The 67,883-nt window shown below is 34.7% G+C and overlaps 10 protein-coding genes and 1 non-coding gene across 17 annotated transcripts in view; 6 read left to right on the forward strand and 5 right to left on the reverse strand.

Moving 5' to 3' along the window:
* Positions 1–14,646: 14,646 nt before the first annotated feature.
* On the reverse strand, positions 14,647–17,091 carry LOC8263757 (putative protein phosphatase 2C-like protein 44). Its single transcript, XM_048379271.1, has 4 exons — positions 16,401–17,091; positions 15,762–16,046; positions 15,256–15,517; positions 14,647–14,825 (listed from the first exon to the last, which is right to left on the reverse strand). Exons 1-4 carry the CDS (start codon positions 16,431–16,433, stop codon positions 14,647–14,649), a joined length of 759 nt encoding a protein of 252 aa, XP_048235228.1. The 5' UTR covers positions 16,434–17,091.
* Positions 17,092–18,758: 1,667 nt separating this feature from the next.
* LOC8263756 (60S ribosomal protein L14-1) lies at positions 18,759–20,383 on the reverse strand. The gene is made up of 5 exons (XM_002528784.4): positions 20,225–20,383; positions 20,025–20,126; positions 19,358–19,487; positions 19,158–19,270; positions 18,759–18,953 (listed from the first exon to the last, which is right to left on the reverse strand). The coding sequence occupies exons 1-5, from the start codon at positions 20,225–20,227 to the stop codon at positions 18,897–18,899; spliced, it is 405 nt and encodes a 134-aa protein (XP_002528830.1). The 5' UTR covers positions 20,228–20,383; the 3' UTR covers positions 18,759–18,896.
* A 5,082-nt stretch (positions 20,384–25,465) lies between these two features.
* Positions 25,466–26,459, forward strand: LOC8263755 (dCTP pyrophosphatase 1). Its single transcript, XM_002528783.4, has 2 exons — positions 25,466–25,670; positions 26,079–26,459. Exons 1-2 carry the CDS (start codon positions 25,515–25,517, stop codon positions 26,304–26,306), a joined length of 384 nt encoding a protein of 127 aa, XP_002528829.2. The 5' UTR covers positions 25,466–25,514; the 3' UTR covers positions 26,307–26,459.
* Positions 26,460–27,358: 899 nt separating this feature from the next.
* Positions 27,359–30,031, forward strand: LOC8263754 (glycolipid transfer protein 1). 3 transcript variants are annotated; one of them, XM_002528782.3, is made up of 7 exons: positions 27,359–27,577; positions 27,718–27,857; positions 27,943–27,998; positions 28,090–28,220; positions 28,690–28,825; positions 29,221–29,352; positions 29,811–30,031. In XM_002528782.3, exons 2-7 carry the CDS (start codon positions 27,734–27,736, stop codon positions 29,844–29,846), a joined length of 615 nt encoding a protein of 204 aa, XP_002528828.1. In that variant the 5' UTR covers positions 27,359–27,577; positions 27,718–27,733; the 3' UTR covers positions 29,847–30,031. The 3 variants fall into 3 exon arrangements, with proteins under 3 accessions (XP_002528828.1, XP_015580639.1, XP_015580640.1); XM_015725153.3 differs by having other exon boundaries at positions 27,421–27,638; XM_015725154.3 differs by having other exon boundaries at positions 27,421–27,577; positions 27,723–27,857.
* A 139-nt stretch (positions 30,032–30,170) lies between these two features.
* Positions 30,171–32,775, forward strand: LOC8263753 (CRIB domain-containing protein RIC5). Of its 2 annotated transcripts, XM_002528781.4 has the most exons (5): positions 30,171–31,140; positions 31,272–31,369; positions 31,538–31,631; positions 31,716–32,191; positions 32,330–32,775. In XM_002528781.4, exons 1-5 carry the CDS (start codon positions 31,095–31,097, stop codon positions 32,339–32,341), a joined length of 726 nt encoding a protein of 241 aa, XP_002528827.2. In that variant the 5' UTR covers positions 30,171–31,094; the 3' UTR covers positions 32,342–32,775. The 2 variants fall into 2 exon arrangements, with proteins under 2 accessions (XP_002528827.2, XP_048234931.1); XM_048378974.1 differs by having other exon boundaries at positions 30,171–31,369.
* A 764-nt stretch (positions 32,776–33,539) lies between these two features.
* LOC8263752 (kinesin-like protein KIN-10A) lies at positions 33,540–38,130 on the reverse strand. 2 transcript variants are annotated; one of them, XM_048378973.1, is made up of 7 exons: positions 36,849–38,130; positions 36,176–36,331; positions 35,953–36,060; positions 35,720–35,830; positions 34,522–35,629; positions 34,124–34,437; positions 33,540–34,004 (listed from the first exon to the last, which is right to left on the reverse strand). In XM_048378973.1, the coding sequence occupies exons 1-7, from the start codon at positions 37,524–37,526 to the stop codon at positions 33,681–33,683; spliced, it is 2,799 nt and encodes a 932-aa protein (XP_048234930.1). In that variant the 5' UTR covers positions 37,527–38,130; the 3' UTR covers positions 33,540–33,680. The 2 variants fall into 2 exon arrangements, with proteins under 2 accessions (XP_048234930.1, XP_048234929.1); XM_048378972.1 differs by having other exon boundaries at positions 34,124–35,629.
* A 146-nt stretch (positions 38,131–38,276) lies between these two features.
* On the reverse strand, positions 38,277–40,733 carry LOC8263751 (plastid-lipid-associated protein 6, chloroplastic). The gene is made up of 4 exons (XM_002528779.4): positions 40,369–40,733; positions 39,346–39,582; positions 38,870–38,996; positions 38,277–38,684 (listed from the first exon to the last, which is right to left on the reverse strand). Exons 1-4 carry the CDS (start codon positions 40,642–40,644, stop codon positions 38,470–38,472), a joined length of 855 nt encoding a protein of 284 aa, XP_002528825.2. The 5' UTR covers positions 40,645–40,733; the 3' UTR covers positions 38,277–38,469.
* A 3,048-nt stretch (positions 40,734–43,781) lies between these two features.
* Positions 43,782–48,654, forward strand: LOC8288653 (KIN14B-interacting protein At4g14310). Its single transcript, XM_002528778.4, has 3 exons — positions 43,782–46,039; positions 46,192–46,808; positions 47,893–48,654. The coding sequence occupies exons 1-3, from the start codon at positions 44,429–44,431 to the stop codon at positions 48,422–48,424; spliced, it is 2,760 nt and encodes a 919-aa protein (XP_002528824.2). The 5' UTR covers positions 43,782–44,428; the 3' UTR covers positions 48,425–48,654.
* Positions 48,655–48,804: 150 nt separating this feature from the next.
* TRNAE-CUC lies at positions 48,805–48,877 on the forward strand. Its single transcript has one exon. It is a non-coding gene; the product is annotated as a tRNA-Glu (tRNA).
* Positions 48,878–52,956: 4,079 nt separating this feature from the next.
* On the forward strand, positions 52,957–58,852 carry LOC8263749 (long-chain-alcohol oxidase FAO1). 2 transcript variants are annotated; one of them, XM_015725151.3, is made up of 4 exons: positions 52,957–53,334; positions 53,486–53,758; positions 56,722–57,055; positions 57,140–58,852. In XM_015725151.3, exons 1-4 carry the CDS (start codon positions 53,116–53,118, stop codon positions 58,471–58,473), a joined length of 2,160 nt encoding a protein of 719 aa, XP_015580637.2. In that variant the 5' UTR covers positions 52,957–53,115; the 3' UTR covers positions 58,474–58,852. The 2 variants fall into 2 exon arrangements, with proteins under 2 accessions (XP_015580637.2, XP_002528823.2); XM_002528777.4 differs by having other exon boundaries at positions 56,722–58,852.
* Positions 58,853–58,914: 62 nt separating this feature from the next.
* Positions 58,915–67,883, reverse strand: part of LOC8263748 (phosphate transporter PHO1) — an 8,995-nt gene continuing 26 nt past the window's right edge. Inside the window, exons 1-15 of one of the 2 annotated variants that reach the window (XM_002528776.4) lie at positions 67,530–67,883; positions 66,330–66,416; positions 66,021–66,240; positions 64,205–64,550; positions 63,239–63,287; positions 62,703–62,774; positions 62,211–62,340; positions 61,516–61,636; positions 60,670–60,919; positions 60,474–60,578; positions 60,324–60,368; positions 60,018–60,170; positions 59,654–59,932; positions 59,420–59,556; positions 58,915–59,339 (exon numbers count right to left, since the gene is read on the reverse strand). The exon at positions 67,530–67,883 is cut by the window's right edge and continues 26 nt beyond it. In XM_002528776.4, coding sequence (XP_002528822.1) covers positions 59,249–59,339; positions 59,420–59,556; positions 59,654–59,932; positions 60,018–60,170; positions 60,324–60,368; positions 60,474–60,578; positions 60,670–60,919; positions 61,516–61,636; positions 62,211–62,340; positions 62,703–62,774; positions 63,239–63,287; positions 64,205–64,550; positions 66,021–66,240; positions 66,330–66,416; positions 67,530–67,769 — 2,325 coding nt within the window. In that variant the 5' untranslated portion in view covers positions 67,770–67,883 and the 3' untranslated portion in view covers positions 58,915–59,248. Of the gene's footprint in view, positions 59,340–59,419; positions 59,557–59,653; positions 59,933–60,017; positions 60,171–60,323; positions 60,369–60,473; positions 60,579–60,669; positions 60,920–61,515; positions 61,637–62,210; positions 62,341–62,702; positions 62,775–63,238; positions 63,288–64,204; positions 64,551–66,020; positions 66,241–66,329; positions 66,417–66,499; positions 66,647–67,529 lie in introns of those variants that run through there. The other variant, XM_048379167.1, reaches the window with a different exon arrangement.

Here is a 67,883-nt window from a genome sequence, read left to right on the forward strand (position 1 = left end):
GCAGAGATAAGGACATGCTAACTTGTTGTATCATCTTTGCCGACTTTTCCGGATTCTTGGGACAATTTTTGCATAATGTCCTTCCTTTTGCAGATGAAACATCTGTCGGACTTATACCCTGGTTCCGTTTTTACGGAGTATTTGAATCTCTTTGGGTTCTTTTCCTGAACTTCTTGTTCTTTAGCGTGTATTTCCGGAAATGATGTCCGGATTTCTTCTTGTGATTTATGCGAATGGGTTGGCGGCTTTGCATTTGATTTTTAGGTGGTTTTTGTTGCAAGCCTTTTGGACAATCAAGTCCCTTTGAGACAACCTTTTGAATAATTCCTGTTGATCACAGTCTCTTAATGGAAGAGAGTGTGAATTGCCAGATTTCTCCAAGTGTAATAGAGGTGGTGGTCTCTTTAGCCGCGAATCATATTGTTAACCTCAGTTGTATCTCATCCGGCGGAGAGGTGATGAAGGTATACTTTAGTGTATCATCACCATCATGTCCTCCAAATGACATAGTAGAGCTTGGACATGGCCGAATAGTGTTTTTCGGATCCTTCATCTTGAATGAGCGGCATTTCGATCAAAGAACTCTTGTTTACTGCTTTGTCTTATGACAAGGTCATAGCTTCCAAAGCGGTTATGGAGGATCGTTCGTGATGGAGTCGGTGAGTGACAAATTGAAGCCTAGTGTATTCAGGCGAAACCAATCTCTTAAGCTTAGGTAAACCTTGTGACAAATTGGCAGGACTTTTTGAGTGTGGCCCCTTCAAGGGTCATCCGAAGATCAATCCATGCCAAGAATTCAAAGCTTATCCTTCCATTTCTGATGGTGGCAAGTCATCAAAGTGAACCAAGGTCCTACTGGTTTTGTACTTGGGTTTGGAGCTCCAGTGGGAGCAAAGAATGACCGAGCATCTTCATCTTCAGGTTCTACTACTTACGGTGGGATCGATGTGAAGTGTTCATGAAATTTCGGTGATGTCGCCATCTGCGAGATTATGTCGAAGAAGATTCTGAATCATACGGACTGATGAGAGATTGCTCTGGAAATTTGTCTTTAGGTGGGAGATCTCAACTGAAATTACCTCTCATACTTCTACCCTTCAATTATCTCCCTCTTGTAAGAAAACTATATCTAACAAGATAGAACATCTTGTTGAGATCTCCCATATTCCTGATAACGTACAGATAGAAGATACTCTAGTACCTATCATCAACCCTTACAACATATTCAAGAAACAAAATTTTGTCAAAAAAGCCTTTAACCAAATCATCCACAAAAAACCCCTCACCATAAAAGAATATGTTCAATCCTCCTCACTTTCTCAGTGTTCACTTAACGCTACTTCTCGAGCGTTATGTTACTTTAGAAATCCCCACTTCTTTCATAGAACAATGGCGGAAGCAAGGCTATTCTCATCTCCATCTCGTAGCTGTGAGACTTGTCCTTTCCTATCATGGAAGGATGGGATTGCCTGTTACAGCACGGATGTCGCTTTTGGACACTCGTTACCTTAAGTACGAGCATGCGTTGATTGGGACAATAGTCACAACACTCAACACTGGTAGTGTTGTTTTGACTTTCTTCCCAAACTTTAACCTCTCTCTAAGTGATCCTTATCTATCCACTGCCTTGAAAGTACAAGTCCAAATCACGGGAGCTAGTCAAGTTGAAAATGCTCTCTCCGCGACTCTTCACCATCAGATCGTTTATCGATTGCAGGATCATGCACTTAACCTTGCAGATCCCAGGCTTCCAAGCCTCATCTGATGCTTTGTACATCATGGCCGATTCGGTCGGACCCTACAATAGTTCAAGCTCCTCGGCGACGAAAGGAAGATCTACGGAAACTAATTCCTATTGAGTGGGTAACAAATTATGAGAAGCTCCAGGCATCTCAATCAAAACCGATTCAAGCCACGGATCCCTCTTTATACAGAAAAGGATGGGAATTGTTAAGACGATCTTTACAAGAATCGAGGAATCTTCCCTCGGCACCATCGATTTTCCAAGCATCAATGATACAACCGATTATCGCGGCCTGGGAAGATCCTATTCACTCCTTTCAAGCATCCCGGCAACCAGTTTATCTTGCCTGAGTTAGAGGACACTTTGTCCGGGATGTAGCCCAGAAATGTGCAAGCCGAATGCCTATGTCAAGATGACATGGATTATGTTGAACCACATTTTCAAACATCAGCGGAAGAATCCAAAAAGATGTCTCTGGATACTTCTTGTTCAGAGATTCATCCTAAGTCGGACGATCGAGATCCGGATGGTTCCCGGAGAAAGAATAAAAAGCCAACGCCAATGTTCGATGAGGCAATTGAGTTTCTTGCCAAAGAAGGAAAAGCGGTCATTGGCGTTTCTTATGATGAGTTCAAAGAAATTATGGCACAACTCAACATTGAATATGGCAAACCCCTTCTCGACTTGCGGAATGGAGATCGAGATCGAAGGTTTATAGTTGAAACCGTGCCGAATCGGTTTTGTCAGGGAGGTACAAAACGTTGGGCCAGTATAACAACGCCACGAACTTTTGGACCTACTTCATCTCACAATCAGACGTGATACAACCCTTGGTTCAAGAATGTTTCATGTTACAATCGGAGGATTTCCTCCTTGGGAAAACAGAGAACAAAAGATCTGAAATCCTTCCTACACGGATTTCACCTTCTGGAAACTTAGAACCGCTGACACCCCCTGAAGAAGTTCTTAACTGGCAGACATCTAATTCTATTGTCCAAAACACTTACTTGAAGAAGATAGATGGCAAACTGGATCAAGCACTACACTTGGTTCAAAACATGGATCACAAGCTAGATACTTTCTCACAAGAAGTCTTGCAACTGTACTCATCCCTGACAGCAAAGTATCAAGCTCTGGACAAAGAACTCCGGATACCTCAGCCAATTACCCCCTCTTTCATGCAAAAGCAAAAGGAAATTTCCCGGCTGAAGAAGCAAATAGATCAAATTGAAAATGATCTCAGGAAAGACCAGTCTGCTGCAATTCCAACATTCATATCGGCAGCTTCAACATCATCGGCTATTACTCCTTCATACTTTTCTTCTTTCCCTTTTCTTTCACAACCAGAACAACCACAAGAAACCCTTTATCAGCCCTTTGGCACATTCTCTCACCTTTACCCAAAAACCTCAGAAACCCAGCAAAAGAAAACCTCTTCTCCTCTAGCACCTAAAGACAAATTTCCAGAGCAATCTCTCGTGATCATCCAGTATGATTCAGAATCTTCTTGGACAATTCGAGAGATAAGCGGACATCACTGAAATTCTCATGAACACTTCTGGCACTGATCCCAGTCCAGAAGTAGTAGAACCTGAAGATGAAGATGCTCAGTCATTCTTTGCTCCCACTGGAGCTCCAAACCCAAGGCCAAAACCAGTAGCGGACCTTGGTTCACTTTTGATGACTTGCCACCATCAAATGGAAGGATAAGCTTCGGAATTCTTGGCATGGATTGATCTTCGGATGACCCTTCAAGGGCCACACTCAAAAAGTCCTTGCGAATTTGTCACAAGGTTCTGGGAAGCTTAAGAGATTGGTTTCGATCTCGACTGAATACACTAGGCTTCAATTTGTCACTCTGCCGACTCCATCGGTAGGCGTAACCGGTTTCTTGGAAGCTATGACCTTGTCATAAGACAGTGAAACAAGAGTTCTTTGATCGAAAATGCTGTTCATTCAAGATGAAGGATCCGGAAAACACTATTCGGCTATGTCCAAGCTCTACTATGTCATTTGGAGGACATGATGGTGATGATACACTAAAGTATACCTTCATCACCTCTCGCGGATGAGATACAACTGAGGTTAACAATATGATTAAAGAGACTACCACCTCTATTACACTTGGAGAAATCTCTGGCAATTCACACTCTCTTCCATTAAGAGGCCTGTGTGATCAGCGGAATTATTCAAAGGTTGTCTCAAAGGGACTTGATTGTCCAAAAGGCTTGCAACAAAAACCACCTAAAAATCAAATGCAAAGCCGCCAATGCGTCTGTACAAATCACAAGAAGAAATCTGGACACCATTTCCAGAAATACACGCGCAGCAACAAGAAGTTCGTGGAAAAGAACCCAAAGAGATTCAAATACTTCCGTAAAAAACGGAACCGGTACAAGTCCGACAGATGTTTCATCTGCGAAAGGAAGGACATTATGCAAAAATTGTCCCAAGAATCCGGAAAAGTCGTGAAAGATGATACAACAAGTTAGCATGTCCTTATCTCTTGCAGGACTCTTTTGAAGAGGAAATAGAGTCCCTACTTTCGGAGGCAAGAAGATCTTACCCCGAAAGCTTATTTGGGTTAGAATGGAGTCCTCGGACTCCACAGAGTCTTCACAAGAATCTTCTTGATTCGGACGATGGTGAAATACCAATCTTGATGATTGGTACGCATGAAGAGAGTCGGAAGAATATTCGGAAGATGCAATACAATATCCTCTCTCCAAACCCTATTATCTTCCTTCTTTGTTTCTCCTCCACCTCCGAAACTTTTCAATTTACTACAAAACCTCCTCCAGATCCCATATATTCCCATACGAATCATCCTCAAAATACTCCAAACTGTTCGATAATAGCTTTCTTTGACACTGGAGCTCAAAGAAGCATGATGAACCCAATGGTTCTCCCATCGAGTATTGGAAGCCCCATGATCAGTTCTTCAGGCGTGGCGGTCAAACCTTCAAAACCACTCGATCACAAGATGGAAGATCGAATTCAGTTCTTTCCCCGATTGCGTTGTATGGACGCACATCATTGGTTCAGATCTTCCAAGCAAGGATATTCGATAGGATTTGATGTTTATCACCAAGCTCAAAAGCTCCAAATCCTTCCAACCGGTATAAAGTTCAAAAGCTTCGGTCATACACTGAAACTTCAATCTGTTTTACATGTGACGAATACTATTCCTCCATTCCTTTCATACACGGGAAAAATTCCTTGATTCATCGAATCCCATTCACATTTCCAACATCCTCTTCCTCCGTGGAAAAATCCACAATTCTATATCGGCCTCCCCTTCAAACTTAATGAAGACATTAACCCTACTAAAGCCACACACATGGGAATGTCTCCCACAGACCTAGCCCTTGCCCGATCGGAATGCCCGACATCACATGAAGGTTTAATTGAGCCCACTACTTCACAATGGGCTTGCCAAGCCTTTTATGTGGAGAAAGGTCCGAAAGAATCAGGAAAGAAAAGGCTTGTCATAGACTACAAACCCTTAAACCATTTCCTTCAAGACAACAAATTCCCTCTCCCTCGAATCTCAAATCTCAAGGTCCACATCCAAAAGGCCCAGTACTATTCCAAATTTGACCTAAAGGCAGGCTTTTGGCAACTCGGTATCCAGCCCACAGAGAGATACAAAACTGCATTTTGTATCCCTAATGCCCAATACCAGTGGACTGTTATGCCTTTTGGGCTCAAGACGGCCCCATCTCAATTCCAGAAGACAATGATTGAGATTTTTGGGCCTATCCTTTACTCTTCTTTGATCTATATCGACGACATCCTTCTATTTTCAGAAACAGCAGAGGACCATCACCAACTGTTACAACAGTTCCTTGCCATTATCCAAAAATATGGCATTATGCTATCTGAAAAGAAGAGCTTTATTGGCCAACGAGAAATTGAATTTCTCGGAATGCATTTCAAGAATGGCCAGTACACATATGGTCCCCACCTGACAAAGGAACTTGATAATTTTCCGGAAGAAAATTTATCAGCAAAACAAATTCAACAGTTCCTTGGAATCCTGAATTATGTTCGAGAGGCCATTCCACACCTATCTAGTTACACGTGCCACCTCTCAAAGATGCTCAAGAAGAACCCTCCTCCATGGGGAGCGGAACAAACAACAGCTGTCAAAAAATTAAAAGAGCTGGCCCACAATCCGCCACCTCTTACAATCCCGTCGGCCAGGAGAACTTATTCTCCAAACTGATGCATCCCGATTATGCATGGGGGCCATCCTCCTAGAAAAGCTCCATGACAAAGAACAACTGTGTGGATATGCATCGGGTCAGTTTTCCTCTTGGAAAAACATTATCACACGACCTACAAGGAAATTCAGCGGTCAACTACGGGATAAAAAGTTTGAATTCTTCCCGATTGGACAAAGACTTCCCCGGTTCGGATGGACAACTCTTCCTTCCCAAGATTCTTGAATCCAACCGGAAGACCTTGCACGAGCCCCAACTATTGCGATTAAAATCATGGTTCGTGGTATGACTTTAAGGTTGAGCATATAAAAGGGATAAGAAACCTAATCCCGGATTTCTTATCCAGACTTACTAAGCCTCAAAATCAGCCTATAGTTCTTCTCACCTCTACAATAAATCTTCCCATAATCTTTATGGCCTCCTCATCCAACCCTGCAACCTCCTTCACCTCCAGGACCTTCCCAACAACCTTACGACCAAACAAGTCACGGACTTTGCGAAACATGATGTTCCATTATTTGGCAACTTTTCAACAAATCTTCTCACTCCCAATCCAACCCAACTTCTTCTTTCCAGACTACCCTTGGTGTTTGATTTACCACTTATCCCCTGAACATCCAAAGCATGAAAGTGAGTTATGGTTTCTATGGTGCCTATCTACGATCACATCATGCTATAGAGGTGCCTATTATGAACCTCTTACACTTCTTCAATAATGAAACTAACTCGGGGTCTTATCCATGGAGATTCCTTACCGGTTCAAAACTCCATACCAATGGACAAGAGATCTCCTTAAACTTATTCATGGGCACCGATTATTCTCGGACAATAATTCCAGGAGCTTGAATACCATGCTATTTTCATATTACAGGCCTTATCTCCGACTATCAGAAGACACCTATGCAACTCAAAATATCTGTCACTATTGGAGAACACTTGATAGTCCTTTACATCTTGCTCCTCCACCAATCACAGAAGAACTAAAACGGGCCCTGCAATACAGAAATGAATTAAGGACAGCTAATGTGTCTACACCATTAGTCTGCACCTTCAATGGACATCAATCAACTGAACAATCCATTGAACATTTCTGTTTCTCTGATCTTCCAACTCCTCTGGATGACCCTACCTTAACCAGGGCACAACAAGAAGCCCTCATGCAAGACTCCCAGCCAATGGATGATGACTCATATGATGACGTCTTCTGACCACATACAACTGTCGGCCACTCTTTTATATTATTGTTTGTCCCTATTATGAAAGTGAAGCAAGACTCCCAGCCAATGGATGATGACTCATATGATGACGTCTTGACCACATACCACTCTTTTATATTATTGTTTGTCCCTATTATGAAAGTGAAGTGTATTATTAGTCTTAGTGGGATACCCACTAACCTTTGTTGATAGTCATATTATTAGTCTTAGTGGGATATCCACTAACTTTTGTTCGATAGCGTCATTATTAGTCTTAGTGGGATATCCACTAACTTTTGTTTGATAGTCTTTGTATTATTAGTCTTAGTGGGATACCCACTAACCTTTGGAGATTTTCTACCGACTCTCCACTCTATATAAGGGGAGGTCTTTGAAATAAAAGATAAGCAAGTTTCTCTAAGAAAACTCTCTCTCTTCTACACTCTCTTATGGCTTTCTAACTTTCTCATTTCTCTTCTCTTGATCCAATGGCAATGTTCTAATAGTTGCTACGATCATTTCGTGTAATCCAAAGAGCTAACTCGGCCTAATTTAAAGATCCAAAAGAGTGAAAGACCCCATGGCGAGGCCGCTTGTGTCTTAACTTGAGGATCATCCATGCTTTGAGTTCTGACATGAGGATTATGCCATGAATGTGACTCTCGGCTCCCTCTTGGTATCAGAGCCTTGGTGATAGAAGAAGAGAAAACCCTAAAACACCATGTCAACTGAAATTACCTCTCATACTTCTACCCTTCAATTATCTCCCTCTTGTAAGAAAACTATATCTAACAAGATAGAACATCTTGTTGAGATCTCCCATATTCCTGATAACGTACAGATAGAAGATACTCTAGTACCTATCATCAACCCTTACAACATATTCAAGAAACAAAATTTTGTCAAAAAAGCCTTTAACCAAATCATCCACAAAAAACCCCTCACCATAAAAGAATATGTTCAATCCTCCTCACTTTCTCAGTGTTCACTTACTGCTACTTCTCAAGAGCAAGCGTTATGTTACTTTAGAAATCCCCACTTCTTTCATAGAACAATGGCGGAAGCAAGGCTATTCTCATATCCATCTCGGAGCTGTGAGACTTGTCCTTTCCTATCATGGAAGGATGGGATTGCCTGTTACAGCACGGATGTCGCTTTTGGACACTCGTTACCTTAAGTACGAGCATGCAGTGATTGGGACAATAGTCACAACACTCAACACTGGTAGTGTTGTTTTGACTTTCTTCCCAAACTTTAACCTCTCTCTAAGTGATCCTTATCTATCCACTGCCTTGAAAGTACAAGTCCAAATCACGGGAGCTAGTCAAGTTGAAAATGCTCTCTCCGCGACTCTTCACCATCAGATCGTTTATCGATTGCAGGATCATGCACTTAACTGCGGATCCGGGCTTCAAGCCTCATCAGATGCTTTGTACATCATGGCTGATTCTGGTCAGACCCCTACAATAGTTCAAGCTCCTCGACAGCTTGAAAAAGAAGATCTACGGAAACTAATTCCTATTGAGTGGGTAACAAATTATGAGAAGCTCCAGGCATCTCAATCAAAACCGATTCAAGCCACGATCCCTCTCTTATACAATGAGGATGGGGTATTAAGACGATCTTTACAAGAACTGAGGAATCTTCCTCGGCACCATCGATTTTCCAAGCATCAATGATACAACCAGTATCGCGGCCTAAGGAGAAGATCCCTATTCACTCCTTTCAAGCATCTGGCAACCAGATTTATGCTGCACAAGTCAGAGGACACTTTGTCTGGGATGTAGCCCCAGAAATGTGCAAGCCAGAATGCCTATGTCAAGATGACATGGATTATGTTGAACCCTGTTTTCAGCATCAACAGAAGAATCCAAAAAAGATGTCTCTGGATACTTCTTGTTCAGAGATTCATCCTAAGTCAGACGATCGAGATCCAGATGGTTCCCAGAGAAAGAATAAAAAGCCACTGCCAATGTTCGATGAGGCAATTGAGTTTCTTGCCAAAGAAGGAAAAACGGTCATTGACGTTTCTTATGATGAGTTCAAAGAAATTATGGCACAACTCAACATTGAATATGGCAAACCCCCTTCTGCAACTTGCAGAATGGAGATTGAGTCAGATCCAAAGGTTTATAGGCTGGAAACCCGGTACTCGTCCAGTTTTGTACAGGAGGTACAAAACGTTGGGCCAGGTATAACAACGCCACGAACTTTTGGACCTACTTCATCTCATCAGTATGTCAGTACAACCCTTGGTTCAAGAATGTTTCATGTTACAACCGGAGGATTTCCCTCCCTTGGGAAAGCAGAGAACAAAGATCTGAAATCCTTCTACACGGATTTCACTTCGGAAACTTAGAACCGTGACACCCCCCGAAGAAGTTCTTAACTGGCGGACATCTAATTCTATTGTCCAAAACACTTACTTGAAGAAGATAGATGGCAAACTGGATCAAGCACTACACTTGGTTCAAAACATGGATCACAAGCTAGATACTTTCTCACAAGAAGTCTTGCAACTCATCCCCGACAGAAAGTATCAAGCTCCTGGACAAAGAACTCCCGGATACCTCGTACCAATTACCCCCTCTTTCATGCAAAAGCAAAAGGAAATTTCCGGCTGAAGAAGCAAATAGATCAAATTGAAAATGATCTCGGGAAAGACCGGTCTGCAATTCCAACATTCATATCGCCAACATCACTCAGCTATTACTCCTTCATACTTTTCTTCTTTCCCTTTTCTTTCACAACCAGAACAACCACAAGAAACCCTTTATCAGCCCTTTGGCACATTCTCTCACCTTTACCCAAAAACCTCAGAAACCCAGCAAAAGAAAACCTCTTCTCCTCTAGCACCTAAAGACAAATTTCCAGAGCAATCTCTCATCAGTCCGTATGATTCAGAATCTTCTTCGGACAATTCAGAGATGGCGGACATCACTGAAATTCTCATGAACACTTCTGCTACTGATCCCAGTCCAGAAGTAGTAGAACCTGAAGATGAAGATGCTCAGTCATTCTTTGCTCCCACTGGAGCTCCAAACCCAAGGCCAAAACCAGCTAGCGCAGGACCTTGGTTCACTTTTGATGACTTGCCACCATCAAAATGGAAGGATAAGCTTTCGGAATTCTTGGCATGGATTGATCTTCAGATGACCCTTGAAGGGGCCACACTCAAAAAAGTCCTTGCCGAATTTGTCACAAGGTTTACCGGAAGCTTAAGAGATTGGTTTCAGTCTCAGCCTGAATACACTAGGCTTCAATTTGTCACTCTGCCGACTCCATCAGCGGCAGTAACGATCCTCCATAACCAGTTTCTTGGAAGCTATGACCTTGTCATAAGACAGCAGAAACAAGAGTTCTTTGATCGAAAATGCTGTTCATTCAAGATGAAGGATCTGGAAAAACACTATTCGGCTATGTCCAAGCTCTACTATGTCATTGGAGGACATGATGGTGATGATACACTAAAGTATACCTTCATCACCTCTCTGCCAGATGAGATACAACCTGAGGTTAACAATATGATTGCGGCTACAAAGAGACCAGTCACCTCTATTACACTTGGAGAAATCTGGCAATTCACACTCTCTTCCATTAAGAGACTGTGTGATCAACAGGAATTATTCAAAAGGTTGTCTCAAAGGGACTTGATTGTCCAAAAGGCTTGCAACAAAAACCACCTAAAAATCAAATGCAAAGCCGCCAACTGCGTCTGTACAAATCACAAGAAGAAATCTGGACACCATTTCCAGAAATACACGCGCAGCAACAAGAAGTTCAGGGAAAAGAACCCAAAGAGATTCAAATACTTCCGTAAAAAACGGAACCAGGGGTACAAGTCTGACAGATGTTTCATCTGCAAAAGGAAGGGACATTATGCAAAAAATTGTCCCAAGAATCCAGAAAAGTCAGCAAAGATGATACAACAAGTTAGCATGTCCTTATCTCTTGCAGACTCTTTTGAAGAGGAAATAGAGTCCCTACTTTCAGAGCAAGAAGATCTTACCCCAGAAAGCTTATTTGGGTTAGAAATGGAGTCCTCAGACTCCACAGAGTCTTCACAAGAATCTTCTTCGGATTCAGACGATGGTGAAATACCAATCTTGATGATTGGTCTGCATGAAGAGAGTCAGAAGAATATTCTGGAAGATGCAATACAATATCCTCTCTCTCCAACCCTATTATCTTCCTTCTTTGTTTCTCCTCCACCTCCTGAAACTTTTCAATTTACTACAAAACCTCCTCCAGTCCCATATATTCCCATACGGACATCATCTCAAAATACTCCAAACTGTTCCGGTGAATAGCTTTCTTTGACCTTTGGAGCTCAAAGAAGCATGATGAACCCAATGGTTCTCCCATCGAGTATTGGAAGCCCCATGATCGTTCTTGGCGCCCAACGGCAAACCTTCAAACCACTGATCACAAGACAAGATCTAATTCAGGTTCTTTCCGATTGCGTTGTATGGACGCACATCATTGGTTCAGATCTTCCAAGCAAGGATATTCGATAGGATTTGATGTTTATCACCAAGCTCAAAAGCTCCAAATCCTTCCAACCGGTATAAAGTTCAAAAGATTTGAATACTATTCCTCCATTCCTTTCATACACGGGAAAAATTCCTTCGAATCCCATTCACATTTCCAACATCCTCTTCCTCCGTGGAAAAATCCACAATTCTATATCAGCCTCCCTTCAAACTTAATGAAGACATTAACCCTACTAAAGCCACACACATGGGAATGTCTCCCATGAGACCTAGCCCTTGCCCGATCGGAATGCCCCGACCACATGAAGGTTTAATTGAGCCCACTACTTCACAATGGGCTTGCCAAGCCTTTTATGTGGAGAAAAGGTCTGAAAGAATCCGAGGAAAGAAAAGGCTTGTCATAGACTACAAACCCTTAAACCATTTCCTTCAAGACAACAAATTCCCTCTCCCTCGAATCTCAAATCTCAAGGTCCACATCCAAAAGGCCCAGTACTATTCCAAATTTGACCTAAAGGCAGGCTTTTGGCAACTCGGTATCCAGCCCACAGAGAGATACAAAACTGCATTTTGTATCCCTAATGCCCAATACCAGTGGACTGTTATGCCTTTTGGGCTCAAGACGGCCCCATCTCAATTCCAGAAGACAATGATTGAGATTTTTGGGCCTATCCTTTACTCTTCTTTGATCTATATCGACGACATCCTTCTATTTTCGGAAATGAGAGGACCATCACCAACTGTTACAGTTTCCTTGCCATTATCCAAAAATATGGCATTATGCTATCCGAAAGAAGAGCTTTATTGGCCAACGAGAAATTGAATTTCTGAATGCATTTCAAGAATGGCCAAGACACATATGGTCCCCACCTGACAAAGGAACTTGATAATTTTCCGGAAGAAAATTTATCAGCAAAACAAATTCAACAGTTCCTTGGAATCCTGAATTATGTTCGAGAGGCCATTCCACACCTATCTAGTTACACGTGCCACCTCTCAAAGATGCTCAAGAAGAACCCTCCTCCATGGGGAGCGGAACAAACAACAGCTGTCAAAAAATTAAAAGAGCTGGCCCACAATCCGCCACCTCTTACAATCCCGTCAGCAGGAGAACTTATTCTCCAAACTGATGCATCTGATTATGCATGGGGGGCCATCCTCCTAGAAAAGCTCCATGACAAAGAACAACTGTGTGGATATGCATCGGGTCAGTTTTCCTCTTCAGAAAAACATTATCACACGACCTACAAGGAAATTCTGGCAGTCAACTACGGGATAAAAAAGTTTGAATTCTTCCTGATTGGACAGCACTTCCTGGTTCGGATGGACAACTCTTCCTTCCCCAAGATTCTTGAATCCAACCAGAAGACCTTGCCTGAGCCCCAACTATTGCGATTAAAATCATGGTTCAGCAGGTATGACTTTAAGGTTGAGCATATAAAAGGGATAAGAAACCTAATCCCGGATTTCTTATCCAGACTTACTAAGCCTCAAAATCAGCCTATAGTTCTTCTCACCTCTACAATAAATCTTCCCATAATCTTTATGGCCTCCTCATCCAACCTGCAACCTCCTTCACCTCCAGACCTTCCCAACAACCTTACGACCAAACAAGTCACAGACTTTGCCCGAAACATGATGTTCCATTATTTGGCAACTTTTCAACAAATCTTCTCACTCCCAATCCAACCCAACTTCTTCTTTCCAGACTACCCTTGGTGTTTGATTTACCACTTATCCCCTGAACATCCAAAGCATGAAAGTGAGTTATGGTTTCTATGGTGCCTATCTACAGTCTGTCATCATGCTATAGAGGTGCCTATTATGAACCTCTTACACTTCTTCAATAATGAAACTAACTCGGGGTCTTATCCATGGAGATTCCTTACCTGGTTCAAAACTCCATACCAATGGACAAGAGATCTCCTTAAACTTATTCATGGGCACCAGTTATTCTCAGACAATAATTCCAGAGCTTCGGAATACCATGCTATTTTCATATTACACAGGCCTTATCTCCGACTATCAGAAGACACCTATGCAACTCAAAATATCTGTCACTATTGGAGAACACTTGATAGTCCTTTACATCTTGCTCCTCCACCAATCACAGAAGAACTAAAACGGGCCCTGCAATACAGAAATGAATTAAGGACAGCTAATGTGTCTACACCATTAGTCTGCACCTTCAATGGACATCAATCAACTGAACAATCCATTGAACATTTCTGTTTCTCTGATCTTCCAACTCCTCTGGATGACCCTACCTTAACCAGGGCACAACAAGAAGCCCTCATGCAAGACTCCCAGCCAATGGATGATGACTCATATGATGACGTCTTCTGACCACATACAACTGTCGGCCACTCTTTTATATTATTGTTTGTCCCTATTATGAAAGTGAAGCAAGACTCCCAGCCAATGGATGATGACTCATATGATGACGTCTTCTGACCACATACAACTGTCGGCCACTCTTTTATATTATTGTTTGTCCCTATTATGAAAGTGAAGTGTATTATTAGTCTTAGTGGGATACCCACTAACCTTTGTTTGATAGTGCTGTATTATTAGTCTTAGTGGGATATCCACTAACTTTTGTTTGATAGTGCTGTATTATTAGTCTTAGTGGGATATCCACTAACTTTTGTTTGATAGTGCTGTATTATTAGTCTTAGTGGGATACCCACTAACCTTTGGAGATTTTCTACCGACTCTCCACTCTATATAAGGGGAGGTCTTTGAAATAAAAGATAAGCAAGTTTCTCTAAGAAAACTCTCTCTCTTCTACACTCTCTTATGGCTTTCTAACTTTCTCATTTCTCTTCTCTTGATCCAATGGCAATGTTCTAATAGTTGCTACGATCTGTTTCTGGTGTAATCCAAAAGAGCTAACTCAGCTAATTTAAAGATCCAAAAGAGTAGAAAGACCCCCATGGCAAGAGGCCGCTTGTGTCTTAACTTGAGGATCTGTCCATGCTTTGAGTTTACAGCATGAGGATTATGCCATGAACAGCTCTCGGCTCCCTCTGTACCTCCCATATGCCAGTGCTTGCTATGATGACAAATTCAGTATCACTGTCAATCTTTTCTGCTCCAATCACAAGCTCCGAGCCTTTCGACTCTTTACTGCCTCCTGCTTTGCTGAATTTCAGTGCCAACATGCCTGCTTAATTACACAGACACAACAGTTCACAAGTACAAATCGTAGCCATAATTTTGATACCATCATTGTCAACACATGATTGATACATCATCGTGTGATAGCCATTAAAGTTATTTGAGCCAACAGCTGCATCTTCGTATTTGATAAATAAATAAAGCTTTACCAATTAATGATTGTTATGTTTGAAGCTCAATTAGCTGCTATAATGCGAAAAGTTCCGATAAAGCTAATCCAAAGAGCGCCAGAATAAAGCTTGCATTTGCACTAAAACTAGTGGGTTATTATTAGAGCAATGTGGAATTTGCTATTCACAGACCTATCTGAGTTGGTTCCATTAAGTTCCTGTTTTTTTGGATATTCAAGGAACTCAGTGTTTTAGGTTGTCATTAGAATTTAAAAATAGATGGGAAGAGGTGAAGGTGTCCCATACCAGGAAAGAGTCTGCGAGACCAGTGTCTTTTGGTTGTTTCCTGGTGCTTACTCCTCACCTGATGAGCCACACCATCTCTGCAAACCACAACTCTATAGTCACCCATATTGGCTATCACAAGTTTCTCGCCATTAATCACCATCACAGATGCTGAACCCACTCTCCATGTCTCATCTTCTGATTTCGTCGTCTCCTTGATCTTCGCTCTCGCTCCGAGATAAGCTTTCCTCATTGTCTCTTTACTCTTTCTTCTTATTTGAGACTGCAAGCAACAGTATGAAACTACAAAGCTATAGACGGGCATTGCACCTGCTAGTACTGTAACGACTCTTTAAAGCAAATTCGAAAAAAGAATGATGTATCTTTGAAGCCTGCTGCGGCTTTAGCTTCTATTATATCAATATTTAATTTCTCATTGCAGCAACACCATCGTTGCTGCGGTTACTCCAATATTTTTTCGAGATAGAAATTCCAAAAATAAATATAAATGCCGGTATTGAAGCCACCTCTTTGGGGTTTCTATCAAACAGATGGGATTGGAGGTACTTGGTGACTCCATCGCCAATTCGAGCATCAAAGACACCGAAAAGCCACAACTCCAGCTCCTGAATTTGCTCTCTTTGAACTACAACTGAAGCGGAATTTGAATAATCTGAGCCTCCTCCAAAGGACTGATCCTCAACAACATGATAGCCATGAAATATTGGCATCGCCCATGATGGCTTCTTTGTCATATTAGACGTTCTTTTCTTGCCTCCATCTCTTATGAGAAAACGTTTAAGCCGAAATGCCTTTTTCAACAAAAACACATTAACAGTCGTTCACCATGGCTTAACGATATCAAAAAAATTTAAACTTCATATAATATTTTTTCATATACATATGTATATAGGAAAATTCAATATTGGTATTAATCATGAAACTGTTTCTAGCACTAGAAAAGCAATCGAGAACTCGTCACCTTTTTCTTTTTTAACTTTTTCTTTTGTCCAAAATGGAGAAACAAAATGGAAATTATTAGCATGTGGGGAAATTTTGCAACATTAGAAAGAACACTCTTGATTATAATCTAAAAAGATTTGAGTAAGATGCATATGATCTTGATAAATAGAAGAGAAGCATAAGCAGAGAAATCATAGGCATACCTTGAGCTTGAGATGAAGATCCTTAAGTCCCATATTTATCTCTCAGAATTATGATAACAGACCCTTTGTAAATAACTTGAGTATAATAGTTTTGAAGAAGACAATCAGATTAAACAGAAAGGAGGTGGGGTGAGAGAGAGTCTTATTTGGTAAAGGAAAGTTTAGAGATGTATAAAATTATGGTGAGGAATTTAAGAGAGAAGTTTGAAGTCAATAAAAGTCTAAAGCTTTTGAGTTTTTCTTTTAGGTCAATGGGAAAAATTGATTGACTTTGATTGTATTTGTTGAGGAAAATTAAGCATGTAACAGTCTTTTTCTACTTCCTTCTTCTTTTTTTTTTTTTTTAATCTTTCCTTAATTAAAACAAAAAAAAAAGTCAGGTAAATACTCACCCACCCAGTAAGTGACTTTGAATAGAAAATTATGAAGAAAAAAAAAAAGAAAGAAAGAAAGAAAGAGTTGTCTTCTCAATGTCACTTTGGTAAGTCGTAAATAGGATACCAAATACCTCCACTTCGAAATTGGAACCCTCAATGTCATTAGCGTTTGACTCTGTGTTGGCAACATAAATTGCTTTCTTGGCAATATTAATTATGATAAGTTTAAAAAAGGAAAAAAAGGAAAAGCTTGAAATATATTTTTAGAATTGATAAAATTTAAATTCTAACATCTATTCTTAAAATCCAATCATGAACATCCACAAATTTTATAAATTATATTAAACGACATATTTGTGTTGTCTTTTCCATGTAATTCTTAGCCTATTGAATTTTAAACACATCCCATCTTTTTTTCTTTGCCAGAAATCACGATTCATAAAAAATATGATTCTACGCATAAAACTAGACTGGCATTTAATTGTAGCGATGGTTTTTCTTTCTGGGGTTCTGGTTAAATGTGTAGGCGGATGTGAGGGATGAGTTTAGTAAACTCGTAAGTAAAGTGGATTAGTCTCTACGCATAAAAGTAACCTGGCATTTGTGGTGAAATGCTAACTAAGCAAACCTAAGCTATAAGAAACACCATCAATGCTCTTATTTACGTTTCTCATTGTTGATTCCATGTGTAGTCTATAACCCGGCCACATTGTTTTATTCTCGTTACTTTATATATGCTGGTGCATGTAAAAATGCTAGACATCTTATTATTTTTTGTTTTATATTTTTATAAAATTATTCTTGATTTTAAAATATTAAAAAATAGTTTTATAAAAATAACAGATGTCACATTAAATAGATAAGAAATGAGATGAAAAATGGTAGGCTATGCATGCAGCATTACTCCTGGGGCATGGCATGTGCAAGTGCACAATTTAAGCCACCACAAAAGAAGAAAAAAAATGTTTGATCGGAAAAGAGTTTGCCAAGTTAGTGTTGGCTCAAAGGCGTTGGTTGCATATGCAACCATTCGCAAGAGATACAATAATAAGCAATTAAGATGGAGAAAACAACAAAAAAAAAGACACTTCACCAAATTACCAACCAATTCTATAAAAGCCATAGTCATGCTAAATTTGGTTTTAGAAGAATACGGGCGAAATTTAATGAAGGAAATATAAGATTAGCAGCTTTAAAGATTACTGTGCATGTCTTTACATTACATTTTACAATGTGATGGCTCTAAATCCTCTTTGCCAAATGCAATGGTAATGCTGTTTTTGTTATTAATATAAAACCTTGGCAATGATAAAATAAATAAATAAGCATGACTTTTTTTTTTTCTTTTTAATTGTTTTATAGGTTTATATAGATTTAGAGGAGTTGTTTTTATTCCAATGATATTGCTTAACCCGTTTTGAGCTTTTAATAAAATATAATTTTGTTGATTTGGCATGCCTCATTTATCAGTTATAGTTACCCCTTGAACAAATAGTAAGGCAATTGTTAAGCTCAGAAAACAATTCAAGGATAAATGAAAATATTTGACCCATTTCAGCCTTGGGTAGCAATGGAATTACTGCAGTTCAATACAAATACAGATGAGAAAAGTTCGAAGTTACATGCTCTTTTACAGAATCAAATTAGCCAAAATCAAAATAGAACAGTTGTATTGTTAAATCAGTCATGCCTTAACCCATATTCAATTCGTGCCAGTTTCACAAAGCAATGACCTTCTACAGACCATTTCAATTAGAGCACAGGTAAAAACATAGCAAAGAAAATATTTTAATCCCTTGAAACATTAAGCATTGCTGGTTGTGGTTATAGAATACGTCGGTTCAACAAGCCTCACTCCACTGATCTTTTAATGTAACCCAAGAAAATAGACAATCCATGAAATACCACATAAGAATGAACATAAAGTATCAAGAACACGCTGTCAAAGCAAAGGTTGCACAATGGAGCTCACTACAAAATCTGTGAAATAATGAAAGTTTTCCTTAAATTTCTTCTCAATCTCTAAGTAAATAGGAAAATAAACAAAAGATAGAATCCCAAAAGAACAACTTGAGGATATTGATAACAAAATTGAGAACTACTTAAAAAGAAAACTTTTTTAGGCTGCAGTCTCTTTCTTCAGCTTTGCAAGCTCTTGCCTGATCAATCCACCCCTCTGCATATACATGTTTAGAAGTTAAACCTAGCCCGAGTAAAAACATGGTAGCAAATTTGTGCTACTACTATGGGAACCAATAAGCTTATAACCCATATAAACTAAATAAAATAGCATGTTAAACGATAAAGTAAACCAATTCAACTTCTGGGCTATTGTAAAGAGAATCACAATATAACGTAATCACAATAAAAATAGACCAACCTTGATCTTAGCCAACATCAACTTGAACCTGTCAAAGTCATTGAGAGCTGCCCTTCTCTTCTGGACAATCAGCTTTCTTCCCCATGAGCTACTCTCCCACTTGTTCTTGACATCTGAAAACTCAAACACAATTAAATTACAATCTTACATCAAGACCAAAAAAACACATTCAACTTTGTACAAGGATGGCCAGAGCATACCAGCTTTCTCCATAGCTTCAATGAGATTCTTCTTCTTTGGGACCCTGTTAATGTCAATCTTGATATCAGTGAGTTGAAGCCTCTTGAAATTCATTTGGCTCCTCACCATATCTGGAGCATCAACAAGAGCCTGTGACAACCATCCAAAAACTTCTCAATAAAATTACCAACAAACAAAACACAAAAAACAATTAATTAAGACCCTCCAACACAAAATGAGCACTGTCATACAAAATGATTCATATACGAACACTTGTCAGAAAAGAAAATAAAACATTATCTCAGGTAAGGCTATACAAAAATACAATTTAAGCAAATCTTACATAAGCATTTAATAACTTTATATAACCCCACACAAAAATTTACTTAGAAGCTAATCAGCAAAAAATTCCTAATACACTTCATTATTTATTAAATTTGCAAAACTACTTGCTAAATTGTTTTAGTTCAGTTCTATATTTTCTAAAATTTAAGAACAATGAAACAAAGTCCAAGCAGCATCCCATTAACATGTAAAAGAATAATACAGCTGCTCTAAGCAAATTAATTAAGCATATCACAGTTTGATTAATCATAGCTAAAACTCTAATTATTCGAAAAAGACAGGTACATAACTCATAACCCGGTTAACGATTGATTAGAGAAATGCGTATAAACAACTACATACTCGGTTCTGGTCAATGACATCGACGATAACGACGAGCTTTCCATAGTCCTTGCCGTAGTTGACAAGTGCTACCCTTCCGATCTCTACGTATCTCTTGAACGGCTGCAAAATAACATCGCCATTTAAAAGACAGAATATTATAAATTTGAAGAGAAAAAAATCAAATGAAATAAAATAAAAAGAGATCACAAAGAACTCACCATTTTGGAATTGTGTGGTGGTGTGCGAGTGTGGAAGCAGAAAGTATTGAGAGAGGCGGAGAGTAATGGAAGAGGAAGAGAAATGAGAAGGGGTTAGGGTTTATTTTTATATGCCGTGTTTTTATATAGAGGGTTTTGGACCGTCGGATCTAGGGTTTTTCTTTTCTTTTTTGCTGTTCTTAATTTTAATGGGTCGGGCCATGTTGCGTAGTGCTTGGACAAGGAAGTTGCTTAGCGAAACCCAGATTTGGCCCAATCTCACTCCCGGACAGGGAATTCCACTTTTAATAATCTCTATTATTATAATTTATTTTATTCCATTAAGGCATCTATTTTTCTTTTTTGGAAACAAATTAAGGCATTTAATTTATTTATTTTTCTTTTAACTTATTTCAATATTTTAAAAAATAATATGTATTAAATTATATTAGAAAGAGAGAACAAATAAACTATTATGTTTCTTTAAAAAATATTACCAATATAATATACTATTTTGCTGATGTAAATAAGTAGGGACTTTGCTAAAAGCTTAGACGAAATTGAAAGTTATATAATATTTTTACTCTAGCTTTGGATTTTAAATATTGCTATTTAAAATTGTTAACTTGAGAATTATGTATTTTTTTTATAAAGAAATAAGTTTCAATTTACCTCCAAACTTACTAAAAAGATAAATCCACCATTTTGATCTTTTTGGATCAATTTAGCAAATAACTTGTCATCTTTGGCTCAAATAATCCCTATTTTAGAAAATCAAAATAGCGTGTTTTATAAATTTCCTATTTTCGAAAATCAAAATAGCGTGTTTTATAAATTTCATAGTTGTATTAATTAATATTAAATTCAATTTTCTTTTCACTTCTTCCTCTTCTTTAATCACAAATCACTCCACTTTACCATCCATGAATCAACCTAACAACATTCAAATTAATTTGAAATCAACACCTAGAATCAGTTCAAGCTAATGTCCTTCTTTATTAATAGAAAAATCGATCTTAAAATCATCAACACCTATTGCCATCTCCTTCTCAAAATCACCACCATCTCTTTCATTTGCATTGTCAGGGAGGAGAGGTAATAAAGGAGAAACGGTTATGCACTTGTTTCTCAGAAATTTATCCATGCAATTTCTCCAAGATTTATAATGACATCTAAAGAGATTAGCGTGAAGCCTTTTAACCTTATCCCCTTATACATTCATAAAGCAAACAACTCCACTTAAAGAAGTCACTAAGAGGTGTAGTGATGATTTTCTCATAAAAGGAAAATACAAATGGGTCCAGATTGTAACTTTAAGCATAATTTACTAAGTAAAGGTGAGAGTAATAATAGTTGGTAGCGGAGAATTTTTGTGGTTGGTTTGGATTCAATTCTTGTTATTTATTGATTATTTTGATTCATTTTTTTATGTTCTTGCTGTTGATGTTGTTTTTGATATTGTCTCACCTTCCAATATGAGACAATATGTTACATAAAAAGCCTTAGAATTCCTACTAGATTAATTCTTAAATCAGCAATAGCATATTGTTAACAATGCTTGGAAGGAGAAGATGATTTACCATGTAAGTCTTCCTTTAATACTCTGATATATGAAGGCTTGATTAGCTTCAAGTACTTGTACATAGCTTGTTTCGAAATCATTCAGTCTTGTGCTTTTTTAACAGCAGCTGAAAACATGTTAATATGTCACACTAAAGAAATGGAGAGGAGGGACGAACCAGGCCACATCTTAAGCTTTCATTCGTATCTTAAGCTTTTATTTGTATGCTGGGTGTGTTTGGTTCAGTTGATGAATATAGCTTTGGTAGGTACCGATAGTTGATGGTACGATAATTAGTAGCTAATGACTAATAATATAAATTAATAAAAATAACTTATAATAATTAAAAATATTATAGTTAATTTCTTTAGATTAATTGTATTTATTATTAAAAATATTTATAAAAATTATTTTAAAAATAGAAATTTAAATTTAAATTCTAGTAATAAAATTTTGAATTTCAAACACCATAATTTTAAATATTATAATTATATAACTATTAAGAATAATTTTATAATAATTATTTATTTTAAAATATAAAAATCTAATTATATGAAATTAATTTAAATTAAATTATTGTTAATAAGTCTTAATAAGGATAACATTGTCCAAATAAATAAGAAAATCAAAGCAACTATCAGTTGATAAGAAAAAACTTTAAAATAGAGCGGATACAATCAGCAATTGATTGGGATTAGATCAGCTATCAACTGTTATTTTTTAAGTCTTTACTAGACGTTTTAATATAGTTAATTAATAAGAAACAACTATCAGTTGCATCAAACTTCTAATAGATAGTTCTTTTTTTCTTACTACCATACTGCTGTCTTAGAATCTTAGACTTGTTGTTTATTTTAACATAAAATACTACTTTGTATAATTTTGTAGTGCAACAAATGGAAGTTCTTTGTTTGTTCATTAACAAAAAATTTAGTATTACAGAATCATATATATATATTTTTTTTAAAAAAAATCTTATCTTGAGGCATCATTAGTCTATCTTATGGCATCTACAAAATAGAGCGGTCTGCCGATATTACTTGTTTATCCTAACAACATCAAGAATTGATGCTTTCACTTTTGAATTTCTTCCATATTGAACCTTTTTTTATCAAAAACTTTATTCCCAGTTCAAAGTTGAGGTTACGTAATCATTTCCATGGGAGCGTGGGACTTCAACCCTCTGAATTGGAACTCGTACGAAAACGATTATAGAATTTGTTATAGATTCAAGAATTTTAATTCTATACTTTGGAATCATTGAATTGCCCTGAAAAGATATTCTCATTAATATATTATAACTATCTGATATACATAAAAAAGACGTCAATATTTTGACATTGCAGCTTTCGATATTCTTTACAAAAGCGAGGGGCATGCATATGCAGAAACTTGAAAAAGTAGAAGGACAGATATAGAAATAACAGACAGGAATTTGTTGAGGGCTAATTGTAATAGAGTGGTTAATTGTTTACCTTATAATGTAGGAGGCTATACATGATTTTCGACTCACAACAATTCATTCCTTCAAATAATTTAATATCTATAACACATGTTAATAAAAATCGACATTTGTACCCAGCTGTAACTGGGGCTCCGCCCCAGGAATAGGGATATGCTCTCGACTATGGAAGACATCATACAATGATAGCTAAAATGCAGGTTCTTTCACCATCGTCCACCCAACATTTGATTCCCATCTTTGCCCTCGTGAGCCATTGAGTTGTTCATATGCTGTCACTAACACTATAGAAAGAATAGATTATGCCTAGTATCTTTTTTTTTTTTTGGAGAAAAAGAGGGAGAACGCGACCAACAGTTGCGCGAACAACTCAAGCCCGTCACCGTAACACCAATCTCGAGACCAAAAGAAAAAATTCAACCAAGGCGAAGAAATATTTTTAAGAAGCCGTCCTTCTAAGAATTAAATCGAAAATTTGAAGCGGTTTGGTGAAAGCCATCCCACCATGCTACCACCTTTGGTGGTGATTACACTTAGTATCATTGATGCTTTTTTTTTTTCTTCTTTTCCATTTTAATTTTTTTTTCACTAGATATAAATGTAACACAGCATATTGTAGGAAGGGTATCTTTCAAGGCTAAATACATGATTTGTTCCTGTGTTGTCTCTCGTCTCTGGAATTTTAAACTTCAATCAGCAAAATAGGTTAAGAAGACCGATCCCAAAGTCTAGTCTCCATACAGATATTCTTCCATAATCACCATCCAATTTTGCTTCGTACATCATTATGCATGCCAATGACCCCAAGCTCATACATATGATTTTGATTCGATTATTGGAATAATAGAGCCAGCACTTATGGTAGTGGCAAATAAAGCATGATTAGAATCCAATGTGAAACATGTCTTTCTAAGGAATGGAGGAACTTTCTATAAATGTTTTGGGAATAAAAAATATATTTTAGGGAATTAGTCTTTATAGCTTAATCCATTATCGGCTTCATAAAATTAAAAAGAGACCATTTAGGGTGGTGACCTAATAGTAAAAGTGTTTTAATGGAACTATAAAATTCTGGGTTCAAATCCTAAAGAACAATTCTTAAAGCATTTATTCCTTGTAGAAAACTACTAAGCTCCATCTTATGCTACCTGTGACTACCCAATTTATAAAAAATTTGGACCATACATATATATCTTGACAATTATCATTTACAATCTAATATATTGCCCTCTCCATCATCTCAATCATTATATTTACGTTTTGGATAATATTATATTCCATTTTTCTTTTTATAAAATTTTAATTATCTAAAATGAGTTATTGAAATTTCTCTAAACTTTTAAAATTTTAATTTTTGGCATAAATATTGGATATTATAATTATATAACTTTCAAAAATGAAAAATAAAAATTTTAATTTACACTAATGATTTACTTATGCATTAAATATTGTATGGCTAATGTTATTATTTGATATAAAATGAATTTATAAGATTAATAAATTTTTTAATATTTTATGAGTATTTATTTTATTTTAGAATATAATAATAGTTTTAAAATATTTTTAATTGACTTCCTTTGTATAATCTTATTAATGCACTAAATGTGAAGATGACTTTAAAAAATTTACTAATTGAATTATTAATTATGTAAAATTAAAATGATAAATATAATTAATATGCTATTGAATAATAATAAAATATTATTTAATAAAAAATAAAAAATAATAATTAAAATGCTACTTTATAAAATTAAAATTATTTTTCATTATTATTATAAACATATAAATTATACATTAGTATAATATTAATAGGTAAAAAAACAAATGACATGCTATCTCTATATATATATGTTATCGCACTAAATTGGCAACCTAAACCAAAATAAGTAGTTAAAATCATAAAATGAATGACCCGAAATCTGTATCTGATACGTGTAGAAATTTCAATTTAAATCTAGTGGTGTTAAGCCGCGGAATCAAGCGTACTTAGATATATAAAGCAAGAGCTAATACTTAATTTGGAATATTCTTAATTAATATCATGCTATTGAAGTTGGCCATTTTGCATGGTGGGGACTGCAAACGAATAATCATTTCTTGTCCTAATTATATTAATATGGAAGGCATTCTGTTGTTGCTTTTTTTGCCCAATCCTTTTCAATTCTATTTCCAATTAAGATTCATGTATTTCTAGAAATATTTTTATTGATTTTACCTTGTTCTCCCCTTTTTAGGCTATAAATATCCCTCTTCTCTTTGAAACAGACCACCAAAAAAAGAGGTGAAGAATGGGAGAAGTAGAAGTAGAAGGAGGAGAAGTGACTGCTGTGCAAGAGAAAGTGTTGGACATTAGTCTCAAGGATCTTTCAAGGAAACTTGAGGAATTTGCTCAGGCCAGAGACTGGGAAAAGTACCATAGTCCAAGGAATCTTCTTCTTGCTATGGTAATTAACTGTAATCACAATCTTTCTTGCCACTTGATTTTTTTTTTATTTTCCATGTGTACATATCCTTTTATGATTTTCGTATGTGTATGTTCTTAATTCTCACACGTGATTCGGGATGCTGCTGATTTGCTTGGTCTATTTTTGTGAATCCTCTTTCCTCTATAAATGTTTAGCAACATGCACTCTGCCGATTTTATGGTCCGAGTTTCATCAGAATGATTCAGACGATGTCCTTCCAAAGCTAAGTTTATATGTTTATACCATTAGTTAGATAAAAAGACAAGGTACAAAAGTATGCACAATTAAGACATGTTATAAAGACATCTAAGAACAAGTGCTATTATTATTATTTGATCTTGATAAATTGATTTATCTTTGTGTATATATGATGGGTTAATATAACAGGTTGGAGAAGTAGGAGAGCTATCAGAAATATTCCAATGGAGAGGAGAGGTGGACAAAGGTTTGCCAAATTGGAAAGCATCAGACAAGGAGCATCTAGGAGAAGAGTTGTCTGATGTGCTGCTTTACCTCATTAGATTGGCTGATATTTGCGGCATTGATCTTGGCGATGCTGCTGCCAAGAAAATTGTCAAGAATGCTATCAAATACCCTGCTGATAAGATATACTGAAAAACAATTTACTCCTTTCTTTTTTCTTTTCTTTTTGAGGGGTAAGGATTTGTTTTACTTGTTCTTGCTTGGTGAGCTTGAAGAAATCATAATTTTGATGGAGTTTTCATAGTGAACTTTTAATAAAGTAGTAGACTTCGCCTTTGCTGAGCATCTTTTGTGAAGTTTGTGAGATTTTCATATGCCTATATTATTTTTTGAAGCCAAACAGGCCAGCTACAAAAGGTCCAATTAATGGACCCTATTCTGGAACTTTTCCCTCGGATGTTCTCTGTCTTTGATTAAAAAGATTTGCCTTTAATCGGAATTAATTTCAATTTTTTAGTACCATATACAAAAAAAAAACCTTACTCATGATGTACAGCAGAGGGTTGGGCAAAAAAGAACATAGTACCAAGTACAAACGGGGGCGAAAGTGTCAAAATCCTTGTGTATAAATTTAATTTGTTTAATTCCTTTTATTTTAGCCATTCCATTTTATTATTGGGACGATAGTAATTTGTTGCTTATGCTTGGTTGCAGAAATATAACTAAAGTTCTGAGCCAAGGCATTTCCCTTCTCCTTTAACTACTTATGTTAATTAATACTATAATTCACAATTCCAATCTGGAGTAACTAAAATTTGAAATTTTAATTTTGTTCTGCAATCGAAAAGCCTGAATTCCATATTCTATTATGTTGTGTCTCTTATTTTCTTTTTTTCTTTTAATGAAAATAATGCTCATTCATTAAAAAAAATATTAAATTAATTGAGATACATATAAAATTAAATCTATTTTCTCTCTGGAAAAGAAAATTGCTTCATAAATTCTTAAAAAAAATTGGACTCTATATTATGCAATAAAAGATTCACAAATTTCCTTATAAAATAGAATGAAATCAATTAATCGCTTTTTATATTTATGAAAGATCAATCTAAAATAATGTTTATATTTATTACAGACAGATAGGAGTTTGTTTTTTACAAATTTATTAGGTCGACGTAAGAATTCCTTCATGGACGACAAACAAACAAACGACCTGTCGTTGACTAACTAAATTAGTCCACTACGGGTGTTAGTGAAGAGCTGGAGGGCTGGAGCGGACGTGAGACCAAGTAACCGGCACGGCCGGTCACACTCTAATTAAACTAAAATTCAAAAAGAATCTAATTCTCACTTATTTTCACCTTTCGAAATTCCATCTCCGTCTTCCATTGCATTTCTGATTCCATTATTCACTCATCATCCTCTTCAATTGTCTATCTTCAACTTCTTCGATCTCTTCTACGGTACCGTTTCACAGATCTCTTTTTTTTTTTTTTTATCTGCAGACTCTGATCTTTATAATTGGTAACAGATCTGATCAATCCAATGCTAATTTTGAGTTATTCAGCTTATGATTTATAAATTCTTGTTTTTGTTTCTGAAGAATAGAGAAAAATTAAATGGCGAGTGAAGGAACAGTGTTTACACCATCACTAGAAGGAATGAAACATGTGAAATCTGAACAAGGAGAGATGCTAACAAAGCCTTTCTTGGATGTCTGCAAGTTGATTTTGCCTGTTATAGGTTAAAATCTCTCATGATTTTACACTTTCTTTTATTTCAATTTCATTTGCTAATTCATAAAAGTTTGTATCTTGAATATATACAGATAAGTTTGGAGCTGCTATGGCACTTGTAAAATCTGATATTGGTGGTAACATAACGGTAAAGACAGACTCTTTCTTATTGTAAATGGTGTTTATGCTAGAAAAAGAACAAATAACTGAACTTTTTTGTTTTTCTTTTAATTATTTAGAGATTGGAAACTAAATATTCTTGTGATCCGACTAAATACACTCACTTGTACACTATGGTTCAAGAGGAGATTGACGCTAAGACAGCCAAAGGTTCTTCTAGCTGTACCAATGGTCTTCTTTGGCTAACCAGGTAATTCATATTTGCTAATGTGTTTGTCATTTGTTTAATTTGGGGCTGCTTTTTTGGCTTTTATCTTTGTTATAAATGATATAAGAAGATTGAAATGTATAATGCGTTTATCATTGTGGAATTAAGTGATGCTAAGATTTGTTGAGTGAAAAAATTGCTTAGGAGCTTTGTACATTTTGAGAAATCAAATGAAGTACAAGAAATGTTTTGAAAATCTTTTACTGGAATTGCATCGTTTCATTGTTGTTAAACTAGATGAAATCAATTGCAATTAAGAGAACGAGAAAGTAAGTGTAGAATTCTAACCTTTGATTGACATTTTTGGCACATTTATATTTTGATGTGAAACTATTTTGGTTTGTTTCCAAGTGACATTGGATGAACTGCAGGTAATTGGTTTTATTTTTATTCTTATGCAATTGACAGTCGCATATTCTCATAATCTTATTAATCTTTGAGAATTCCTCAGAGCAATGGATTTCCTGGTGGAACTGTTTCGTAATCTACTTGCTCATCAAGATTGGTCAATGTCACAAGCCTGCACAGATTCCTATGGCAAAACGCTGAAAAAATTCCATGGCTGGCTTGCAAGTTCAAGTTTCACTGTAATGTTTTCTTATTTTAGAGTAATTCACTGTAATGTTTTCTATTTCTGTGTAAATTGAAATTTGAAAATTTTCTTTGTCAAAGCAGATTTGTTTTATAAGGTGCCTTGCTTATTAGTATCACGACTTAACTGTTAACTGGCTCCTCAAGTGCATTTCTTGACATATGGTGATTTTTCAATCTAACAGATTTTCTCACCCTTAAAGAAAAGGAAAAATGAGGATGAATTCTAAAATGCCGAAGTTTAGGCAATTAAAGCAAGCGTTGCCTTTGTTTTCTGCTGAATCCATATCAGTCCTTTGTTACTCTCTTCTCTCTCCATCACTTGATCGGTTAATCAGCATATATGACATATTAAGGCTCCTTAATTATATTACTGGATGCTGTTCTGCAGGTTGCTATGAAGCTTGCGCCAGATAGGAAGAAGTTCATGGATGTGATAGCAGGCTCAGGTGATATTGCTGCTGACATGGAAAATTTTTGTTCGTCCTTTTCGCCATTTCTTCAAGAGAATCACAAATTCTTGGTAAGAAATTTTAGGAATTGAATGACTTAGTCCAAAATCCCTGATGATTGCTGCTTTCTCCTTGCCCTTTAATGGTGCAAGACTAGACAGCAAAATGCTTGATTTTGAATTAGCAGTACTTTTGAGATTTAAACTAACAGCAAATGTAAATGCCTTAAGGGACCAAATCAGTTAAATAAAGAGTAGGAGATCTATCTGTGGTCCTAACTTATAAATAATTGCACTGTTATTCTATTTAGAATGTATGACAAATGGTGAATTACGCTTGCCACTTGTGGAAAGACACGCACTTCTCACAAAAGAAACAAGAAATCTTGAGTTCAGAATTTGGAGGTGTGAGCCCAAGGGAAAGGACCGGAGAGTTTAGTAGATCAGTGGAGATTTTCCCCATTCTTTCTTTACCATGAGCTTGAAATACCAGCTCAAGTTTGCTGACCAAATCACATTGGTTGATGCAGGCTAGTATTGGCATGGATGATCTGAAAGCTTCATAGTGGAAGAGGCCTTTCTGATGCGCGGCAGTGGCTTTCTGTTACTTTTTGCTCATATTGCATTGGCATGTAAAAATAAAACTTAATAACAAAATTTGGTTTAACCATCTATTTCAAATTACACGCCGTATGCAGCTTATTATAGTAACTATTCCAATCTCTTAATCCAGTCATTTTGCTTGTTCTTATTGTACGGTTTGATTTGACTCTTGTCTTCTTTTCCACTTTCCGGTTTTTCAAATTGCGTCTTGACTATTTGATGAGAAGTAAAACACGCATGTCACTGTGGTCGAGAGTTTTGAGTTAGTTAAGAAATGCACGGTCTGGTGCTTGTGTGTGCTGACCCCTCAGGTCGAAATGGACAAAGCAGGCATAGATATACTGTCAAACCTGTGCAATTGAAAAGCCAGGCCTGCTTCCGCCCTTCATGTATTCTCCCTTTGTATTTATTTCTCAGGCCTCAGCGCCATTACAGAATTCTTTTTCAAAAAAAAACTCTTTAACTGTATTTGCATGATATATCACGGCACATTTTATAGAGATCACATATAGACCACTGGGATCTGACAGAACAGAACATGGTTATAGTGTTTTTTGTATTCTTAATAAACTAACTGTAGCGTATAATATATAGGTATGTATATTTTAATTCCACTACTTTCAATCCTCCACCTCCTCCTCTATTTAAATTAAAAAATAAAAGAAGTACTAAAATATAATGAGTCTGAGTTGGGAATATAGAACATTTAATTAAGAGGGAGGGGGGCTTGTCAGAACCATTGTTTGATAACCGCTTTTCCCGCGTTTTCATACAAGAAACACTGTATCCAATTATAGCAAAATAGGAATCGAGATTTCTGGTTTTCTCCCCTGGATTTTACCCTCAAAAATAGCTCATCTTCTACTCTTGATTTCCTACGCACATCTCTCGAATGGAAACCGCGTCTCCACCCGGCCGTCAATCTAAGAAAAAAAGAAGAAGCAAAACTCTCTTCTCTTTCAATTGCAAATTTGGCCTCTTCTTTCTTTTCACTTTAACAAAACAAGAAATTTAAAATTTTTATTTTTAATCTCTTATTACTCAAATTTAATTCAACGATACACATAGATAGGTTGCATGAAGATGACAATCTTATGGTTTTAATCCTTTTTTCCCTTCTTTTTTTCATATAATTTCTTTTTCCTATCCATTTCTGCATCGTAGAGTTAAAGCTATTTATACAGCCTAATTTGGCTGCATAAGAACAAAAGATGAAAGGTCTCTTGAGAGGTTTAAGATACATTTCACAAATATTTGGTATGTATGTGTCTGTGTGTATATTCCTTTTCTAAGAATGATCCTTTTTTTATTTTTCTTTTTATTGTTCTACGGAAAAGAAAAAAAATCCAAACTATGTACAGTTAAAAGTCTTTTCTTGAATTTTGCAGATGAGAAAGAACCAGAAATGGAAATTGGATATCCTACAGATGTAAAGCATGTTGCTCACATTGGATGGGATGGTCCCTCTGCATCTAAGCCAAGCTGGGTATGCTTCCTTTCGCCTCATTTGAGACAATTCATCTATTACAAAAACAAAGAGAAGAAGACATATCCTCTCGTTACCTTGTAGAAACTGTCAAAAATAATTGTCAAGCATTATATCTCTCCCATGTAGAAACTGCAATGTGAATTCATTCTATCCTGATATCTGCAGATGAATGACTTTCAATCTGCTCCAGAGATCTCAAATGGGACATCGAATTCTATGGAAGAAGTGAAGAGCCGTTCAGTACTTTCCCTGTCATCAGGTTTTTATTGTTTTCTGACAAGCATATATACGTAAGGATTTAAGAAGTCTGATCTTCATTACTAATGTTGCTTGCCTCCTGTAGATGCTAACCAGGGTGAAAAGCAGAAACGTAGGTCAAGACGTCAAACGAATGCTCTTGGGTCACCTCTTAACTCCCCAAATCGAAAAAGCAGCGATGGATCAAAGCATTCTAGGCGTCAAACAACCACTGGTATCGAGTCACCTTTAAATTCCCCACCCAAGAATTCTAGGCGCAACCGCTCTTCAAATACCTCAATGGATTCCCCAAGCAGGGATTCTGGCAGTGCTCGAGGCACAAGACGGCTCCAGACATCAGATCTTGGTGTTGAATCACCTGTCCGCGACCAGCCCTCCATCCCAAAACATACTCGTGGAAGAAAAACCAAGGAACCATCAAGATTTAAGGACAAGAACTCTTCACAGGACATGCTCCCTTCCTCTGATCGTGGACCTGAGGGGTCTGAATCCGTACAAGTGCAGGGTACAAAGAGTTACGCTAGCCATCTAACTTCAGTTTTGGAGTTATATGAAGAAGAGGTATGAGAGAAATTCAGTGATTTATAGATTAGAGATTGAACATTATGCTCTACTATGAAGGTTTTTCTTTTATAACAAAAAACTCAGTTGTTATTCTTTTATCTGTTGATATGTGTCTCCAAATCACGGACACAACAGGACAAAGTTTGAAGACAGGATAGAGAACTCAAGTTTTCCAAAATCAGATGCTAAGAATGAGAAAGTGCTGGTGGTTTGCAAGGGTGAACGAATTCATAGGCAGACTTAGTATTGTGAAGTCATACGGCGGATGGAGTGCCTCAGCGTTGCTCCTACATGCCCCAACTTTAGTCTGAGCGGAATTTGCAATTCACAGCAATCCAGCGACCTATTATTGTCGATAGGCTTTCCTAATCAGTAGAAATCAAAATATGACAGATAAACATATATGAAGCAATCTGTTATTGTTGGTTTGTTTTTTTTGTTTTTTTTTCCTTTTCCCCCCTCTTATTGTTATCATTTCTATATGTATCCTGCAAAGTGGAGAGCATTAGCAACACTGAAAGAGTGCATAAAATATGTAACCGAGTAATATTATTGCAGAACATTGTCGTATTTCATAAAAATAAAAATGATGGTACCAAAGTATAAATATGAAGATGATGGACTGTTCTCTTATTTCCAATAAAGAATAAACGAAACATACCAAGATCCAAGGATCAAAACAGGAAGAAAGATAGTCCATCACATAATTTAATATGTAACTCTCACTACCAACATTCACTTAACATAGATAGATATCATAATGGAATGACACTGATAACACAATGCTTTGTCATTTTCAATGTCGTAGTATTCGAGAGGATGCTTTTTTTTTTTTTTTTTTTTTTGTGTGAAGGTGACAATATTTCCCTCACTGGGTAATTCAATTTCTTTTTGGAGAGTAGACTCTAAAGAGATAAAGATGAGTTTCCTTTTTCCTTTTTTAAAAAGAAATAATTGTGAAATAGTTTATTTTGTTGTGGTGTGAAAAACCTCTTTAGAAATTCACCTGAAGAAAAGCTATTTAATTAGCTTTTCGTGTCTAGTAGAATTTTTTTATTATTATTATCTTGCTTAATTGGGTCGTTTAGTTTGTGAAAGAAAGTGATATTGAGTGTTTGTTAATGCAGTAGCAGTTTAGCTAGTTTGATGATTTGTTCAATGTAACCCTTTCCTTCTTTGAAAATAAATAAATATCCAATTTTATTCCTATATAATTTTAATCACAAAGTTGCAATTTATTGTTCCGATAATGATATCTCGTTTGTGATTTGAAATTCTCAATCCTGTACCTTTCATAGAAGCAATCACAAGATGAATTATAGTGGGCTAAGCAGACTTACTACTATTATATAATATATAGCATAGTTGCATTGCAATGTCACTTCACATATTAACAATTTCACAATTTAAGCATAAACAAAAAAGAGTACATTAGCATATATATACTCAGATCGCTAATGTGCAGATTCAACACCATAACAAACAGCTAATATCTTCTAAGCGTGATGAAGGGAGTGGAATTTAGGTGCTGAGCTAGTTTGGGTGATAAACCATCACATTGCACTGGCGAGCAAGAACTTGGCGTGAGTGGTAACTTGTTTTCGAGGGAAGCCAATGGCATTTTGTTTTCCAGGGGAGTCACTGGGAGTAGTTTGCTTTCCAGCGGAGTTGCTGGAACAGGGCTTAGTGGGAGATGATTTGCGGGTCGCAAGCAAGCAAGGTAACCATGAGACTGGTTGTTGCAAATGGGGAGTTTGATGGCATGGAGTGTTGATTCTTTCTCCTTTGGAACAGGTGCTCCAGTTGGATCCTGCAACAAAAAGAATACAGAAAGCAAAGATAAGAATTAGGCATGTTAACCATATTCCAAATGAAGTCTGTCTGAAAATTAATGATTCCTTAAGGAATATCAATTCAATGATATCTTACCCCAAGCACGATAAAACTGAACGGTTGATTATCTGCAGCAAGATAGATTTCAATCAGCTTTCTCAGATCAGCAAGTGTGGCATCCTTCACAACCTTAAGTGTGGTAATGAATTTGCCATTATTTCCTTTCGATGCCTCCCATTTCACATGCACATCTATCTGTCCATCATTGCTTTCTTTCGAGGGATTGTGATTCTCTTTTGAAGCCAATGTCATTATATCATATAGATTTTTCTGGATTGGTGAGTTCTCTTTCCCTGAATTCCTTATGGCACAATCCTCCCCAGGTGTCATTAATAGAGATGACTGAGGATTTTTCTGGATTGGTGAGTTCTCTTTCCCTGAATTCCTTATGGCACAATCCTCCCCAGGTGTCATTAATAGAGATGACTGAGGATTAGTGTCTTCAAACATCTTAGTTGCAGGCACTCGGGTATTACTGTGTTGAGAGAGCTCTCTGTAGTTCCCACAAAGTGTAAATATGTTCTGGATTCTTACTAGTCTAGAAGAGGATGCATCAGCATTATCAAATTCCTCTACATTTCTGCTAGAGGCTTCATATTTCTGAGGAGAAGAGGCTGCATCTGTATCAATAGTTATCCCAGAGCCAGAACCACCAACAATCCTCTTTACCTCTATTACTTCTTTTTCCTCTACCTCATCTTCCACTTTCTCTTTATGTTCCTCGTCTTCTACTTCTTCCTCCTCAAATACAGTGCTCAGACATACTTTACCACTATATGTTGTTGTAAAAGAGTTATGATCAATAACCTGATTCAAATTGTTTGAATGAGGATAGCTAGACAATGTTTGATTCCCATATAGAATAGATGATTCTTGATCACCCATGTCCAAATCCATCGATTTCACCATGTCTGCCCCATCATCAGCATAAACTCCCAACAGCCTTCTGGCAAAGCTACTTCCATCTATGTCTTTTGATCCATCATCCCTCGAACGGCACAGCTCAGATTCAATTTCCTCCAAGCGCCTTCTGAGCATTTCAACTTCTTGCTGCTGTTGCAGTATTTTCTCCTCCATTCTCCTCCTCTCCAATTCAACAAACTCTTCAGCCATTTTCTGACACTCCTCCAACTTCTTTTCCAATGCAACTTTCAAGAGCCTTGTGCGCTCATTCACCTTCAAGTTGATCTCCTCTTCACTTGCTACAGATCCTTTCCCTTCAATAAGTGCTCTCAGTGCAGCAACCTCCTCTTCTTTCTTTTTGAGCTGTTTGTGAGCTTCATTTCTTTCTTTCTCTCTGAGTTTGTTCTCCATCTGTAACTTATATATAAACTGGTCCATGGCTGCTATTTTGGATCCTAAGATTACTGCTGAAGAATCATCAGTGCCAACTTTATCCTTAGTGGGTGTATGAGGACCACGAACAATACACTTTGCTTTTGCTCCATATTCAAGGGTGCATATGGTCTTATGTATCTCCTTTGGGTCTGGACTTGCACACAGTATCATCAAAATTTTGGTTTTATCATCCTCAAAAGAATCCTAGACAAAAAGAGAGGAAAAAACTCGTGCATTAGATTCCAGACAGACTATGTTAACAAAGTGCTATGACCAAAATGAAAGAGAATTTACCTGGAGCAGCATAGTCAACTTGCTGTCTCTAAAGGGCACATGAGAATCTCCATTAGCAATAGATTCAACCACCCTTTTCAATGCTATATTTCCTTGGTTAATTTTCGCTGTCTGTTGTTGCAAATTAATAAATGCTATATCATTCTTCCTTCTTAACTTTAGATGAGAAAATTAAGGAAAGAAAAACCAGAAGGATGGGGGGGGGGGGGGGGGGGGGGAGGGAGAAAGTTAACCTGCATCTTTGCTTCAAAATTGTTTTGTCCTGCTGCTTCTATATTCTCTGAGCCTGCCATATCAACCAACATAAGCCGTCCCCCCACAGTTGGAACATCCAGGATTATCTGTACAAACAAGCAATAATAAGAGCATATGTTATCTTTCCTCAGAAGAGCATATCATTTTGGGTTAGTAAAAGAATTCAGTTGGACTTTGAACTAAGTTCCAAAAGAATCGTACCATGCAGTGGCTCCTAGAACTGCGGTCATTACAGAGGGTACTCTTAACTATCCTTCGCTTCTCCACTTTCTGAATCTCCTTGGAAATTTTTCCAGCTTCAGTCCCAGATATGTAAGTAGCATTTTTGGCCTTTTTTCCCATTACTTCAAGTCTTACCTGCAAATGTAGATTGCAAACTTAGAGCTCGCTTAGGAGAACATGAGGCCAGCCTAGAATTGCTATTAGTGTAGTGCTTCTCACTTCTTCAAGAAAGGGAAACTGAATTAAATCTTCTTTAGGACAATAGTTTCAACAAAGAGGATAACCTGAAACTTCCCATCAGCTAATATCACAAGCAACAAAATAAAGTTCACGTTCATTTTAATCAACCTGTCCCTATGAACGTCAAAGGTCACAGCTTTCTTGAAGCTCAAATTAGAAAGAAAGAACCCCAGTTTCTAGAAAGTAATCTTTCTTCGAATGGCAGCACATGTTATAACACAGATTGCTATCCCACCTAGACTTGGCAAATCAACACTGAATTCGAAGTCCCAACAGCAGCACATTTATGTGAAAGTAAAATGAATGAAGAACCAAAAGTACCCAGTTAAACATATAGGATCTAAAACAACATAATTTTGTACTTACTATAAAGAGATGAGCGAAACATTGCATAAGCAAACTCTATAGTTACCTTGGATGCGCTGCCACCCTTAGGCCAGCCAATTCCGAACCCACCACCACCACCATTACTTGACAAGAGATCATAAATTTCCTCATTGTATATCTCCAAAACAGTAACTTGCACAAATGCAGTAGACATCCCCAATCTCTCTCCATCACTCCCATCTTCTCCATCTCCCAATATATCCTTTAATGACTTGTACACAATCCCAGGCTGCTTTGAGCACCCAAACATAGTATGACTCTTACCCGAACCCGTCGGTCCATACATCATTATAGTACATTTATTACCCAGTTTAACACCATTAATTCTTGACTGGACGAACTTCTTGTAAAAGGAATCAAGATCTTCTTCCTCAGAGAAAGAAATCCCATCAAGAGAAAAATCTCTATACCCAATATCAGCACGGATCCGAAGAGTCTGGTTATCCGGATTTACTTGCAAGATTGATGAAGTGGGTTTTTCCCTTTTTTCTGGATAGTCACGTATTCTGCCAACAACTTCAATTGGGTGGTCTCCCTGTGTTGTTGGTTCTTTGAGTGTTGCATTTACGTTTGGAGATGGATGCGGATGCGGATGCGGAATTGGGGTTCTTGCTGAATTAAAAGTTAGACGATGTTTGGATTGTGGAGTCTTGAATATGTGAGTTTGGTTTAATTTTGACGAAGAAGAAGGTGTAGGTGCCATTTTTGGTTTCTTGGATTAGTTCAAGCTTCGACTTTTCAGGGCTTTTTAAAAGAACCGACCTCTAATTTTCTTCAAGAACTAAGTAGGAGAGAGAGACAAAGAAAGATCAGAACTTTGAGTTAAGGAGAAGAAAGAAAGAGAGAGCTGAAACAGCAGAAACGGAAAGAAAATAGAAAGGATTTTGAAATTAGGGTTTTTGAAGTTTAAAATTAGATATAGCCGTTGACATCCAACGGCTTTTTTTTCTCTCTCTCTCTTTATTTTTTATTTTTCCTTTTCTTTTAGAGGCTGATCTTATACAAACTTTACTATGTACAGGTTTGAAATAAATAGGCCCAATGTCTTGTGACCCGGCATCTCAAGTTGTTGCAAATTATGGCCACTTAGAAGAAGTTTAATTGTTAAAAAAATATTGATCAGAGAATTACTCACTGATGAAGCTAATTAGAAAATATACAGATAGTAATTGGTAGTTAAACTAGTAATCCAGTGATTAAGATGGCCTACGGAAAAAGACGTTACTAATAAATGTGAATCTTGCATAAAAATATGCCGGACACGAAAAGATATCAGAGACTATTCAATCAAGTCTGAACTTTCCCCTGCATTCTGCAATCGGAGCACAGGAATGGAGAAAAATAGTGAATATTTAATTAGATCTTTCTAACACCCTCTAATATCTCTAGCTAAAAGGTTTTAATGGGATGTAACAATTCACAATAACCAGCTAAACACCCTACAACACAGAGGTTCTTGAACCAGATAATGGCTTTGTTCCATTCATAATTTAAATGGCATCAGAAACAGATAAGAGTTCTCTGTTTATGTGTAGAAAATTTACAATTGTACAGCAGAACCCAAAAGGATGGGCAAGATGCTTTTGATATACAGACTTCCTCAAAGTTTCATGAGGGGTGTTGAAGAAACTGCACAGGAAAAGAAACTATGCAATAACAAAAACCCTCAGCTCCCCTCTGTCTCCTCTGGTGATACGAGTATCAGCATCAACATAGGTTACTTCGAAATCACCACTGCCAGTATTGGATGGAGGCCTTAATGCGTCTGGGATTCGAGGTATTTCTAAAGGAGGAAGTTGTGATAAGTTTCCGGTTGTCTTTACAGTTGTTTTCTCGAATGTTATTTTAACCTTGGCAGATCCTATTAGCAAGACAAGCAAGAGCATTCAGATACATTATATTTTTCTGTACTTTACTGGAAGGAAATATCATGCCAGTAACAGAATCCAAACAACTAATAAAACATTCAATAGACCTCTTGAAATAATAATAATAATAATAATAACAGCAACAAAACAATAGGAGAAATGTGCAAGAAAGACATACCTATGAGTTCAAATTTGTGGGCTAATGTGGCAGTAACTTCAACAGGTGGTAATGGCCATGGAGCACCTAATTGAAGCTCTACGATATTGTCGAAATCTTTGTTTAAGACATCAATGCGTTGAAAGACCTAATCAAGAAACCAAGATAAGACATTTACAAGGCAGGAAAACAATAAATTCAGTAATATTGCTGTATACAGTATTCCTTATATGTTGTTGGCTCATAGTGTCAGGCAATAACATTTTCAGGACTTCAAATTAGAGATACATTTGAATAAGGATTGACAGCATGCTACAAGCACATTTCATTGTAGGCTATGATTCACCAATCATCAAAATAAGAAACTTGAAGAACTGAATACTTGTCTAACTCTAAGACTCGAGTATCTACTTTCATGCACTGGAAACACCTCCAAATAAAAAGAGATTTCAGAAGTAGTGTTGGAAGTAACAGATAAATGAATGCTCCCAGCACACCTGGCCTAGAGTTATAGGAAGCAGCCTTCCAGTGGGAGGACCAGGACGACTTCCACCCAGGGTGCGAGAGGAGAATGCACTGCTGTATATCAGCTTCCATCTTCCTTGCAATTTATCAATATCATTTGAGAGATCTACTAGTCCTCCTACAGCTTCAAGCTCCTTGGCAGCAGCATCTGCCTTCTGTAGATCATCTTCACTAGCAGCTAGACCTCTGTTCAGACCAGAAACAATACTCTGCAATTGATCACCAACAAATCAAGATAAGAACCCAGAAGATAAAATATTCTCACATTTGTTGCAACCAAGATTTAGAACTGTCTACATTTCCGATGTTCAAGATTCAATTTCTATAGGACAAAAAATTAGGTACGCTAACAGGTATAATAACTACAAATAGCGCAACAAAGAATCAATATTTGTATGAACGCCACCATAAAAAGTGTTTACAGAATCTTCCCAAATCATACTGATATATTAAACAGCCATGGTTCAATTGATGCAGCTATAGGGGTTTAGGTTTCAACGGGACAATTCAAACACCCTTCCATGAAAAATTCAAAAAGAAAAAATTAGAAAAAAGGTTAATAAATTATCAAACACCTCATATAGTACTAAAAGTGGCCTTGACTTCCATGATCAGAATCATCTCTAACCTATACTTGTTCGCAAGTGAAGGCTGTTCTTACTAACTTATCTATTTTACTCATTTGTATCAAAGAATTACAGAGGCAGCAGCTGATTTCTGGAGTAAAGAAATGAGCTTTGTCAATTGCGGAAGGAAATAATGAATCCCAAACAAAGTATAAAAGTTAATAAAGAAATTTCACCACTCAAAAAAGAGAGGAATGAAATGGGGAAAAAGGATTGCATAGGCAATCAATCAAGTATATGCAACAGAATCATACTCAACATAGAATAGAAGCACTGGAAATCTGGAATTCACAAATTTACAGCCATGATGTCAGAAAATAAAGAAAGCAGCTAAGAAGAAAGTAACTATTCCAAAAAGAAGGGACTAACCAGCAACTTGAGCTTCAAAGAAGCAACGAGCTTATTATTTTCCCTTTCATTTCCAAAAGGAGGAGGAGGAGGAGGAGGGGGGGGGTCCAGGACAGGAACCTCGTCAAGAGCTGACTTAACAACAGGAAGACTTTTTCCGGTGTTATTGTTGATGTAAAAAAGACGGCGTTTGGGGAAGGCTTTAATAGTAAATGAAGAAGAAGAAGAAGAAGAAGAGTGATTGATAAATGAAGAAGAAAAAGAAGGTGGGTGAAGAAGAGAGGTTAGAGTATCCATTTTCTTTTCTCCTTTTTTTGGGTTCAATTTTGTGGCTAAAGAAAATCAAAATGAAAAATGTAAATATAAATAAGGAGGAGAAATGAATGGGGTTAGCTTTTGCTTTTGGAATCTGAATTCCTTATTTCCATGGCGGTGATGATTCGCGTGTTTCCTATTTTATTGTAGGGTTAATTACTAAATAAATCCAATTTTTTTTGCGTTTTCTCAATTTTATCTAAATCTCTTATTTCTTTTTATAATTTTACTCTAATTTGAAAACTTAATTTCAATTGTATCCAACTAGGTTAAATTAAGAATTTTAAGTTGTGTGTTTGGTTTACGTGTCTGTCAACTAGGAAAAATGAAGAGTATTTTCAATAATATCATTACTTACGTGGCATATAATATAAACCTCTTTTATGAAACTTTAAGCTACTGCGATCCTCACTCAATTCATGATATTCTTCAATCCAAAAATTAAAATTGATAATTGATAATAAAAAAAAAACTTTAAATTATACTCTCCTTTTTATTCCTGGGTAAGTCTTCCAGCGATATCCATAGCTAAAGCTCTTTATTGCCGACTTCTAAGGCCTCGTCTTCCTTTGCCAAATAGAGGCTTCCTCTGAGTTTCATGTCATAAATAATATACATAATTAAAAAAACTTATTCTTTTTCCAAGTGGCAGATGATGTGTCTTTTTTAGTACTCGTAAATACACGAACAGTTCTTATAGTACGAGTAAGTTCACCACGAGGTCGATCTCTCAAAGAACTATGATGCTACTTATTATAAAGACTATTATCAACATAAAATAATAAAAGTAAATCTAAACACTCTAAATCAATATGTTGAATGATAATATTTATAAAGTAAAGTAACTAAATAATAAATAAATATACAATGCAAATGTAAATACTTATTGATCTAAAACTATATACTAAAAACAGTATTTAATCTGGTCATTTACTTAATAATTTTTTTTTTATTTTAAGCTTAGATCTAATGAATGAGGTGATGATGTGACTTTTTTCCTAAATCACTCAAGCTAATGATGCAACTTAGGTTTCTTATACTAACATAGATTAAAGTAAATATGATATTTCTAATACTTTTAACCTAAATATTTTTATAACAAATATTATTACTAATTGATATGATAGTCAACCAATAATAATAGATAAAACTAATACATATATGAAGGTAAAGAAATCATTCATTAAATAAATAAATAACAAGGTTCGTACAAAAGTGAAAGGACTAAACTAAACACTTATGAAAACTAGCATAATATATTTAACCCAATTAACCCAATGATCATGGTATTAAATAGAAAGATAAAAAATAATAATGTAAAAAACTCCATCTAGATCCATAATTTCTTCAAGTAGGAAGAAGATTGGTCCTCAATCTCCTTTTCTCGAAAAACCCCTTAGATCTTAAAAGAGTAATGCGAACTAGGCTAAAATGTCTATGAAAAATTGTAGAGAATTATGGAGAGAATAATGGTGGGCAGGTATAGAGAGCAAATAGGAGAAAACTCTCATTTTTCTGAATTAGAATTTTCCAGATATATATATATATATATATATATATATAGAGAGAGAAGAGTTTTCCTCTATATAAATCTTCATAGAGATAAGTATACTAATATAAGTATATCTAATAAATAAGACTTTAAGTATCTTTATCTCCACCAAATACTATCCCATAAATAATTGTTAATATAAATTCCAATAATTATATAAAATGTCCCTTGGACCTTGTAATTAGCAGTCCATGCGTCTTAATCTTGGGCCTTGATACGAACATGTCTAATTAAGTTTTTTTTAGCTCCATATTTTCTCATTTTTGCTAATATTACTGAAAATAGATAATTAACCTTAAGTGGAGTAAAAACACATATTTTCACAATTTTATGTATAGAGCTCTAAAATAACTTTAAATATCTATATATAATTTGGACCGATCAGCAGACACGTCAACCATAAACACAAGCCAATTTATTAATTTAATTTAGTTGGATATAATTGAAATCAATTTTCCAAATTAGGATAAAATTGTCAAAATTAAAAGATTTGAGTAAATCTGAAAAAATATCAAAATATTTGGGTTTATTTGGTCTTTTAGCCTTTGTTGGACGAGTGGATGTCTTAATAGCTATTAGAGGGAGAGAGAGAGAGAGAGATCGCTGTGTGGTGGCTCACGCCGACAGCATGTCGTCTTCTCTTTCGTATATGGACGGCATCTTCATTATCTTCTAGCGTTTTGCACTTCTATCAATTACCATTTTACACGTTTCTTTTTAATAAACTCATTTGCAAACTACCACTTTATTTGTAATTCTTCCAATTAATTTCTATAATTAAAATATATTTTTCTTCTTTTTATTATCAAATATAAATTTTTCATTTTTCTTGTGTTTTCTAATTTTAATAGTTATTTACTTTTATTCAAAAATAATTATCACAAAATATTTAATAACTCAAATTATTAATATAATTTTATTTTTTTAGGAATAAACTTTCATCTTTTGTTTAGATACAGAAAGTTTTTCTTTTAGTAATTTTAGGTTTTTGATGTTTTCTATTTTTCCTTTTTTACATAGACATTTAATTAATAGTAATTATAAAGTATATATCATATATTCATCCAGCATAAGGTTTAGAATTATTATTTGCAAAGTGAATATTAGTGATTAATAATATAAGATATTAGTTAAAAATAACGTGTGTTTTCTTCTAACTTTTACTAATTTTCATATTTCTATACATGAATTTATTATTTAATTTATAAATTCTAAATTATATTTATAAAATTTAAATATACATCGAATGATAAATTCCTAATGTATAAATAACAAAATATTAATACATGTATTCCAAATATGCGCATGCTTTTTTTAATTTATAAAATTTATAAATTTATAAATTATGGTTTATATCCTAAATTAAATATAAATTAAATTGATGTTACCAACATAATTATAAATTATTTTATAATTACTATTTTTCTAAAGCTAAAATAATTGAAGTGACATATTAATTAATAAATTAAGAACAGCCATAAGATTATATAATGTATCAAAAAGTAAACACTGAGGTAAAAAATAATCTAAGCCTCAAATGGTAAAATATATCAGAAAATATTTTGACTCGAACGTTTTACTATTTAAAATAGTAGAATTTGAACCTGTTACCTTTTAATTCAAAGGCTTCACTCTTAGCACTCCACTAAGCAATCATTTACCTTAGGCTATCGTCAGTAACTTTCGGTTAAAACTTATTTGATTTCCAATAAAACTTAAATTTTTAGGGAAAATTATCCGTCAAAATAAATGTAAAATTGATGGACCAATTTGTTCACTCAAAAGGAAAAAAATAAAAATAAAAACTGAAAATATTCTAAAAATTAAATTTTTTATTTTTAAAAAGAGAAAAAGAAATAAATAGTAGCCCACCCATTTCAACCACCTTTTTGTTTTGGGCTGACCATTTTACCCACTTGAAGTTGAAAGAAAAGTAAGAAAGAAACCGCAGAAAACAAAACATTAAGAAAAAATAAAAACAAAAATTCAAAACTCAAAACAAGTTCCATTTCCCGCCCAAAAACGAACCCTGCCAATTTTAAACTCATAAAAATTCATAATTTTACATTAATTTCATCTATTTCCAAAACCCTAAAAGAAGTGTAAAAGATCATCTCTCTTGAATTCATTTCAAATTAAGAACCCAACTCTACTGTTGATTTATTTTCTACTTAATTAATTAATCTTTCAAAAAAAAGAAAAGAAAAGAAAAACATGTCAGCCCCATCTACTCGCCGTCTTAAAGACCGAAATGGCACCACCGGAGCGAAAATCTCCGCCGTCCAAAAACCCGCAAAATCCCTAACCCCAATTTCAAACTCAAGTCCAAACCCTGATTCCGCTCTCAAAAAATCAGCTTCCGCAAAAGAGAATCCCAGGCTCAATTCTCGGATCCAGAAGCCCACGATCAAACCCGTTCCACGTGTGGATAAGGCTGCAGCGGCGGCGGTAGTTCCGGGAAGTGATGGCGGTGAAGGGCGGATGCGGTGGTCAACGTCGTCGGTGCCCAGAGGTAGGAGTTCAAGTCCGTCCGAGTTCATTAGGGTTTTCAGAGACTCCAGGGTTTCTAAAGGAGAGAGTGACAATCGCGTGGTGTTGAGTGCAGGGAAAAAGAATAGAAATGTTAAAGATTGTGAAGAAAGTAGCGGGCTTAGTGTTGCAACAGTGAAAAAGAGTGGATTTTGCGATTTGAATGATGTGAAAGTCGAGGAAAACGAGAATGGTTTTAAAGCTTCTAGTGGTAATTTAAATAAAGTGGCAAAATCAAGAGAGGTTAGTGATGTGAGTGATTCAAATTTAGATTCAAAAGTACTAAAAGGTGTTAAGTTAGATAAGTTATGTGCAGATAATTCTGGGTCTGATATCAAAGTTGATAGCTTTAAGGAGCCGAGTGATAACACTAGTAAAATTAAGGTTTCGGAGAATATTAAAGAAAAGGGTTTGATTGAAGAGGGTACTGGCAACAAGATTGGTGTTAAATATCCAAGCAAACTTCACGAGAAGCTTGCTTTTTTAGAGGGGAAAGTGAAGAGGATTGCATCTGATATTAAGAGGACTAAGGAGATGTTGGATATGAATAATCCTGATGCATCCAAGGTGGTACTTTCTGATATTCAGGACAAGATTTCAGGGATTGAGAAGGCAATTGGAAATGTCGGGGGTGGCGATTCGTCCAGAACTGGTGGAAATGAAGGTGGAGAAAATAATGTTGTCGGGAAAAATAAAGATGAGAAAGTGGATCAGGTGAAGGGTTCAATTAAAGGGCTGAACAATGAGGAACTTGAAGCAAGGCTTTTACCTCATCATAAGTTGCTTAGAAACCGAACATTATTGAAAGAACCATCCGGAAGTTCACAGGGTTGCGAGGACTCTATTGTTCCTGAATCAACTAGTGAATCAAAGGTCAAGGAGAAGTTGTTGAGTCCCATTGAAGAAAATCCAATAGCACTAGAGTTTTTGGCTTCACTTAATAAGGAGGACACGAAAGTAACTCTCAGAGAGACAACAGTGGATTTTGAAAATAGAGAAGTTAAAGAAACTGATGATGCTGCACCTTCAGGAAGACAAGATTCTTCAAGCATGTCCTACGGGAAGAGAGAGGAGGAGGTTGTTCTCACGACTGATGAGACATTTGATGAGTTTGATGACCAGGAAAATAGACCTGTGCTTGTAATCGGTGAGGAGACTGAAGATACCTGTGTCTATCAAGTGAATGAAATAGGCACTAAAAGTTCGACAGGAGGATGGTTTGTGTCGGAGGGAGAGTCTGTTCTTCTTGCTCATGATGATGGGTCATGCACCTTTTACGATATAGCTAATTGTGAGGTATGTACCGAGTCCTATTTCTACTTTTCTGTTTGATGAGGAATTTACATTTTGTACCATTCTTCTGGTCGTCTTGCATTTTGTGCATTCAGCGATTTAGTTAGCAGCGTGTAAGAATTATATTGTCGATAATGGCCCATGATTTATTTCAGGAAAAGGCTGTATACAAACCTCCAGTGGGAGTCTCACCTAATATTTGGAGAGATTGCTGGATAATCCGTGCACCTAGTGCTGATGGATGCTCAGGGAGGTATGTTCTGGCTGCATCTGCTGGGGGTACTCTTGATTCAGGTTTTTGTTCATGGGATTTCTATACCAAAGATGTGCGAGCATTTCACATGGAGGATGGAGAAACAACCACTTCAAGAACAGTACTAGGTACTTTACCCAACAGTGCTACATCTAGAAGAAATTCTTTGTCCAGCTCATTGTTGCCAGAAGCTCGTCAGTGGTGGTATAGACCATGTGGGCCTCTAATTATATCCACTGCCACCACCCAAAGGGGGGTCAAAATATTTGATGTACGCGATGGGGAGCAAATAATGAAATGGGAGGTGCAGAGGCCTGTTTTAGCAATGGATAATTCAAGTCCTGTGCAGTGGAGAAACAGAGGAAAAGTGGTAATAGCTGAAGCAGATACAATTTCAGTTTGGGATGTCAACTCTCTTAACCAACAATCACTATTATCTATTTCTCTGTGTGGTCGAAAAGTCTCTGCTCTTCATGTGGTTAACACCGATGCTGAATTAGGTGGTGGAGTTCGGCAAAGGTAAAACTTTACTAGGTTCACTAGTCTTATATTTTTTTAATATTGTCTGTATTTCCTCCTTCACTTGGCTCTGGATGATGGGTTGTTCCTGAATGATTGATATTCAAGTCTTTAGGCCTCAATTAGTTTGGTGTTTTTTGGTCAATTTTTCTTTCAGCCAATTATTTCCCAAGGATGATGAGGGTCAAGTGTTTCTGATTAGGACATATTGTCTTATTATAATATCAAGAGCCCAAAAAGAAGCCATGGTGATTTTCTTTAAAATTTTGTGTGATACTTGATATTGAAATTATTCTATAAGTTGGTAAAGCTGAAGAACCCGATGGAAGCCTGTTTTGCATCATGATTCTTATTTAATTCAATTGGTCAAATCAACTCGACTAATGCTTAGTCTAGTGTCTGTTTAAGTTCTCCTCTCTGTTTTTTCTATAGTCCTGATTGGCTTTTTTCTTTTTTCATTTTGTTTCTTCTACTTGTATGCAGTTACTCTATTCTGATATGAAGATACGATTTGCACTTGACCAAAATGGAATTTATTAAATTTTTCATGGTGCTATTTTCTGATGTGTGGATTGTTATTCTTTCATGTCCTGTTCTACCAGAAGCCATCATGTTATCTTGATTTTGAAGCCCTGTTTCTGAAAATAGTATATCTCACGTCATGTTATCTATCTTTGCTCTTAATCATGCGTACCATCTCTCTAAAAAGTATGTACGTATTTATACATTTACGTCCGTATGTCATGTGCGTGTATTTGGTATTACCAATTGTGAATCGATGGACATCTGAATGAGTTTGTTATTTTTTTGGAAAAGCTTCCTACTGTTGCCGAAGTCTTTATTGGAATATGAACATGCTTTGCACCAGTGATTTATAAATATCATTCTTTGTCCAGTTGTTTGCTTCTCTCACTTCAATGGTCTTGATTTTGTTTTTATTAATTGGGAGACGGGTAGAGATAGTTGTACTGTTATACGGGCTGGATTTATTCTTCAGATTCTGCATTTTGAGGGCATGCATGGTGAAGTTATAGCAAAATGCACCTGATTGTTAAGTAATTGATTTTTTATTTTTTCAATGCAGAGTAAGTTCTGCAGAAGCTGAAGGGAATGATGGCGTGTTCTGCTCCCCCGACTCTATTAATATTTTAGACTTTCGCCATCCATCTGGGATTGGTTTAAAGATACCAAAACTTGGTGCCGGTGTACAGTCAGTTTTCACTCGTGGAGACTCGGTGTACATCGGCTGTACTAATACAAGGTCTGCAGGGAAAAAGCAACCTTGTGCACAGGTGCAACAGTTCTCATTGCGCAAACAGAGTTTGGTCAGCACTTACTCGATGCCAGAATCTAACGCTCACCCACATTACACGGCCATAACACAGGTTTGGGGAAATTCAGATTTTGTGATGGGTGTTTGTGGGCTGGGGCTGTTCGTCTTTGATGCCTTGGAGGATGACGGAGTGCAGTCTGTCACTGCTGATCAGAGTTGTACCCAAAATGTTAAAGATGTTATTGGCCCAGATGACTTGTATTCCCCTTCTTTTGACTACTTGTCATCTCGTGTCCTCCTTATATCTAGAGATCGTCCAGCACTATGGAGGCACTTGTCATAGGTATAATATTATGCTGGATACTGTTGGTGTAATTTGTATCAGATAAGAGCACGGCCAGCATTGCCGGCAGCAGCTCTGTTATGTTCTACTGTATTTGTATGTTATGTGAGATTAAGAACGATGCTATATATCGAAGCAAAGCTTATTTAGATACAAACAGGATCTAGAGTACAGAGACCACATGTATATTTTTTTCTTAGTTATCAGAAGTGGGAATGCCTTATCCCTGATGATTATGAATGTAAAATAAGAACGGTTGATTGACGATGAAAACTGTATAGGCTTGTGTGCCCATGTGTAGCTAAAATTTGCTTAGCATTTGATCTTCGAACTAAATGGCTATATAATTTATAGATATATCTAAGATAAATGCCCAACAATCCGTTGTAGTCTAGTCGGTCAGGATACTCGGCTCTCACCCGAGAGACCCGGGTTCGATTCCCGGCAACGGAATGGAATATTTTATAAATGTTTTATCACCAACATAGCATGACATTCTGACATTTGCAGGATAATTCAAAGGAAAGCTGACAGATTGGACCAATTTTGTTTTAGCAAAAGAAAAAGGGAAAAAAAAAGGGCTTTTAACTATATGCAAAAAAGGAACTTTTTATCCATTGTGATCACATTTTGCATGCGTGAGAAATAATAATAGTTGAATATCTATGTCAGCACAAAATTTAATTCCTAACGACTACATAATAACAATAAAAAACTTTGAGGGTTTCTTTAGCATTTCGAGTTAGGCAAGAAATGTGATTTCATAAATTTGCTTAGGATCGATGTGGTGGCAAAGCAGCCAAATCATCGATGCTTCTTCTGTCAACGTCTGTAAAAAGAAATTTATGATAACAACACCCCTCCTACTTTCTCTCAACTACTCCTGCTTCCTGTACACGTGGCTACCAACACATATAGTGATAATTGATCGATGTAGTAAGTGTGTGTACGCCCTCGCTAGGGTTGTCGTCCCCCAGTACGACGCTCCAATCAAAATTAATATGTAAGTCTGACTTATTACTCAATTCATTTCATATTTAATTTTTTTAAAAAAATTAATAAAATTTCAATTATTTATTATTTTTATATATTAAATGAATCATTAATTTTTTTTTTTTTTTTATTAAATTCTTTCTTAATCCAAATAACCTCTTAAAAGTTACTCTTAATATTGAATGGAGAAAATAATTTATTAAATATTAATTATATTTATTATTATTTTATGTTTTCCATTTAATAATAACATGAGATTATTATATATATATAAAACAATTAGTTTATAGTGAACTTAAAAAAAAAATCCACTTAGTTTTTCGATTTTGATTTTATTTTGAGTAGGAATTATATAATATTACCAATTCTTATCTTGATAAATCATTAAATACACAAATTAAATGTATTAGTCGAAATATTCTTAAAATTATTGTGGACAACATAGATGACATATATAGTAAATGGACCGTCTCCTGTTATATATCTTGATTGAGTATGCTCTTATTTGAAATTATATGAAAACTTTTGCAAGTTATAGAGAGAGGAAACACCATCAACAATTAATGATGTGGAACTAATGTATTCTATTTTGTTTTTTTGGCTGATGTGGCGTTGATGATACATTATCAATTACTAATGGTGTTGGAGTGATATACTTAAAAAACTAATAGAATAAACTAAGAAATTTGATTTGTTAAGAAAAATAAGGTATATACAAAAAAAAAAAAAGAAAAAACATATCTATTCAATCCCATAGGGTACTTTTTGGCAAAACGCCAAAAGAAATTAACTCTTGTATTTTTAGAAAAAGTCAATTAAGTATCTAATATTTGTTTTGGTGCACTTAGACTTTATGCCTTTTTAGAATAACTCAATTAAATTCTAATTGCTAACATGTTAACCTACTAAAATGAAATCAATATTGTAATAACACATATATTATAAATTTTAAAATGCATAAACACCAATACATGCAAGTTCATATATACATTCTAATTAATGATATTGGTATTTTTTTAATTTTTTTTATTCATAAGACGGCCAAATAACCATAGATTATACAACATAGATAGTTATCTCCCTACACTCGCTATAAAAACAAAAATTCATATAGTATGAAGGAAAAAATTCGAACGCGAGACCTCTCACTCTCAAGAATGAACGTTCTTGACATTTTTTTGATTGTACTTGTTGTTGCGACTTTAATATTTTTATATTTTTTAAAAGATTAATGTATGAAATGCATAGGTGTTTTCGTAATTTTGAGGTAATTATTTTATTAAGAAATTTATTGTGTTTTATTATATAATTTTTATTTTATTTTTGAAGTCTCACCATTAAATAAAAATATTACCCGTTTTAAGAAAAATTTAAGATTTGAATGCAAGAAAATTAAATTTTAGTGTTTAATTGAGTTTCTATAAAGAGTCAACAACAGAAAAGAAAAAGAAAAAAAAAGGGGATTTTAACAATCTGCTTGCCTCACACTCCTGCAACAAGAAAACTTAAATTCATAAACAAACTTAAATTGCATCTAAAAAGTGAGCAGAAAGCAACACCCTCTTCTTCCAATAAATTCCATGAGACAAAAAAGCAGATGCGGTCCTCATATTTGCTTTAATAGCACAGCCCTCCACTCCATTTCTCTGATAATTCTTTTTATTATTATTTCAGGTACTAAAAACACAACACATTATTATTCGCCATATTTCTATCTGCAAGGAGAACAGATGGATTGGGACGTATATCAGAACTTTAATACTCCTTCAATGTATATGTATAAGTAATCAGAAAGACACTTAAAAAATAAAATTTTTAATATATATATTATAGAGCATATGAAATTAGATCTTACATAAAGTCTTGATGATTGGAGTTGTCTAGAAAGAAAATCAGATTGAGTTTGAGACTTATCCAACCATATAATTATATTTCTTTTGTTCTTTTCAGAAAATATAATAAATGTAAGGATAAAGGGATAACATTGGCCTTATAATTTTCTTTTAGCTATTTTTATATATAGTTAGTATCATATGACAGATACCTGTCTTTTCGACTGAAAAAGCATTTTTGCTCTTCAGCTTCTTAATCATATTTGCAATTCTATTTTAATTTTTTGACATGCAAGATTTTGGAATTACATATTTGATCCCTTCTTGAGTTAAAGACACTATCTACCATTTTTAAATTCAATAAGTTGAGGTACTTAATTGTACTGAAAATCTTCAACCATAGGAAATGAAATGGTCGAAATTTATGAGAAGTGCAAAAAACTGTTCGGACCAAAAAGGAATGAAATGGATAATAATTCCTGACTAAAACCCAGAAAATGAGAAAACTAACGCAGAGAACATTCAGGAACTAACCTGTAATTCTTCATCATTTAATTTCAGTTACACCTGATCCAGATTAACTAATTAGGCGAGACAAGGTTAGGATATTTATTCCTTAAACCCAATCACCATTTACCTCGTTTCCATGTGACGTTAAATAATTGTTCTAAGAGTATTATTATTATGTAATATATATATATTTTTTTTATGTTACATGGGTCCCAAAGGACCAAGGATACCTTCTCATTTCAGGTAAAATAAAATATGGTGGATCATTTTTGGAAAAGTTTCATTGAAGTAGAAAGAAGGGAAAAAAAGGGTATGGCAACATCTTATCATGGTCTTTGCCTTTGGCATGATAGTTGTTAGTTTAAAGATTTATATTAAGATTCTTGATAAAAATTTAAAAAATAGAAACTGATAATTGATTTATTGAGTTATTGATTATATCAGTTGTATTTTAATTTTTTTTATTAGCTGACAGTGATTTGATTTTTTTATTTATTTAGATACTATTATCCTTATTAAAATTTATTAATAATAATTTACTATAAATTGATATCATATAATTATATTTTTATATTTTATAATAAATAATATTATTTTAAAATTATTTTTAATAATTAAATAAGTAAAATATTTATAATTATGGTATTTGAAATTAAAAATTTTTATTAGTAGAATTTAAATTTAAATTTCTACTTTTAAAATAATTTTTAAATTTCTTTAATAAAATTAACTATAATATTTTTAATTACTATAAATTATTTTTATTAACTTATATTATCGAATATAATATAATAAAATAAAATATATTTAACGATTAATTATACCATCAATGGTCATTTAACATTCTAACAACAACCGCTAATAAAATTTTATCAAATGATTTAATTTATCAACCAATCAAACAGAACCCACGTCTGCCTTTCATTTTCCCGAAGCCATGAGTTCTACTCATTTATTTACTTTATTCCTTTTATCTCTTTGAGATTCTTATTTCTATGAGATTATAGTTGATTTTCTCAAAAAAAAAAAAAGAGCTGTTATATATAAAAGGCTTATGTCTAGTGATTTATTTTAAGAATATAATTGATATATTTAGATTTTAGGATATTTTGTGACATTAACTGTAATTTTTTTTTCTAACATCTTTGATATATCATAAATAAATAGACCGGGTTTGGCAGTTCTATGCACATAACTCCAGAAAAGTCATGAGTTTGTATTATTGGTCATAACAGAAGCAATAATTAGAAACTTTTCCTCCCACCATCACAGCCCTATAAAGTCCATGACATTCACAACCGAAGAAACGTAGAGCAGAGGAGAAAGACAAATAATACAAACAAAAGCAAAGACAGGATGAGAAAAGATTGCCATCCTTTATTGAGAGGAAAAACAGAAGAGACAAAGAAATACAGACATGGCTTCTCTTCAGCTGAAATGGATTCTCTTGCTAGCTTATGCCATACTATTTGGCCACCAATTTCTGCTGCTCAGCATCATAATCAAGAACCTGCAAATCCTGCAGTTCAGGAATTCTTTAAAGCATCAGGCTCTCAATACCCTTTACCCGATGAGGTGGGTTTACATCATCAAATATTATTAGTACTGTAATCGATCAGGTTCATTTTCCACATATAAAAATTTGAAATTATGTTTCTGAAGGAATCCAATTCTCCTGTTATTCTTTCTTTCATTTAAAAATAAAAATAAAAATAAAAATTAACAGGTTGCAGAGCTTATAGCGATGAGAGGGCTGATAGAAGCAGTGATGGTTGTTAGATTGGTATTGTTGCTGTTATCGACAAGATTAGGGACGTTATTGCTTTCCGGGTCACTTTGTTTTGGAGAGAAATGGCCATTTATAAATAAGTTTTCAAGTATTCCTGTGGAAAAGAGAGAAAAGGTATTGCAGAAATGGCTTAGGCATCGGTTTCTGACACCTATCAGACTTGCTTTCTTTTATGTTAAGGCCATTTGCCTCCATGTTTTCTTCACTCAGGTAAGTCCTCCATTTTTTCGTTTATGAAGAAAATATGTTGGTGACATATAGACTGATTATGTCTTAGAAAAACGAAAAAGATTAAGAAATGTCATATATTAAAGTAATAGTTGAGTAATATCATATGGTAAACTAGTAAAGTTTGGATTAATAAGATGCGAAAAAGATTAAGAAATGTCATATATTAAAGTAATAGTTGAGTAATATCATATGGTAAACTAGTAAAGTTTGGAAATAAAATTATATATTTCGCCTTTTAAAAGATTCATGGTTTGACTAATAAAATTTTAGTTCAATAGTAATAAATTTTAATTCAAGTCTTCCGTCGGAAATGTAGATGAAGATCAATTTAAATGATAATTGATTGATTTATTTCTTCATTGTTATAGTTAAATTAAAGAAATAATTGTTTTATAATTAAGGCTTAGGACAAATGGTTTATGTAGTATGTGGGTTTTAAGAGGATCGTATATTATGATATTGAATTGATTAATTAAGATAAGAATTAAATAAATTAGAGTATATTAAACCTTAATTAACAAATGTGAATTCAGGTTCAATTAATTTCAAAATGATTATAACTAGCTGTTTAATTGATTGAACTCGTCGATATTTGTTGTAAAATTTCTAATACTCCCTTTTAAATACAATTGGAATTTGACTATCACGTTCAATTGTTATTTGAAATTGAAAGTCACTCCTTGAAACTTGAAATTTAATTGCAACACAATAGTAACACCGAACTAAAACTAAGATGTTGGGATTAGACATTTAGACGGCAAGCCAAAAAATTAAAAAACCGAGCCTTCCTTGTTATAATATTTATATTATAAAATTAAATTGATTGATTAATATCAGAGTTAAATAAATTAAAAAATATTAAAAACTAATTAATAGATTTGCAATTTAAGTTCAATAAATATCAAAACGACCGAAATTTAATCACTTAATTGGCTGCATTATTATCCTTATAAGTTATTAGTATTTTTTTTAATAAAATAAAATTTCTATTGGAGCCCAAAGAGAAGACTTTTTTTGCAGCATTAAAGTTGATTTAGGAAGACTTTTGGATCTATTTATTTATTCTGATAATTGTAGAAAATTACTATATTTAAAGAATAAAATAATGGTATTATTGCCCCAGCGTTTGTTTTATGTATTGAAATGACAAGTGATACTGAAGTGCAAATTGTTGCCAGAGAGTTCTTTCACTATCTAATTGTGGAATAGAAGCAAAATCATTTTAGCTTATGCTTTGAAGGAAAGAAGAGAAAATAATAATAATAAAAAAGAATATGGTTTAATTATCTTCATTTACTTTTTCTCTAAGGCAAAGAAGAAAATTTATTATTTATATTAAATTTATATTTTAATTTATGAATTTAGAAAATTTTGTAAACATAGTTTGAAATTTAAGAAAATCAAATAAAATTAAAATATTTCTATATCCACTTTTTTTTTTTAATATCTAAAAGCAAATACAAAGAGGTCCTTGATTAAGTTAAATGAGTTGCTAGCGCATTCACTTGCTTTCTTTTTCATTGGAATTAAGCAGAGCCATGTGAAAACACTCAATTAAAGCTGTTTTCATATTTATGTATTTCTTTTGCCCTTTTCTTGCATTTAATTTTTAGGTACTGAAATAGTTCTGCAACCAATTATTAAATGGATTTCGGAAAATCTTTTTATTATTTTTCAATTAACAGTCGGTCCAACATGCATATAAATATTTTAAATTTCTTTTATGCGGCTCCAAAAAACAAATAAAATTTCTTTTAAATTATTTTTCTCATATTTTCTTTTTCATATTTTTTTCTCTCTAGAAATAGTTTTAAGTTCTTTATGTTTTAGAATCTCTTTAGTAAATGTTTACACATTAAGGTTCATTTTTATCTTATTAGAATATTAAGATAAAAGTAGTGTGGTTCTATTTTTCCATTCGCGTCTCGAAAGACCGACGCCGGTATTTTTCAAAAAGAAAAAATTAAAAAAATTATTATAGAATGTTATAATAAATAAAAATAAATAAGATAAAGTTATATAATTAAAATATAATTCAAATGGCAAAAATATTTATTTTCAGAAATAAAAAATTTAAATTTAAATTATTTTCTCTATTGTGTTATCACATTACTGAATGGTCTAACTGGGCAATTAATTCTGAGTTTGATGGAAAGAAGCATGCATTTATGAACAAAGAAGCTATATATAGACCTAGCTAGTTGCTATACAAGATTACACAGATGAGCAATAATCCTCCTTCGTTAAAAGAAAGATAAAGAAAGAAGGAATTGTTACATCGCCAAGCAATAAGTAATAAAGCAAGACAGTACTAATAACCATCCTTTTCTTTTATGAAACGCTCAACTACTAATTAAATTAGATTTTTAATAATTTTATTTGATTATTTTAAAATTTTAAAATAAATATATATGCTTCTAAAAATATCTTTTATTAATAATTTTTAAATTTTATAATAAAAAAATATGTCAAATTAATTCTGTTTATTAATATAAAAATCAACGAGTCAACAAAAAATTTATTACATAGAGATGTAAAATATGTAAAAAGATGCACATATACAAAACTGTTAATGATTATATTATTAAGTTTATGATAAATTATTTTTACTGATTTATAACTATTATTTTTTTAGTAAGCATAATTAGCTTTTTAAATTATTTTTTTATTGTAAAAATTTAAAAATTATCGTTAGAGAGTTTTTTTAGAAATAAATTAAAAATCTAAATATTTATTTTAAGATTTTAAAATAATTGAATAAAATCATTAAAAGGTGTAACTAAGATTTAATTGGTAATTAAGTATTTATGAGGTTTATAAATACAAGGGATAATTATTATTGCATTTCTTTATAGTTTCCTTAATTCTTAAATTTAGCTGTGCTTTTGTTTTGTTTGTTTTTGTTTTTGTTTTTTTGTTTTTTTTTTTTTGATTTGGTGCAGATCGATGAAAATGGAAACAACCCGGCATGGGAAGCCATTGGCTATAAAGTACAAAACGAAGAGAATGCAACACAAGTTCCAAAAGAGAGGCCTCTCGAGAAAGGAATAGTAGAAACTATGCACGAATCTGACTCAACCTTTCTCAATTCCATTGCTCAAAAAGGCCTTAAAGTTGCACACGTTCCAGGACATAATCTCTGCAAGATTAAATGCGATGTTGTCATTGTTGGCTCTGGCTGCGGTGGAGGAGTTGCTGCTGCTGTACTTGCAGCTTCAGGACAAAAGGTTCTTGTTCTTGAGAAAGGAAACTATTTTACTGCCAAAGATTTTTCAGGTCTTGAAGGTCCTTCTTACAATCATCTGTATGAAGCAGGAGGTCTCATGCCAAGTGCTGATGCGAAATTTATAATTTTGGCAGGATCTGTAGTTGGTGGAGGTTCTGCTGTTAATTGGTCAGCTTGTATCAATACGCCAAACTATGTACTTAAAGAATGGGCTGAGAATCATAAAATCCAGCTCTTTGGTAGTCCCGAATATCTTTCTGCGATGGATATCGTTTGTAAGAGAATTGGAGTTACAGAGAATTGTGTCGAGGAAGGATTTCAGAATCAAGTTATCAGAAAAGGATGTGAAAATCTTGGCCTTGAAATCAATACGGTACCTCGAAATTCATCGGAGAAACATTATTGTGGATCATGTGGCTATGGTTGTCAAACAGGAGATAAAAAGGGGACTGATAGTACTTGGCTAGTTGATGCTGTTAACAATGGTGCAGTGATCTTAACAGGATGCAAGGCAGAAAGATTCATATTAGAAGAAAATAATAAAAAGAGTGGTGGAAGTCAAAGGAAAAAGAAATGCTTAGGAGTGATTGCCAAAATCCTGAAGAATGACAATATTTGGATGAGATTACAAATTGAGGCAAGGGTAACAATCTCTGCTTGTGGTGCTCTTTCCACTCCCCCATTAATGATCTCTAGCGGGTTAAATAATCCGAACATCGGTCGAAATCTTCATCTCCATCCTGTTCTAATGACATGGGGTTATTTTCCTGATTCGAATACAGTGTTTAAAGGAAAATCCTTTGAAGGAGGGATTATTACATCAGTCCATAAAGTGGCATCAGAAGATTCTAATGTTAGGGCCATCATAGAAACTCCTCAATTAGGGCCTGCATCATTCGCAGCATTATGTCCTTGGGAGTCTGTACTTGACTTTAAGGAAAGACTGCTTAAATATTCAAGAACTGCTAACCTGATAACAATAATAAGAGATCGTGGTTCTGGCGAAGTCAAGTCAGAAGGAAGGATAGCCTATAACTTTGATGCACTAGACATAGAAAATCTCAAGGCAGGTCTCAGGCAATCACTCAGGATATTAGTAGCTGCAGGAGCTGTCGAAGTTGGTACTCATAGAAGTGATGGGCAGAGACTTAAATGCCAAGGCATTACTAAAAAACAGTTGGAAGAATTTCTAGATACAGTTTCTCCACCAAGAGGGCCACTGTCACCAGGAAAGGATTGGGTGGCCTACACTTCTGCACATCAACTGGGGAGCTGCAGGATGGGGATTAGCGAAAAGGAAGGTGCGGTTGATGAGAATGGGGAGAGTTGGGAAGCAGAAGGCTTATTTGTTTGTGATGCTAGTGTACTACCTAGTGCCATTGGTGTCAATCCTATGATCACTATCCAGTCTACTGCTTACTGTCTGTCGGAGAGAATATCCAAGTATTTAAGGACAAAACAGCCTTAGCGAGCTTAGTGAACCCTAGTTTTCTTATCTTCTCATACACAAAGAAAAGAAGCTTCTATAGGGAAATGCATTTGATGTACTTCATACTTATTGCTATAGAACTTTTTTAGAATAAAAAAATTGCATTATTACTCAAATATTACCTATTCAGAACAAAGGGACATGTGAAGTGAACATAGTAAAATAAGAAATTGAAAGATTTCGTTGAAATTGTTCGTTTGGAAATTTTCCGAAAATATGGATTTCAAACATTTATGATCTGGATGTGAATGAGTCGAATTACTTATCCCCCGGTCTATTTCAGAACAAAGGGACATGTGAAGTTATGTAGCTTATATTTCATTACAATAGTTATCACGTATAATGCTTTCTTGTTTCATGTTATACATTCTTTTGTGTTGATACTTTCCAAGTTTCATTATCATAATATGAAAGGAAGAATTCTGAAAGGTAATCGATGGATTTTTATCATCGAATTGAAGTTAGAGTTCTCAAATGTACAAGACTTCAAATCAAATGTTATTTGATGCTCACTTGCTTCATTTCACTTGGAGCTATACAATTCACAGAATGAATTTGATCTGTGAAGAATGACAAGGGTAATCACGCATTCCTTTCTTTTTTTCTTTTGTTCTTTTTTCATACAGGATCTTGATCCTGGTCTAATGGTTCATAGCAGCAAAGCATCGAATGCCCCTTAGTTCCAGCACACTAAGGACTTCACTCAGGATGAAATTGGCAAGGACTTGCAACCAAACCTCCAAGTAAAACCATCTCAGCCATCAGAATCTGTCTCGCGGAATGGTAAGGGAACTGCTTTTACTGCCCTGAACTTGCCAACATTGTTCAAATGCTCATTCTCCAACCTGTTCAGTAATATTTCGAAACCATTAGAAGATTGATTATAGTCTCTCTTCTTTTTCTTTCAAGGAACATATATACAAACCTGTAGAAATTCCAGTGGCCTCGACGAATAACCTCTAAAGAAGCCAAGAAAAAGTCCAACATACGTGACTCAATGATAGTGAAACGGAATCGCATCACAGTCTCCAACCAAACAACTCTCAGAGCTATGTTGAAGGCCTGCAATAATACAATGTTTTTCTCAATCTGTTAAGAACTTGAATACTTCAATTTTTCAAAAGAAGGTGAAATTGGAATGACTTGAAAGAGGACTCACAATGGAAATGTAGTAAATGCTTTTGTTCTTTAGGATCAAATCATCTCTTAACCATTTGTTCTTGGAGTTTCGGTGGAGAAGGCCCCAATCCTTAACAAAATCCCAGTACAACTGATAAACTGTAGCAATAAGAGAAGTAACTAAGACTATACCAAGCCATAGATGATTCTCTTGCCTAGCATAAGTTAGTCTGGCACCGGCTGCTACCATGGCAGAAACATATTTCCCCATGTTTGCCAAATGATTCAGGTCACATTCATCAAACCATCTTCTAGCACACTTCATGGAGAATAATATCGAGTTAATTAGCTGCATATGCAGAAATTTTTTGCAAGAAACTTGCCAAGCTGTTAAGTCTTGTTACCTGCATTGCTCGCCAATAGTATGGCAAAAATGAAATGACATAAGCAAGTTCCCTGTATAATCTTCCACTATTGCAGGTTTCAAATCTGTTTGTCTTGAAACTCCCCGCTAGAAAGTAGCATGCTGTAGATTCCAAGTGCCTGAGCAGTGGAATCTGTATATAAGATTACATAATCATAAGAAACGAGGGAAAGAAATCACAGTCGTTGCGGATGCAAGTTCTAAATTGAGTATTTGTTCAAGCTAAAAGATATATCTATATTTATGAGTGTAATACAAAGGAGTATAATATGGCTAGAGAAATCACCTGACTGGTAAGTTGGTCTGCCATGAAAAAGTCCACCATCAAAACCTATAGGAGTGAAGTTCCAAATTTTTTATTACTTAACATGCATCGTTCGGAGAAAAATAAATCTGAATACTGAATACAATCAGAAAGGAATTAAAGCAAATGTACCTTATAAAATGGAGAGAAGACTATGTTACGAATAATACGAAGGAAACAGTAACGTGTTGGGCGATAAAAGAAGTCGAATGGGCAAATGAGCAAGGCCATGAAAATCTGGTTATTTGACAGAAATTAGTAAAAAAATGTCGTTAAAGAAAGAATCAATCAAATAGGAAGTTTAACTAAAAGTAGCATCAAAACTTACTAGGAGGAAAATTCCAGGTATCGCATCAACATGTGTAGGTGAAAAGCCATTAGCCCTTAAGAGAAGATGGACTACCATAGCCGAAACAACAGAGGTCATGAAAGTAGTACAAATGAGAAATGCATCTCTGTACTTGAGGGCTGTACTTGGTTGAAATTCAAAAATGAAATTGTAGTTGATCCTTGTACTTTTCCACATAAAGAGGTTGCACCCATACATGAACAAGTGCAAGCTTAATAACGCAAACACACTGCAACAAAAATTATTAAGATAAAGTTTTAGTTCATCATTTGCATATAAGGAGTCTCCATTTGTTGCACAGAAAGTCTTTTCTAAGTTTAATGCATTTTCACTGCCTGATGTATCCGGTAATAAGTTAATCAAAATCGTCAATAAATAATGTTATACTATTTGAGGCATTTGATTTTATAACACAAGTAATAAAAAAATTTAAAATTAATTAACTCAGTGTCATATGATATATGGCATATTTTTATTGGACACACGATGTAATAGACCGACCCTCTCTAAATTTTTTTCTATTTAAATGTAAATATATAGAGTGAAAGGATTGGAAAAATTTGCTGGTGCAATAAATGTAGACATTTTCAGAGGCTACTTTGGCAACTTAAAAGTGAAACTAACTAAACTAGTTGGTAAACATGAAGTTAAAAATGCCCTAATTGTATAATTCATTTGAAGTCTAAACGTACTAAAAAAAATAATATGAGAAATAAAATAATAAATTACATACCGTTAGTACATGAAACAATATGTAGTACATGAAACAATATGTGAGGAGCTACAAAGTGAGGAATTTAAGTACAATATAGAAGCAATAAGCACCTGAAAACAGGGTAGACAGTTTCCACATACGATCTTTCATTGTTAGGCCTAAAAATTCCAGACAAATGTGCCAAGATTGCATATACACTAAACAGCGACACGAAACAACCAGTAAACAGACCTGCAAACAAGCAAGAAACATAAAGGAGAGGTAAAGAAAAAGATCACATTTCGATAGAGCAGTTTTACATGAATTGTTTTCTTTTGGAACATAATAAAGCAACATTGTTTGGTGGGTCATCCTTAGATTGCACTAACGTGTCTTATAAAGTAGCATAGTAGTGGGATTAGCGGCCTAGCATGTTTTGTTGTCTATGTAAAAGAATTCATATATATGCGGCTGCTCTTTGCCGATAGAGTGAAAGAACTAAGAAAGGGCCTAATTAAATTATGTATTGCATTATAACACAAAGAGATTGATGCTGCTTTCAAACTTTATTTTGCATTATAGTACTTGTTGCATTGATAGCATGCCATGTCAATATCGATAGGCACTCTCAATGCTTCTAGTGCAAAATTGTTATTTTTCATGACAATATCAAAAGTGAAATTGTCTTCTGAAATTTTCTGCTACTCCTTTAACATGTAATTTAATTCAGAAATAAATACTATTTTATGTTGGGTGCTTATAAAAGGCCAACTTGTAGGAATGCGGTTAGAAATAAGTATTGCCATTGGTGATTTAATTAATTTACCAACAAAAAAGGTGACCATGTGAGACTCCTTCTGCTGTTGTGGTCTAAGGAACTTCATAGCTTTTTTCCTGTCATTGTTGGCGAAGTGCTTTGTGAATATGGACTCCACTTCATCCATTAGTCTAACAACCTTATCAATCAAATATAATATGCATAAATATCTCGCATAAGGCTTACTGAGAAAACCATTAACCTAATCCCATTATTATTCTCCACCAGTACTTACCAATAGTAAGATAAAGCAACAAAACGTTTTTAACCACTGAGGATATAGAAAGGAAATCTTCATGATAAGATATTGAAAAGTTGTGGTTTAGTGACTATGCCACACAAGAAATTCTTATTTGGGTACAGACATTTTCTGGTGGGTGCATAAATCAGAAAAACCAAAGATCATGTGCATAGATAGCTAGCTTTTTCAAGCACTGCGTGCACAACAACGAGCCATTTATGCATTGCTACACTGGGAGAAAAATAATAATAATATCTTACCTTATCTGAGCTAATGAAGTGAGATCTCTTCACTACTTTTAGATAACTTGCTGATGTCTGCTGGTTTGAGACCTGCTTTGTGTAGAAAATAAATACAAAGTGAGTCGAAGATAAGAATCATTTGCACATAAGGAAGAACTTTGTTTTCTTTTATTTTTCTTTTTAATTGAGTTTAATTAGAATTTGAACTTAATTATAATCTTATATATAAGTAAAAGAATTTTTATAAGGTAAGAGGTCCAATATTATGAATGGAGAGTGGTTAGAACAAGTATTGTTGGCACATAATTTTGGAGAACAGGTTGCTAGTCTCACACTCTTCATGTGAGGTGTGCATATACAGATAGATATCATTTTCTTCATCAAGGGAAGCTGGTTGCTAAATATATATGTTCGCAGATGCAGGATATTTCTCATGGGGTCTCTGTTCGTCTTCTTTATATCTTTTCAGCATATTATAAGAAATTAAAATTACCCAATACCCTATGGTTCTCCTGTAGATTATGCATTTTTTGGAACAGCCTTGAATACATTACCTTGTCAAATTTCTTGAGGATTTTTGTAAAAGCCACCATGTTCAATGAGCTGCAGTCCAGAAGTCGTATATAGATTAGAAACTGATTAATACAGCAAAAAAGACATGCTGAGTAAAACATTAGGGCAAAGGCCGGAGCCACAAGTTCAAAAGAGGCCAGATTATTTAAGAGGGACTAAATGAAAAAATCTAAAGTATATAGGGAGAATCTTGCAATTGTTTTATCTTTTCTATTTTTACTTTATTCAAATTAATCAGTAAACAAATAAATAAAATTACTGTTCTATAATAAGATTGAGATATATGTTTATAAGTATTAATTGATTTTTAAAGCTTGTAGCAGCGATAAATAAAATGTTAATTCCGTACTAATTTTATTTTAAGTATTTAATTTATTTGAATGACTTTAATTTAGATATTTCAATTGTTTTCGTTATAAAGAAACTAGAAAGAAATATTTAATAGCATTCTAGTAAATATAGAGAGCAGTTTTATGCGGTGGACAAAAATAAATTAATATCTCACAAATAAAATAAAAACACGTGTCATGTCTTAGTTTATCCAATCACGCCAATCAAACTCAGGTTAGTACAACAGAAAATCTGGATTATACGTAAAATCAACGTAACAATCTGGTGGCTCTCTTTGATGTAAAAGACTTCAAATGCATCCTTTTCCAAAGTGTGTACCCATATTTTCTAGACATAGTTTTTTCTAGGCCTCTATCGGTTCCTTTGTCAAAAGGGCAAATGCATATCTAAATCACCAACCTTAAATAAATATGTAAGCCTTACGTGGAATATGAACTGTCATGCAGATTATCATGTTATAATTGTTCCACTTCCAAATTGACAACTGTTATTTATATGTTTAGCTCTAATTCAAGAGATTCAACTATAGAAGCAACATAGTTGTTCTGATGTGAATTCTTTTTCTTTTTCCTTTTGCTTCATGTAATGTTAAATACCTGTAAGTTTTGAGTAGGCCAAGTCCGCGGTAGAGCTCGACAAAAGCACCTCTAATCATTTTTTCAGCACATTGAATTTTCTTCCTGTTAATGAAATCTCCAGGGCCTTCTTTCTTGGGATTATTAACCAAATCTTCCCAAAGCATCGATGTAATCGCTGAGATTGTTCGTGTTGGTGTTGTTGCAGGAATGTCAATTCTCATTGCCATTTTAGGTTTTCCTTTCTTTGTTTTGGACCTTGCTGTTGCCGAGTTAATAAAATGTACACCTTTTTTCTCCAGTGCTGCGATTACTTCATCTGTCTCTGATGAATCTTCCGGGTTGTTATTCGACTCTACTGTGGTCTCTGCATTAATTGATACAATAAATTAAGCATAAAAGAACTTGCGTAATTTAAATGGGTATTTTCTATTAATATCGGAGTTGCTGCAACTGGTACTTGATACATGAACGTAAAACTACGTGTTAGCTCAGTTGGTGCATAAATGCAGGCCATGTAAAAAGAAGCACACAAATATGAAATTACATAAACATATGCTGTATGACTTTCTATATATAGAGATGCTTGAAATTGAAAAATTAAAAAAAAAATGCTTAAACAAAAAGGGTTTGAACAAAGAAGGGAAAATCTTTTGAAAAAAGAAAAATTGTCAACCTTGGACAGATAATGGTGATGAGTATGGGATATGAAGGACAACAGGAAAACTGCTGATGCACAAAGTTATCATCATCTTTTGTCTATGTCACATCTCTAAGCAAATCATGTAATTAAGGCCCAGAAACGAAATTCTCTTTTTGGAAAGTGACCACTTAGTATGATTTCTTTCATTCTTTTTCTTGATTTAATGTTATCTTGAAATGAATACACGTTTGTTGACATAATAAATCTTATTAACTAAACATATAAATTAAATGAATACGATAACTAAACCTTATTTTTAAATTAAAAATAGACGTTTACATGGTAATTAAGATCAATTACTTGCCAAATATGGAGAGGCATCCATTTTTGCTTTTCTTTTTTTGGATTTGAATTATCATAAATGACTATATCAACGCAATAACAAAGAAAATACATATGTCAATCAAATAAAAACAAAATAAAGGAAATGATATATCACAAATGACATCCACTTTCTTGTTACTTTGAGACGTTTGTTTTATTTTATTTCTTTAATAAATAATAAATGAAAAATATTATATTCCAATTGAGATATAAATCATTGCTAGTTACACATGTTACTTGCCACTTGCCAAACATAAATACTAATCGAATAATTTTTAAATCTCTTAATTTTATATCTTTTTATTTATTTACACAATTATGTTGTCACCAATTCAAAGTTGATAATCACTTTTGCTCTAAGAAAAGAAAAACAATTCTTATTATTGTTTGAGTTTTTCTTACATATAAAAATAGGAAGATATTTTTGTCTTAAATTCTCATCATATATAAAACATACGTCAATTTCTAATGGATAAGTAGTCTTATTCCTAATTAATATCTACTTCTTTTGTAGAAAGACAACTCCCATCTATAATAACTAATAATTAGAATGGATAGTAAATTTTATTAATTTATTTAATAAAATAGTCGGACTAGATTTATCCATTTATAAGCGTATTTAATTTAAATTCAATAAATATATATTTGTATACTAAATCTAACTTCCAATTTAAATTTCGGACCATATATTTCACATACAAACAGTACGCAACATCCACATCCACAAATCAAATCATAAATATATAGATACAAAGAAGACTTTCTGTGTGTGCGCGAGCGTATATAAAGAAAGAAAGTAAAGAAGCTCACCAGAATAATCAGAGTTCCTAGGAGAAGATGACCATGAAGGAGGAAAATTTCCGGTATTCAGCTTCCCCCGCCGGCTGTTGAGAATTTGCTTGAGATCTAACAAAATCTCTAGCTGCTTGTTAAGAACTTCTCCTCTCTCAAGCAACTCGCTCTCTCTAGCCTTATAAAACTGGTTAACTTTGTTCAATTCTTCATCCAGTTTCTCGAAAAACACTCTCACCTGTTACATGGACAAAACATATATATAATATGCATAAATTGGAGCTTGAACTTGTATCTGCTAAATAAGAGTGGAGACTATGTATATACCTCATCTTCCTCAGAAAACAGCTGAACAAGTTCAGTTTGATACACTTCTTCTTCTTCATCTCCACCTTCCATAGTTTTTCTTCTCACCTGTAACCAACAGAATTAAAATTGATGTTACTACTTCACACACAAATATATAATTGTGTATATATAATAGAAAATGCAACAACCTCTCTTGATTTGTCTTTTCAGTGTCCTTTTTATGGATCTTTTTAGGGCATGGGGCCTTGTTTTCTCCCTGTTATTTCACGATAGTTTCGTGATATTGTGCATCCATACATAACCGTTTTCCTTGATTTCGTGAGAGATATGGAAATTCTTTTTTTAAAAATTAATAAAGAAGAAAAAATGATATAATAAAAAGACCCACTTAATGTTATTGAGCAACTAAAAGAACGTATAATAAAAAAAAATAAAAAAGTCCCAAAAAAGAGGGACTATGCTTGCTGGAATATGACAACATTTCCAAATTTATAACACTAACAACAATACCCATCAATGGTGCCACTTCGTTCACGCATTAACCCAACAATTTAAAGAGACTTAAACGTGTCCAATTTCTTTTTCTTTTTCTAATTTACTCTATTAGTTCATTACTTTTTTTCTTTTTCTTTTTTTGCCAATATTAGTTCATTACTGACCATTTGCAAATGTCATGAAAATAAAGAAATAACAATCATAAGGTTAATTAGTATTGCTTCTAATGTCATAAGTCACTTCAAAATGAACCTTCCGTAAAAGATTGAATGAAAAGGGTCGACTCCACTAAGTGGTAATTAATTCATTTTTCTTACGAAAGTAGAAATTTTTTAACTAATGCAGTCGTCTTTAATACTATAAAATATAAATTATCTTTTGTTTAAAAAAAAAAAAGAAGGAAAAAACAGAACAACCAACCCAAAGTTTTGTGAAGAAAAGATGGTGAAATGGTACGTAAGCACAGACAGAAAGAAAGCCTGGCGCTTATCGCCGAGACTTGAGAATGACAAAAGTGAAGTACGCAAGAGATTGAAATATCGGAATGAACCCAAAATAAAAGAAAAAAGAATATAATATTTCGTTTTATTGGTTACTTGCTGTTATGAACTGTGCGATAGATGGATTTATTTTTCGCCTAAAAATGATGCCATTTTGCTCTCACGCTATTAGCCCGAAACAATACCGATTTTAATAAATAGAAAAATATTTATACATAAGTACCTGAATGATTTCAGTAGTTTTGGGATCGGAAGGAAAGAAATGGTTAGAGAATTTGGAAGCGAGGAAGCGAATGGGATCGAAAATGGAAGCACCAAATTCATAGTGAAGTTGAGGAGGTTGTTTTGGTATTCTTGAAAGCTTGATCTTCTTTATCTGTTTCTTGAGTTGCCAGTAATTTACAAATGCTTCTTTCCATTCTGGAATTAGCTGAGCTTCAAGTTCCTTTGAGAACTTCACCATTTTCTTCTTCTTCTTCTTCTTCCTCTTCTTCTACTCTCTCAAAGGAAGCAAAGCTAGCGAGCGAGGGACAGAGAGCGAACGAGAGAGAAGAGATTGTTAGAGGCGTGAGAGAGG

This window comes from Ricinus communis, chromosome 9 (assembly GCF_019578655.1).
Source record: "Ricinus communis isolate WT05 ecotype wild-type chromosome 9, ASM1957865v1, whole genome shotgun sequence".
In the NCBI taxonomy this organism is placed as follows: domain Eukaryota; kingdom Viridiplantae; phylum Streptophyta; class Magnoliopsida; order Malpighiales; family Euphorbiaceae; genus Ricinus; species Ricinus communis.

What these genes read in the sequence shown, in the direction of transcription:
- LOC8263753 (XM_048378974.1), top strand. Translation starts at nt 31,178, where the DNA reads ATGATCCTTTTTTTATTTTTCTTTTTATTGTTCTACGGAAAAGAAAAA. An exon ending in CTGCATCTAAGCCAAGCTGG is followed by an intron (nt 31,370 to 31,537) that starts GTATGCTTCCTT and finishes TGATATCTGCAG; the next exon opens with ATGAATGACTTTCAATCTGC. An exon ending in AGTACTTTCCCTGTCATCAG is followed by an intron (nt 31,632 to 31,715) that starts GTTTTTATTGTT and finishes TGCCTCCTGTAG; the next exon opens with ATGCTAACCAGGGTGAAAAG.
- LOC8263757 (XM_048379271.1), bottom strand. Translation starts at nt 16,433, where the DNA reads ATGGGACTTAAGGATCTTCATCTCAAGCTCAAG. An exon ending in TTGATAGAAACCCCAAAGAG is followed by an intron (nt 15,518 to 15,761) that starts GTGGCTTCAATA and finishes TGTTGCTTGCAG; the next exon opens with TCTCAAATAAGAAGAAAGAG. An exon ending in GTCTCGCAGACTCTTTCCTG is followed by an intron (nt 14,826 to 15,255) that starts GTATGGGACACC and finishes GTAATTAAGCAG; the next exon opens with GCATGTTGGCACTGAAATTC.
- LOC8263756 (XM_002528784.4), bottom strand. An exon ending in TGAAGCTATGGAGAAAGCTG is followed by an intron (nt 19,271 to 19,357) that starts GTATGCTCTGGC and finishes TTGAGTTTTCAG; the next exon opens with ATGTCAAGAACAAGTGGGAG. An exon ending in TGATGTTGGCTAAGATCAAG is followed by an intron (nt 18,954 to 19,157) that starts GTTGGTCTATTT and finishes ATGTATATGCAG; the next exon opens with AGGGGTGGATTGATCAGGCA.
- LOC8263752 (XM_048378972.1), bottom strand. Translation starts at nt 37,526, where the DNA reads ATGGCACCTACACCTTCTTCTTCGTCAAAATTAAACCAAACTCACATA. An exon ending in ATTTTGAAGCAAAGATGCAG is followed by an intron (nt 35,831 to 35,952) that starts GTTAACTTTCTC and finishes TTGCAACAACAG; the next exon opens with ACAGCGAAAATTAACCAAGG. An exon ending in TCAGTTTTATCGTGCTTGGG is followed by an intron (nt 34,005 to 34,123) that starts GTAAGATATCAT and finishes TTTTTGTTGCAG; the next exon opens with GATCCAACTGGAGCACCTGT.
- LOC8263755 (XM_002528783.4), top strand. Translation starts at nt 25,515, where the DNA reads ATGGGAGAAGTAGAAGTAGAAGGAGGAGAAGTGACTGCTGTGCAAGAG. An exon ending in GGAATCTTCTTCTTGCTATG is followed by an intron (nt 25,671 to 26,078) that starts GTAATTAACTGT and finishes TTAATATAACAG; the next exon opens with GTTGGAGAAGTAGGAGAGCT.
- LOC8263754 (XM_002528782.3), top strand. Translation starts at nt 27,734, where the DNA reads ATGGCGAGTGAAGGAACAGTGTTTACACCATCACTAGAAGGAATGAAA. An exon ending in GTTGATTTTGCCTGTTATAG is followed by an intron (nt 27,858 to 27,942) that starts GTTAAAATCTCT and finishes GAATATATACAG; the next exon opens with ATAAGTTTGGAGCTGCTATG. An exon ending in AAGAGAATCACAAATTCTTG is followed by an intron (nt 29,353 to 29,810) that starts GTAAGAAATTTT and finishes TGGTTGATGCAG; the next exon opens with GCTAGTATTGGCATGGATGA.
- LOC8263751 (XM_002528779.4), bottom strand. Translation starts at nt 40,644, where the DNA reads ATGGATACTCTAACCTCTCTTCTTCACCCACCTTCTTTTTCTTCTTCA. An exon ending in TTCCTATAACTCTAGGCCAG is followed by an intron (nt 38,997 to 39,345) that starts GTGTGCTGGGAG and finishes TTTCTTGATTAG; the next exon opens with GTCTTTCAACGCATTGATGT. An exon ending in CCACAAATTTGAACTCATAG is followed by an intron (nt 38,685 to 38,869) that starts GTATGTCTTTCT and finishes TCTTGCTAATAG; the next exon opens with GATCTGCCAAGGTTAAAATA.
- LOC8288653 (XM_002528778.4), top strand. Translation starts at nt 44,429, where the DNA reads ATGTCAGCCCCATCTACTCGCCGTCTTAAAGACCGAAATGGCACCACC. An exon ending in ACGATATAGCTAATTGTGAG is followed by an intron (nt 46,040 to 46,191) that starts GTATGTACCGAG and finishes GATTTATTTCAG; the next exon opens with GAAAAGGCTGTATACAAACC. An exon ending in GGTGGTGGAGTTCGGCAAAG is followed by an intron (nt 46,809 to 47,892) that starts GTAAAACTTTAC and finishes TTTTCAATGCAG; the next exon opens with AGTAAGTTCTGCAGAAGCTG.
- LOC8263749 (XM_002528777.4), top strand. Translation starts at nt 53,116, where the DNA reads ATGAGAAAAGATTGCCATCCTTTATTGAGAGGAAAAACAGAAGAGACA. An exon ending in AATACCCTTTACCCGATGAG is followed by an intron (nt 53,335 to 53,485) that starts GTGGGTTTACAT and finishes AAAAATTAACAG; the next exon opens with GTTGCAGAGCTTATAGCGAT. An exon ending in TCCATGTTTTCTTCACTCAG is followed by an intron (nt 53,759 to 56,721) that starts GTAAGTCCTCCA and finishes GATTTGGTGCAG; the next exon opens with ATCGATGAAAATGGAAACAA.